The 68049-nt window shown below is 51.8% G+C and overlaps 4 protein-coding genes across 9 annotated transcripts; 3 read left to right on the top strand and 1 right to left on the bottom strand.

Annotated features, from left to right (window-relative positions):
• Nucleotides 1–9315: 9315 nt before the first annotated feature.
• On the top strand, nt 9316–18640 carry Jph4 (junctophilin 4). The gene is made up of 6 exons (NM_001003711.2): nt 9316–9940; nt 10479–11028; nt 11751–12522; nt 15260–15378; nt 15659–16191; nt 17078–18640. The coding sequence occupies exons 2-6, from the start codon at nt 10650–10652 to the stop codon at nt 17159–17161; spliced, it is 1887 nt and encodes a 628-aa protein (NP_001003711.2). The 5' UTR covers nt 9316–9940; nt 10479–10649; the 3' UTR covers nt 17162–18640.
• Nucleotides 18641–18890: 250 nt separating this feature from the next.
• Nucleotides 18891–26648, top strand: Ap1g2 (adaptor related protein complex 1 subunit gamma 2). Of its 2 annotated transcripts, NM_001427245.1 has the most exons (22): nt 18896–18949; nt 19318–19519; nt 19992–20116; nt 20257–20398; nt 20503–20599; nt 20774–20850; nt 20977–21072; nt 21573–21653; nt 21819–21917; nt 22068–22123; nt 22277–22390; nt 22538–22678; nt 22758–22812; nt 22887–23009; nt 23603–23692; nt 23768–23895; nt 24122–24226; nt 24505–24631; nt 24714–24849; nt 25413–25576; nt 26277–26375; nt 26455–26648. In NM_001427245.1, the coding sequence occupies exons 2-22, from the start codon at nt 19319–19321 to the stop codon at nt 26554–26556; spliced, it is 2358 nt and encodes a 785-aa protein (NP_001414174.1). In that variant the 5' UTR covers nt 18896–18949; nt 19318; the 3' UTR covers nt 26557–26648. The 2 variants fall into 2 exon arrangements, with proteins under 2 accessions (XP_087440893.1, NP_001414174.1); XM_087584767.1 differs by lacking the exon at nt 20774–20850 and having other exon boundaries at nt 18891–18949; nt 26455–26645.
• Thtpa (thiamine triphosphatase) lies at nt 26639–30601 on the bottom strand. 3 transcript variants are annotated; one of them, XR_015638007.1, is made up of 2 exons: nt 28505–30601; nt 26639–28238 (listed from the first exon to the last, which is right to left on the bottom strand). XR_015638007.1 is itself a non-coding variant. In XM_087585644.1 (2 exons), the coding sequence occupies exons 1-2, from the start codon at nt 29914–29916 to the stop codon at nt 28208–28210; spliced, it is 618 nt and encodes a 205-aa protein (XP_087441770.1). In that variant the 5' UTR covers nt 29917–30601; the 3' UTR covers nt 26639–28207. The 3 variants fall into 3 exon arrangements, 2 of the variants coding, with proteins under 2 accessions (XP_087441770.1, NP_001007683.1); XM_087585644.1 differs by having other exon boundaries at nt 29330–30601; NM_001007682.1 differs by having other exon boundaries at nt 29370–30278.
• A 2413-nt stretch (nt 30602–33014) lies between these two features.
• Zfhx2 (zinc finger homeobox 2) lies at nt 33015–65062 on the top strand. 3 transcript variants are annotated; one of them, XM_087585643.1, is made up of 10 exons: nt 33015–33407; nt 51343–53414; nt 53560–54080; nt 54538–54778; nt 55954–56028; nt 56361–56449; nt 58520–58720; nt 59222–59348; nt 59495–62956; nt 63193–65059. In XM_087585643.1, the coding sequence occupies exons 2-10, from the start codon at nt 51392–51394 to the stop codon at nt 64158–64160; spliced, it is 7707 nt and encodes a 2568-aa protein (XP_087441769.1). In that variant the 5' UTR covers nt 33015–33407; nt 51343–51391; the 3' UTR covers nt 64161–65059. The 3 variants fall into 3 exon arrangements, with proteins under 3 accessions (XP_087441769.1, XP_087441768.1, NP_001092273.1); NM_001098803.1 differs by having other exon boundaries at nt 33091–33407; nt 56361–56419; nt 63193–65062; XM_087585642.1 differs by lacking the exon at nt 55954–56028 and having other exon boundaries at nt 56361–56419.
• Nucleotides 65063–68049: the final 2987 nt, after the last annotated feature.

The raw sequence follows: 68049 nt of genomic DNA, 5'->3' as shown, positions 1-68049 counted from the left end.
GTCACCCTTAGCTATAGCTTGAATATGAGGCCAACTTGGGCTTCACGAAATCCTAGCTCAAAATTGCTAATAAGGCTAGAGAGCTGGCTCGACAGCTAAGAGCACTGGCTGCTTTGCCAGAGGACCAAGATTTGGTTCCCAGCACCCACATGGCAGCTCACAACTGTCCTGTGACTCCAGTGCCAGGGAATCCAATTCCTTCTTCTGGGCTCCACAGACAGATGGCACACAGACATCCATGCAGGCAAAACACCCAGACACATAAGACAGAAATAAAGGAAAGGTTTTCGTTGTAAAAGTACCAATAATGGTAATTAATAAAGTCACCCAGGAGTCTCCCAGGGAGATACACTCGTTTCACTGTCCTCAACTCTCAAACAATCCTGCCTGTCCACAGGCTGAGGTCACCACTGCCATCAATGTCTGAGAGCCAGAAATAGAAATGAGTCACTTGGCCTTCGAATGTGCTCAATCTGATGCTGAATTTATTAAAGATGAAACAGTACCCTTTCCCAGCGAGGGCCTCACTCAGCCCAGCACTGCTGCGTGTGGAGCCAGGAACACAGCCTTCACACACTTACCATGTTTGCTGCCCACTAGGAAACAGGGCCACACAACCTCCTCGGCCTCGGCCTGAGATTTGTCTGAGGCTCTTTCTCCTGAAGTTTGCCAGCCAGGGGATCGATCCCATGGTGGTTGAAGAGAGGCTCATCCCCAAGCTTAGGATGGAGATTTTAGATACATACCCCAAAGGGATATATACCCAGGGTCGTTCTGAACATAAGCAGAGTAGCTTCTGCTTGGCACAGGCAGGATATTGCCCAGGCAGAAAGAGAGCCTGCAAAACACCAGAGTGTATAGAAGGTCAGTAAAACAGAAGTCTGGCCAATGAATGGAGGGACCGAGCATCTCAGTCATTATGTGGGCTAGACCAGTGGTTCTCAGCCTGTGGGTCTCGACCCCTTTAGGGTCAAACAACCATTTTACAGGGGGAGCCCAAGGCTAAATCTTTATATTATGATTTATAACAGTAGCAAAATGACAGTTATGACATAGCAACAAAAATAATTTTATGGCTGGGGTCACCACAACATGAAGAACTGCATTAAAGGGTTGCAGCATTAGGAAGGTTGGGAACCACTGGGGTAGAGCATGAAGGTGGGACCTAGAGATGCATTGGAGTGGCACACACCCTATTAGATTGTATTAGATCCCGGCAAGGCCAGCAGTCCCGTGACCTTGAAGCCACACTCACGAAGTACCACTGTGGTTTCTTCATAGCTGCTGCTTGGGACCAGGGTAACTCCCAGAATCCAGAGCTGAGGAGAAAATACAACGGTGTCATTAGGAAGACACCTCTGACTGGGAGAGAGAGCGTCTTGCCTATCCAGCTGCTGCAACAAAGAACTCAGACTGGGTGGTTACGAATAACCCACGTCCATGTTGGCAACAAGAAAGCTAAGGGTGCGATTACAACCGGACTAAGCTGGCTGCCACCAAAGGCAAAGTGCTGGGGAATCTCCATAGGAAAACCCACAATAAGGCCGTGTGTGGTGGTTTAACCACAGGCCTTAGTGACAAAGAAACTCCTCTGTTTGTTTTTTTTTTGTTTGTTTGTTTTTTGTTTTGGAGCTGGGGACCGAACCCAGGGCCTTGCGCTTGCTAGGCAAGCACTCTACCACTGAGCTAAATCCCCAACCCCAAGAAACTCCTCTGTGGACATGACTCAGCCTCGGTCACTGTTCTGGAAGCAGCAGCCTGGTAGGAACTTGTCAGAGATCATGAGTCTTTAGCAGCCACAGTGCTGATGTGAAGCACAGATATACCTTCTCCTGGCTGTAGGCATCCATGCCCTACTGGAAACCCTGCTCCCCTATGGAGCTGCCGGCTGTGAGAAGCAAGAGTTGCCAAATTTGAAGCCTTCTTGGATCGCCCCTGAAGTGGAACAGCAGAGGATTCTGGCTTCCCAGTCCTCACTGAAGAGTAAAACTGACCTCAGACTTCTCGTTTGCCACTTGCATCCAGCACCAACACCTATGGCAAGCAATGCATGATGGGAAACTGGGTGGAAGGCTTATGTGCCTCTGCAAAGATTTCCTCTTAAAAGTGGGAGGACAGGGGTTGGGGATTTAGCTCAGTGGTAGAGCGCTTGCCTAGCAAGCACAAGGCCCTGGGTTCAGTCCCCCAGCCCGGGGGGGAAAAAAAAAAAAAAAACAAGAAAAAGTGGGAGGACAGAGATGACCTCGTTACGTGAATATTCTTACTTTTGTCCAAAGACAAATCCAGGCCAAGGGCAACCTTGCACAGGACTTGGTAAACAGTGGGAACAGAGTCTGCGATTGCTGTCTCTGGAAAAAGGAATCACACAGGGCAAAGGGACAATAGGTCTCTATTGTCCCCTGGGACAGAAGGGAAGGTTTACCTAGAAATAAGTTCTCCTGGTTTAGGGTTGGTTGGTCAGTTGGTTGGTCGGTTTGATACAGGGTCTCCTGTAGCTCCCTAGGCTTAAACTCTTGTGTAGTAGAGGCTGGCCTCGGCCTCCTCATGCTCCTGCCTCCACCTCCTAAGTGCTGAGACCACAGCATGTTACCACCGTGTATTGCACTTATTCTTGGCATACGACTTCAGTTCTCGTTTTTTCTTCGAAGATGTCACCCCTCCCTGGGTTTTCTATTTTCATCTGCAAGTCAACAAGATGATAATCAGTCTGAGCACCTGCTTGTTTTCTATTTAACGAGGAACTTCTTCGAGGAGCAGCAGTCGCTGCTGCCAAAGGTGAAATCCTCCCCCCCCTTGGGAAAGCAGATAGGTGAACTGCAAGACCATAGGAAGTGCCAAAAGCCAGAATCTGAAGTCTGAAGCTGATTCCTGTATTTATACCTGCGTAACTGAAGTCTCTAGGTTTCTTAACTTGTATTTTCTTGTTATTACGTGCACATGGTAGGGGGGGTGTGTATGTGGTGGCGGATGAGTGGAGATCACAGCAATTCGATCCTTCAACCTTTATATTGGCTCTGGGAACCCAAGCTGACACGGCAGGCTTACACAGTAAGCACCTTTCCTGACTCAGCCATCATACTAATCCAGTACAACCGTGGTTTTTGACAGCAGTCCTCTTCTGGCTGCCTCCTTCCAGCTGCTAAGCAGACTTGAGTAATGATCAAAACTCACTGAATCTTCCTCTTACCTCCATGTACAAACACAGACCACTACTATGAAAGAAAATTAAACCCTCCTATTACGATTTGGAGAGTTTGGAAATATTCTCTTCATCTCTCATATGTTGAACCCTAGACTTACCCTTCAGGCTCTCTACGTCCCCAGATCCTCTTTCTTCTACAGAGCAAACTTGTATTATGCCAACTAAGGCCACCTCCCGGCCACACTTGCCCAGGGTGAAGGGCTTACATGGAGTTAGAGTGAAGCAAGATTGAAAGCACTCTCCTGGCAGTAAGTCATCTCGCTGGTTTTACCTCTGGCATTTTGCCCAGCACTCAGGACTCAAAGGCACAGACTCCGAGACTATTAGCCTGGGATCAGCCTTCCCCCCTAATCCTCTGCTACCCACTCCAGCCACTTAACTTGCCCTGGTAGCCGTATGGGAAGTATCCAAATCCATCCATGCCCCCATTGAATCCCCTTCCTGTCTACATTGCATCCCGGGGAAAATCCAGGCTCTTTCTTCGCTCCTCTGGATGGTTAGAAAAGTCTGGCCCCCAAGAACACCATGTTCCAACCCCCAATTCTCTTTACAATCAAAATGAAGAGGCTTAGGAAGGAGGAAAGAGATGAGAAAATCCTGGGCTGCCTGAGGGCTGAATCTCATAAAAGCTATTGTTTTGTCCCCAGAGAGGACACTATGCACACACCATTCACAGACGCCGAAAAGGTTCACAGTTCATAGGAACCATCCTTGCTCCCTCAGCTCAAGGCTGTCAAGTTAAAATTTCTGCTGTACAGGTGAGCCCAGTCCCACAGAAACATGTACAGAGACAAAGTAAATTCAGTTCTTTCCGCGGGGTGGCTTCTGACAGCCGATTAAATGGAGCCAGGTTTTAATAAAGATATTTAATACGGATTTTAAGCATAAGGGTTAGAAGAAGGACGCACAGCCCAACAGAGCATGCACGTGGGCTTCTCAGAGTCCAGGCCGTCCATCTCCCTTTCATCAAGCTGATAAATACTGGTGCAACTAAACGGGGAAGGATACCTTTGCAGATGTTTCTGGAATCAGGATCTGGCAAGTAGAGGCTAGTTGTGCCACCAGCCAGCAGTGGCCAAACAGAGGAAATGCAGTGTCTGGCTGCCAGCCATCCTTCCCCTCTCCTAGCACCGGGATCTCTAGCCCCATCCTGACCCCTGGTGGCTGCCCTTTAGATGAGGCAGGAGACTTCCAAGCTCCTCCCTTGAGCTAGGAACCATAGCTACCTGGTTCTAGAACGGCTGGAAAAAAATAGCCCTAACCCCAGCTGGGATTCCTAAGATTGATGTGTTTCCTGTGACCTCTTCAGGAAAGTCTGTTCTGCTGTAGCCATCAGATGCCTTCTCAGTAGAACCCTGGCAATCAAGAAAAAGGGGGGGGGGAGGGGCGTTTCCAAGCATGTAATTGAATACGCATGGACACATAGGTGTTGCGAAGAATGGCCAATAAAAGTCAGGGTGCCCTGTAAGAACAGACCAGCATTCTCTTGCACAAGTGCTGAGAGCACGAGTTCGCACAACCTTTCTAGAAGGGTCCCTGATGAAATAAAGCCAAAATCTTTTTTTTTTCCTTTTTCGGAGCTGGGGACCGAACTCAGGGCCTTTTCCCTTGCTAGGCAAGCGCTCTACCACTGAGCTAAATCCCCAACCCAAAGCCAAAATCTTAAAATGGCCTTTCTAACCCAGAATCCAGTAATTACACAGTTAAGAACTTGTCTGCAAGCCGGAGCTGAATCTCAGCAGTAGCACGCTTGCTGGGCTTGCCCATGCTTTGGGGTTGGGTCTCCAGGCAGGAGGGAAAAACATTCTATGTCAAAGTGGGACCTGATGGTTTATGTGCATGCACTTCCGGAAGCAGAGGCAGGAGGAACACTAGTCAACGAAGGTAGAAAACTTGCCTCGAAACAACAAAACAGTAGACTAGTGTAATGAATTCTAAAACCGGAGATCAGAGAAGAGAAAACAAAATTATGGCAAGAGTAATTCCTTGCTAGAGTAGTTGTTGATCCAGTTGGGTGAGGGGGGTACCTGGAACTTCTCTCATTCATTTTTGTCCATGGCTTGTGTTTGAAATTTTTGTGACAGGGCCTGTGAGAAGATTCAGCAGGTAAAAGTATTTGCGTTGCAAAAGCCTAATGATTTACACATGAGCCCCAAATCTGCTGTGGAAAGATAACATCAACTCCACACAGGTGTCCTCTAACCATCACATGAGCCCGTGACACGTGCCCCTCACACACACGCAATAATAAATGCATTCATTTTTTTAATTTTCATGGAAAATTTTTTAAAGATTTATTTATTTCATGTACACCGTCGCTGTCTTCAGACACACCAGAGGAGGGCAGCAGATCTCATTACAGATGGTTGTGAGCCACCATGTGGTTGCTGGGAATTGAACGCAGGACCTCTGGAAGAGCAGTCAGTGCTCTTAACCGCTGAGCCATCTCTCCAGCCCAGAATTTTTTTTTTTTAAATGTCAGAAAGGGAAAGATTTCTCTACAAACATTAGCTTTCGGTTTTTGTATTTGTTTTGGTGGTGGTGGGTTTTGGAGATTTTGTTGATGTGAGTTTTTTCCTCTGTGTAGTCCTGGCTGTCCTGGAACTTACCATGTAGACCATGCTGTCCTTGAACTCATAGTGATCCACCTACCTCTGCCTCAGAACAATGGGATTGAAGATGTGTGTCACCCCACCCAGCTCATGTTTGTACATTTCTGCTATTAAAAATTAATATGAAGCCAGATATGGTGGCAAAGAACTTTGATCTCAGCACTCAGAAGGCAGAAGCAGGCAGATCCCTATGAGTTTGAGGCCAGCCTGGTCTACATAGTCAGTTCCAGGATAGCCCACACAAAAAGAAACAAGCAAATAGGATAAAAAACGTTGTGCTAGGCTAGCTCAGCAAGAGTGCACACAGACAATAAAAGATTGTAGCCATGCAAGATTCAATAATATGTTAATGATAGGAAAAATGTTTATTATATAAAGCCAAGAAAACAAATATGGTACAAGGTTAAGTACAAGTATAAGTTAACAAATGGTTAAATAAAAATGTTATAGCTTGTATAGCATTAAGGGGGCTGGAGAGACAGCTCAGCAGTTCAGGGGACTGGCTGCTCTTCCACAAGATCAGGGTTCAGTTCTCAGCACCCAGCCATAACTCCAGTTCCTAGGCACTCAGTGCCCTCTTCTGGCCTTCTTGGGTGCTGCATGCACCTGGTGCAGAGACTCGATTCAGCACTCATGCTCATGAGATAAAACTAAATAGAATTGCAAAAGAAAGTACATTAAGGCGTTTATTACACAGGAGACTGCAGGAAATCTTATTTTCTTCTCGATCTTGTGCTTGACTTTCATAAGTCTACAACAGCTGTCTTAACTTTCTCCAAAGGCATTTGTTAAGGCATGGATAATTTTTGTCAACTTGACAGGATTTAGAATCTCCATGGAAACACCCCTCTGGGTGTGTCTATGAGGCTTTTTCCAGAGAGCTGGTGTAACTCAAGAGGAAAGACCCACTGTGAACGTGGGTGGCACCACTGCCACAGGCTTTCGTCTTAGAGTGACTGTAAAGGGGGAGCAACCTGAGCCCTTCTGTTTCCTCTGGCTATCAGTCTCCTGGTGCTCCTGCTGGGGCGCCTTCCCCACTGTGATGGGTCCGACCCTCAGACTGTGAGGCCAAGGAGACCCTTCTTCCAGAAGCTCCTTGTGTTGGGTACTTTATCTCAGCGATGAGAAGCACACATACTAACTTGGGAGTCTGACATATGTGGCGCTCTAAGGGTTGTTACATATTAGCATGTTAAATAACTCCTAGATCCGGATTAGGAAACTGAAATGATACCAAGTTAGTTTTCAAGCCACCATTTGCTGGGCATCTCAACTGCCCTGGGAGAGCACCATACTGAAGGGCATGATCTCTGTACATTATCGTGTGGACCTGTTCATACAGCACTTCAGCCCTCGCTAAGCTGTAATAACCCATTGTAGAGGCAGGCCAGCTACAGCTCGGAAACATCAGGTAATGCGCTCGGTGTTGTCTGTTTAGGAAGGCCACTTCTGGCTCCCGGCCCAGACTGCTCAGTTACAGTTGGTGTGGGGACTGGATGAGCTAATGCGGGGACGGAGTGCCAAGCACAGAACCTGGCTCCAGCTAACACCAGCTCCTCTCCCCACGACACTTTTACATTTGTTAATTGTGACAAAACAAACCAGTTTGCTCAAAAAATAAATAAATAAATAAACTAGCAAGCGGCCGTATTGTGAAAGAGATGACTGTAGCAACCATTAGGGACAGGCCAAAGGGCTAGCTCCCTCAGAGAAATGGGGGGAGGAGCACAACTGGGACTGTCGGTGAAGATGTAGATGTTTAATGAAAAATGGATGAATAAATGAATGAGTGAATGAATGAACCAACTATCATGTGTAAAGTGAACCCCAAGTGGACTCTGGGATTTTCTGTGGTGGTGGCTGATTTTGGTACAGGAGCTTTGCACATCCTGAACACACGATCTACCACTAAGCCACACATCCCCAGTACCCGATGGTACTCTGTTTTGTTCTCAAAAGTGCTTTAAACATGTGGTTTCCTGATCCGTGTGGTGTTTTGGTGGCACTGTCTGTAATCCCAGCACTCAGGGGGATGGAGGAGGAGCCTGGAGAACCAAGACAGGAGACAATGATTTCTGAAGTTGTCCTCTGATCTCTCTCTCTCTCCCTCTCTCTCTCTCTCTCTCTCTCTCTCTCACACACACACACACACACACACACACCATAGTGTGTATATAGTGTGTGTATATAGTAGTGTGTGTGTGTCTGTCTGTGTGTGTGAGTGGGTGTATATGTGTGTGTGTGTGTGTAAATCCCTGTTTATTTCAATCTTCATACTCTTTATTTTATCAAAGTACACAATGTAACCCTGACGTTAGTGGATGCCCCGAAGCACAGACATCTGGGAGGGATTGAAGGGCTCAAAAGATACCAGGCAGCAGTGAGAGTCCAGGGATGGAGCGCATGCTTCATCCAAGACCCAGAATTCAATTCCCAACACCAAAGTCCAGTGTTCCACTTCCAGAGCTGCCAACTCTGCTGTGTGCCCTTGGTGAATGACTGCCCCTTCCTGGCTTTGGTTCTCTTTAAATCAGGTATGGGTCTGAGCTGTGGGCAGCAGGGACTGGGTCCCATGGAGGGGAGGGGGGGACAATTGAGCGTACTGTTGCCTCCTTCCTTTAAATGCTTAGGGGCTGACAAAGGAGGGAATGCAGTATGCCCATACCTGTGTGGCTCACTTGTGCTGTCACTCTGGTGAGTGGACAGGGAAAGAGGGTGGTGGGCTTAAGGGGGCCACAGAAAAGCCTGCTCATGCAAACTTGTGTGTAATTTGCTTCTATGTTGCAAAAGAGAAGACTCCAGAGCCCTAAGATCTTGGTGGCCTCCTCAAACTTGAGCTCCCTTATTGAATATACCAGCATTCCCTTCAGAGGGCCCATGATAGAGAAACACTTGGTGACGGGCAGGATACAGTGCACTAGTTTAGCAGGGCCTCCAGACAGGACCCCATTTCAAGCTACCTCTAAAACTATGAGAGGGTGGGCGCTGCCTGGTAGAGGAGTTTGAGCTGAATGGGCAGAGGTATCCAAGCTCGAATGCTTCCTGGCTTCCAGCCAAGCAGCCCGCAGGTTCATCCCTCTCCCCAGGGTCCCCATAAACACCACTTCCGGACCTCCCGTCTCAATGTGGGCTCTTCCTGCCTGGATTTCTATCCTCATGCCTGCCCTTTCTCTGCAGAGCTTTCTCCCTCTCATCGCAACCCTTATTTCGCTCTCTTCAGCTCCCTATCTGTTTCTATTCCCCTCCTTTCGTCCTCCCTTGGCTTCTCTCCCTAGCCATCTCTCGTGAGCCTTGGAATGGGTCTCCCTCATCACCTCCCATGCCGAGTGTATCTCCCCCTGCCTTAACTCTCACCCCTGCACCTCATTCTTTGTATTCCTCTTGCACTCCCGGTCTCCCCAGCATCTCTCCTCCCCCGCCTGGCTCTGGCCTCCCCCTGCCTCCCCATCTTAAGACTCCTCCCCCTAGCTCCTCTCCCCTCCCCTCCCTCCGCTTCACTCCACTCCCTGCCGGCAAGCCAGGGTTTCTTTCCACCGTGGGGGTCTCTGAGCCTCCCATTCTCCCCTCTGCCTGCCTTCTCCCTCACCTCAAGGGTAGCGAGCCCCCATTTTTTTTCTGCCTGAGCATCCTCTCACCACCCCCACTGCCAGTGACTCTCTCCCCACCCTCTCCTCTCCGCTCCTCTCTGCCCCTTTAAATCTGCCTGGCCCAACCTCCCCCTTGATGCTGGGTTTGGAGCAAACATTGATTTGTGCTCGGATGGAATTGGAATTTTGATTTTTTTCCCCTCTCCCAACCATAAGAAGAAAAAAATAAAACACCCCCTCTTGATAGCCCCCTCCTCTTTCCCATCCAGCTCCCAGCTCCTCTTTGCTGCCTCCGTTCAAGGCAGATTTTTTCCCCCTACACTTATTCCCCTCCACCTTGCCACTACCTCACCCCCCACACTAGCCTGCACCTTCAGCCGAGGAGAGGGGACTCTTCCATAGCTCCCCCACTTCCTTCTCTGGGTTGTAGCAGTCTCTCCGGAAGGGAAGGGGGCTTGGTTTGTCCGGGTGAGGTGTGAGTGGAGGGACCCTGACATGGAAACTGCGCCCGGGAGGCAGCCTGAGCCCCAGCTCACATGGTGAGTAACCTGTCCCCTCCCTTTCGCCAGTCTGCCCATCCCTACCCTCATCCCCCACCCCACCCCCAACATCCCCATTCTACCATCGGCGCACCTGGGGCCGGGTTTTCAGCTACATTTTTACCCCCTGCCTCCCCCGCACCAGGATTTGCTAGCGAAGCCAAAATCAAGGCAGAGGGGTCCAAATCGCCAGGAAAGCAGGTGTCGGAAGACCCTGCCCTGGCCCCTCCCAGGTCCCCCACCTATAACTGCCATCCACACCCCACACTCCGGGGTTCTAGGTTGGAGAAGTAGGACTCGGGATCAGGGCTGGGACCCCAAGTCCCGGGAGGCGCCCTCTACAAGTTGGGAGGGATGGGAAAGCCCCCTTGCCCTCACCGCTTGGGAGCTGCTGAAAGATGCTGCCTAGGGGGGATGGGAGGAGGGTTGGAAGGCGGTGCTGATGCCCTAAAGCTACCGGCAGGGGAGCGGCAGGCAAAGAAGGGGACCTCGCTTTCCACTTGCCTCGCTCTCCACTTGCACCCCTTTTTCTCCGCAGCCACTCAGGATGAGGGTCCGGCCCTGCCTGCCCGCGCTGGGGCCCCTCCGCCCAGCCCCGGTCTAACTGCCCCCGCCCCAAGGCCTCGCCCGGCCCCCAGGCCCCCAGCCGGCTTTCCAGCCCCAGGATGCGCTGAGCTGCCGGGGGGCTGAGGCCACGCCAACTACATGCATGTCCCCCGGGGGCAAGTTCGACTTTGACGACGGGGGCTGCTACGTGGGGGGCTGGGAGGCGGGGCGGGCACATGGCTACGGCGTGTGCACCGGGCCCGGCGCCCAGGGAGAGTACAGCGGCTGCTGGGCTCACGGCTTCGAGTCGCTGGGTGTCTTCACGGGGCCCGGCGGACACAGTTACCAGGGCCACTGGCAGCAGGGCAAGCGCGAAGGGCTGGGCGTGGAGCGCAAGAGCCGCTGGACCTACCGCGGCGAGTGGCTGGGCGGGCTGAAGGGGCGCAGCGGCGTGTGGGAGAGCGTGTCCGGCCTGCGCTACGCCGGGCTCTGGAAGGACGGCTTCCAGGACGGCTACGGCACCGAGACCTACTCCGATGGAGGTGCGGGGCCCGGCCCACTACTGTCTGCCCGTCCGCGTGCGCCTCCCGCCGGCCTGGGGCGCGTGTGCTTCCCCAGCCCTCCGCCTTCCACGCCCTGCTATTCCCATCCTCCATGCTCCTTCCCCAGCCATATGCGTGCGGTGCGCCAGCCTTCTGTTTCCAGTATTCCCGTCCGTCCCTCACACCATCCCCCAGTCCAGGACCCCAGCCTCCATCTTCCTGCCTCTCCCACCATCATCATACTCAAAACAAACTCATTTGACAGTTTTTCTACCTGCTTCTCCTTCGTTCCAACCTGCCTGCCCCTCCCACCTGCCCTTTCCACTTGCCTGACCCCTCGCCTCTTAACCTATAATCGTCAAGTCAGCTTGTAGCCTGCAGTCCTGTTTGCCTGCCACGTGCCTTTTTTACACACTACCACCTGTCAGCTTGTGCATCACAGTCTCTGAGCCACCTGTCCTTCATATACTCCAGCCTGCCCACTTCTCTGCCTTTCCCCAGTCCGCTGACATTGCCAAAATCCACCATATCTTAATGCTACCCTACCTGTCTTCATCCTGCTCTTCCACCCCTCCCAACGAAGCTTGGCCTGTTCCTTCCCGGGATCTCCACACTCACAGCTTCCTCCTGTCACCTGAGCTTCCAAGGGCTTTGGGGCTACGAATTAGTGGGTTTGGGAGCCGCCGTAATGTTCTGACTCTTTCACTCCTGTACATCGACAGGCACTTACCAAGGCCAGTGGCAAGCCGGAAAACGCCATGGCTACGGGGTACGCCAGAGTGTACCCTACCACCAGGCGGCGCTTCTGCGCTCACCCCGCCGCACCTCCCTGGACTCCGGCCACAGCGACCCCCCGACGCCGCCTCCACCCCTACCCCTACCAGGAGATGAAGGAGGCAGCCCTGCCTCCGGCTCCAGAGGCGGCTTCGTACTGGCGGGGCCAGGGGACGCCGATGGGGCGTCTTCCCGTAAGCGCACCCCAGCAGCAGGTGGATTCTTCCGCCGTTCACTGCTGCTCAGCGGGCTCCGGGCTGGTGGGCGCCGCAGCTCCCTGGGCAGCAAGAGGGGATCACTACGAAGCGAGGTGAGCAGCGAAGTGGGCAGTACAGGACCCCCGGGCTCCGAGGCCAGCGGGCCCCCTATCCCAGCGCCACCTGCCCTCATCGAGGGCTCTGCCACTGAGGTGTACGCCGGTGAGTGGCGTGCGGACCGGCGCAGTGGCTACGGAGTGAGCCAGAGATCCAACGGGCTGCGCTATGAAGGCGAGTGGCTGGGCAACCGACGGCACGGATACGGGCGCACCACCCGGCCCGATGGCTCCCGTGAGGAGGGCAAGTACAAGCGCAACCGGCTGGTACACGGGGGACGTGTCCGCAGCCTCCTGCCTCTGGCCCTTAGACGGGGCAAAGTCAAGGAGAAAGTGGACAGGGCTGTCGAAGGTGCCCGTCGAGCTGTGAGTGCTGCCCGCCAGCGCCAGGAAATTGCTGCTGCCAGGTGGGCATCTGGTGCACAGATCTAACGTGGGTTGAGAGGAGAGGTTCCTCTGGGTACTACACTTAAGAGAGAATCAAGACCCAAGCTCTACAGCCTGTTGGGGAAACATGCCCAGGCCTATGTCCAGGCAGTTGTAGCTCTAGGATTTGGGGTGTTTAGAACCGAGGCTACAGGTGGATGAGGGTGTAACTGTGGGTGGCTCAGTGTGTGGGGGTGGGGAGTAGTAATGTGGATATGTGTGTCTATAGAATCCATGGTGTGTGGCTGGTACAGTGAACGCTGCTTTGTACAGACCCCAAAACCTCATGGTTTCCCTGGTCTTCTTGCTCTGCTCATCCAGCCTTCAGGCCTCGGGCTGGGAGGATGGGTGCTGTAGACTTTTCCTCACCAGTTTCCAGCTTGCCTTTATTTCAGCCTTGACTGAAATCTATTTCTAGTTTCTGAGGAGGTCTAGTTTTTACGGCTGAAATCCATTCTCTGCCCACTTTGCCTGCTTTGCCTCAGATCTGAAGGGAGGAGTCTTGCCTCTAAAGAAGCTTTGTCTTTCAGCAAAATAAGATTACAGGTCGATGCATCAGAGCCTTGTTAGCTGAAGCAGTGAAGTCCAGAAAGAATATAACGTAAGCCAGGTGTGGTGGCCCACGCCTTTAATCGCAGCATTCAGGAGGCAGAGGCAAGCAGATCTCTTGAGTTCGAGGTCAGCCTGATCTTCAGGGATAGTTTCAGGAGAGCCAGAGCTACACAAAGAAACCTCATATGGGGGGGGGGGTTCTTTTTAAAGAAGTAAAATGAATTTTAATAATATTTTTATTTAAGCCATATTTCCAAATTGTTATCCTTTCAACCAACAATATAATTTACATTCCTTACGGATTCTTTAAAATGATGTGCATAGTTTTCACCTACAGTTTATCATTTCTGGTTGAGAGAAGCCGCGTTTTCAGTGCTTAATAGTTCTATGAATGAGACAGCACGGGTCTAAAAATACCCAGAATGCATTTGGAATGAGAGTCAAAGACCCTTGCTCTATGGAGCTCACACACATTTGAATTTGTATGTATTGTTTTCTTTAATGAGGTAATGAGGGTTGAGGGTACATCAGGATAGGCCCAGATATGAATCAAAGAACTTGCATAATGGGCAAGTCGTTGTATCCGTGCACATGTGTGAATATGATTATGTATGACTATGTCAAATCCCGAGTGGATAACTGGGCCAGAGAATGTGCATCTGTAGTTGTGTCTGACTGCTATGGATCCTAAAATCTAGGCCGTAAGCCAGGACAGAGGGAGGTCAGAGCATCGTGGAACGTTTTGGGCTAGATAGGGTGCAGGAAAAAACTGATCTCACTAGCTAGAAGATCAGGCAGTGGGAAGAGGCTGGCTGGTCTCCCCAGCAACAGGCCTGACAACCCTGATTGGCTGCTGGCTGCCATGGAAACCACAGAGCCTCGGCAGCAGGTGCATCCGCCAGGTAGCTTGAGTGTGGCCTGATGCCCAAGCACAGACTAAGTCTACTGCTTATTAGACTTAAGAATCCACACCCTTCATGTCTAAAGCCACAGGTTTTTGTGGCCATCAACAGAACTCAGTACAACCCAAGAGTGAAGCTCAGATCTGGTTGTTTCTGCTCCTGTGTGCCTGACTTCAGTCTGGACTATAAAAGCAATCGAATGATACTAAAGCACCAACAGCAGAGGGTGAAATGGGAGGGAGCATCTGAAAGAGAGAACTGAGAAACAGTAATGGAGCGAGGACTGAGCATCCTTTAAAGTGGTCTGAGCTTGAGGAGCAGGCTAGGAAAACAAGCAGGATACAGAAGACTTTACACAGACATGAGATGTACGCACTGAATGTTCGCACTAGGTGTCAGCGCTTACAGTGGTAGGGAAGGGGTTCAAAAGTGGTGGGGGGGAACCTCTCTTATTCCAGCTCTATGCTAGACACGGGCTCATGCCTTTAGTCCCAACACTTGGGAAATAGAGGCAAAAAAGGAGTCTTGGCTACACAAGGAGTTCGAAGCCGATCTGGTCTACGTGAGTTGGAGAAAGAGAGACTTCTAGATCTCAGAGATGCGTTGGAGTTGGGGAGGCAGCGACAGGAACAGAAGAGAAGGATGTGATACCAGAAGAAACCACACAAGAGCGAGATGAAAACTTTTCCTGCCAGGGAATCTAGACTGGTCTAAGTGGAATTAAATAAAGAGGGCTTGCAGTGGGGAGTGGGCAACACAGAGGAAGGGGTGGTTGAAGAAGATGGTGGTGGGGACTGCTGTTAGAGCAGGGTAAGGTACTGGACAGTGCCTTACATCCCTCAGAGAGGCAGGAGGGGTTGGTAGGAATCAGAGGTGCTAAAGCTACAACAGGACTGCCAGGGAGTTGCCAAGAAAGCAAAAGCTCAGTAAACAGGAGCAGGGCAGCCATGGAATGCAGAGATGGGAGGGGAGCTGGCCCTGCGGCTGGAAGAAGTGTTACTACCGGGACATACGGGTAGAACAGTGTGAGAGGAAAGGGGGAGTGTGGTGACAGAGTACAGCCCTGGACTAAGTGAAGAAGCCAGTCCTGGCCCGCTGAAGGATGACAATGGCTGGCTTTGTGCAGAGGGAGGAGAACTGCAGAGATAGCTCAAGCCAGACAGATGTGATGTAGTGGGGACTGGGTAAGGGGCTAGCGCATCAGAGCATGAATAAATTGACGTGGGGGAAGGTCGGCCAAGTCCCTGTTCCCGGGACCCAACAGGGCAGCAGACGCCCTCCTCAAAGCAGTGGCAGCCAGCAGCGTCGCGGAGAAGGCCGTGGAGGCGGCGCGGATGGCCAAGCTGATAGCCCAGGATCTACAACCCATGTTAGAGGCCCCAGGTGAGGTGTGGGCATCCTGTGGGAAGGGAGGGTTCCCTGGGGAGCTGGAGAGGCTCATGGGGTGGGGTTGGGGACACGGAGTGGGTGGAAAAAAACAAGGGGGTAGAGGGTGTCTTGGAGGTGGAACCAAGCGGGTGTGAGGCAGGGTAATGGAAGGTTTGAGGTCTGGTGAAGACAAGCTATGAGCCTGGGGGTAACCAGAACCCTGGACAGTGCTAAGCAGAGAGCTGCAGCCTCTCTGGCTCCTGGCTCCCACTGATTCCTAGCTGTTCCTGCCCAGGCCGCAGACCCCGACAGGATTCTGGAGGTTCTGACACAGAGCCTTTGGATGAGGACAGCCCCGGGGTATACGAGAATGGACTGACCCCCTCAGAGGGATCTCCGGAACTGCCCAGCAGCCCTGCTTCCTCCCACCAACCTTGGCGGGCCCCTCCCTGCCGGAGCCCACTGCCTCCCGGAGGGAACTGGGGCCCCTTCTCCAGTCCTAAAGCTTGGCCTGAGGAGTGGGGGGGTCCTGGTGAGCAGGCAGAGGAACTGGCTGGCTATGAGGCTGAGGATGAGGCTGGGATGCAGGGTCCAGGACCGAGAGATGGTTCCCCACTTCTCGGAGGCTGCAGTGACAGTTCAGGAAGTCTTCGAGAGGAGGAAGGGGAAGATGAAGAGTCCTTGCCCCAGCTGAGGGCCCCAGGAGGCTCAGAATCTGAGCCTGTCACCACTCCAGTTTTGAGGGGCCTGTCTTCAAGGGGTCCTGATGCTGGGTGCCTGACAGAAGAGTTTGAGGAGCCTGCTGCCACCGAGAGGCCTGCCCAGCCGGTGAGCCCCACCCCCTGTGCCTTCTTCTTTTCAAAGCCCTGCCTCCCAAACCTCCAGGCTTCAGTACAATCCCCTGAGGGGCTTGAATTTCCACCCAGCTTCCTCTCTGCCTGGCCAGTCTTGGACCACACCCCACTTTATAGAAAAGATAACTTTACAGCTCAAATGACCCTTGGAGTCCAGCCCTCCCAGAAGACAGCTAGGAAATAGGCCTCGAGCACTTAAGTAACCTGTCCCCAGCTACAAACTAATAATTAATGGTAAAATCAGAGCACTTTTTCCTGTTCTCCTTCCATATCATTTCCAGCCCCAGTTTCCTGCTCCACCCCCACCCCCACCTCCAGACTTTCTCTCTTTGGTGCCCAGAAATAGGAAAAAATTGTTCCTCCCAACCCTCACTCTCCCTCCCTCTCCTGGGGGTTAGGGGGAGGCTGTGCAGACAGAAAATCGAGAGAGGTGGAGAGTTTCTCCAGAACCCTCTGCTCTGATTGGATTCCAGGCCTTCTCCCATCTCCTAGCAACCACATCCTCCCTCACCCCTTCCTCCCTCTGCCTTACTGCAGTACTGGCTGCTGCTGCCAATGTCTGCTGCTAAGGCCAGGCACCTTCTGCCTTGCCCACATGATACGCTGAGGGATGGGGAGAGCGGTGGTGGTGGTGGTGGGTGGAGGCAGTGCCTTCTATCTTCAGAGTGTGAGGGCAGGGCTCTGCAGAGAAGCGAGGCTCTTCACAGTCTGAAATCAGCTCCTCTACTCTTACCTGTGTGTGTGTGTGGGGGGGGGGGGGGGTCTGGGACCTTTCGGCTTTGCCAATAAAGCCAGGGCAGGGAGGTGGGACCTACACTTGCCTTCCCGGACTGACTTCACTTCGCCCTCTGTCTCTCTAGGGAGCTGCCAACCCCCTGGTGGTAGGAGCTGTGGCCTTGCTGGATCTCAGCCTGGCGTTCCTGTTCTCCCAGCTCCTCACCTGAGGCAACATCCTGGCTTCCTCCGGCTTGGTTGCCTGCCTCTGCACCCACTCTGACCTTTGACCTGCCTTCTCTTCTCTCCTCCTCCACCTACCTGTGTTTTCCCCTTTCCTTTCTCCCAGGCCCCTTTCTTTTTGTCTCTTGCTTCTTCCTTCCCTCTATTCTTTGAGATGGTCTCATTTATTCTGGACCTGTCTCTGGTCTTCCTGGTTTTCTTTCCCACCCCAACCCCTCTTTCTCTAGATTGTTTACATATGAAGGGCTGTTCTCTCTCAGAGTTGCTCTCTCCTCTGAGATACACAAATCTAAGTCAGACCATTGCCCCCCATGTCCTCCCCAACCTTTTATTTGAATCAAAACTTCACCAAGGGTAGGGGTTTGGTGTCCTAAGGAATCTCCTGGAATCTGAGTGGAAGGGAGAAAGAGAACACTTATGAAGTGACTGAGTGGCCAGACTAGGCACTGGCTGAGCCACTTGGGGCTCACTGGCCCCCATGGAAAGCTTCAGGGAGAGTACCCTCCACTCTTACCTCCCAGAACCTACCTAAGTTCTTGCCTAATTCAATCCTTCCCTGAGGGAGAAAAGGGGAGCGAACAACAGGAAGCTCCCCATGCTCCCTCTCCTGTCCTCCTCAGCCAGTCCCTCTCCCAACCCCCAAGGATGGCACGCCAAGCCAAGAGCAATGGGCAAAGCAACGAAAACCATCTGGTACACCAAGCCCGCCCCTCTCAGACTCTGCCACTCACCTCTCTACCCTTCTCCGCCCCCTGAAAATTTATTTGGTTGGTCTGGACTCACTTGTGGCCTTTGATTAAATTCCTAAGGGGCCTGAAGAAGACATTTCTGCCCAGGGTCAGAGGCACTGCAGCAAGCAGGGACCCCACTCCAGCTCTGGCGGTTGTGGGGAGCACACGGAAGACGAGGACTGAAGGGCAGCAAATGCTGCCACAAGTCTAGTTCCCAAGCCCTCACATAGACTCCTGTGAGGTGGGAAAATAAAGGGGATCTGAGGAACTCGCTCGCTGTCTCCCACACTTTCAGGCAGGGCAGAGGTGGGTGTCATCCCCAGATGAGAGGTGGGTGAAGAGCCTGTCTGAGATACGCTTGATCCATCGTCACTAGCTTATCCTCTGGGGACAGAAAGCTCTACAAGAGGGAACTGTAGAAGCCCGGGGGACTCTCCTTCCCTGCATGAGGCAGAGGCAAGCGGCCTGCCAATCCCCTCCTCAAGGAACGGCCTTGCCTGGGAATGCCCACCACACAACCTTCTTATTTTTCTAGTCAACCTCTGTTTACTCCCTGGCCTGCCTTCCTCCCGCCTTCCTTCCTTCCTTCCTTCTCGATCTTTACTTCTGATTTCTATTTCATGGAATTTGGGATTGACGTTATACAACAGTGCCGACAACATCAAGTCTTGCAGGAAAAAAAAAATACAAAGAAATTTAACAAAAAAAAGTATATTAATAAAAAAGTTCCAAAAAGGGGGGGACTGTCATCTCCTTTGGGGTGCAATGGCTTCTGACCCAAGTGTCACCTGATGGGGCGGATGAAAAATGAGGCCCCTGGGGGAGCCATAGTCCTGTAACAATTCTAGGTTCCTTTATCAAAGTACCAAAGAGGCCAGAGGTCAGAAATCTCAAGTAGGCTCAGCAAGGAGGCCCTAGAGGGGCGGGTCCCGTGGTAGAGGCGGGGAAGAGGGAAGGGCCCGAGCAGCGCACCAACCCCAGCTCTGTCCCATACCAGGAAGTCCTGGGTAGGGGGTAGAAGAGCAAAGCTGACACCGGAGCCAGGTGAGCTTGGGACTGGGGAGCCTTCTGTGGGAATGGGGGCGAGAAATCTCGCAAAGGCAATAGCGCAGAAAACCAGGAGAAAAACTGGAGAAGAGAATCTGGCCGGGGAAGGAGAGTGAGAAATAGACTGATCTGAAGCGCAGGCTCAGTAGAAACAGGCACAGGGTGGAGCAAGGACGCATGCGTAGTGGGGATGTCCTTGCGAGGCGGGAGAGTGGCTCTCGGGTCCAGGTGGGAGGTAAAAGTGGACACGGTTTTAGGTCGGCGGTGGAACGCAATCCTTTAGAGATCTTGGCTCAGGGCAATTCTGTCCAACCGGCTAGAACGTGTTAAATTAAGCCTTTCCAACTCCCGGGCTCTGTCCCCAGGATGGTGCCTTCGTTGAAACTTCAGGACCTAATCGAAGAGATTCGTGGGGCCAAGACGCAGGCCCAGGAACGGGAGGTGATCCAGAAGGAGTGCGCCCAAATTCGGGCCTCCTTCCGCGATGGGGATCCCCTGCAGAGACATCGCCAGCTAGCCAAACTTCTCTACGTCCATATGTTGGGCTACCCCGCCCACTTTGGACAGGTACTGGCCTGGGATGGCCCCAAATTTTGAGGAAGATGGCCATTGCGCCCCTTTGTATTTGTACCCCCCGCTGTGTTTTTTTTCCGCCAGATTTTTTGTTTCCGAAACAGGTTCTGTATAGTCCCGATTGACCTAGAACTCGAGAAAACCCTGCCTCCGTTTCAGTGTGGGGGTTTTCAGGCATGCCTCACCCTGCCCAGTTAAATCCTTTGGCTTCTGAGCCTTTTATCCATCACCCTACTAGTGATTTCTTGGCCAGCCCCGTTCAGCACCTCCCCATCCTCTTCCAGCTTCTACTCCTACACAGGTCCCTGAAACCACCCTGCTGTCATCTGGATCAACACTTAAGCCTCTGGTTACAGAGAGATGAAATATGATTCCTCACGTTAATCTGGCCTAAAGGAGGTTGTAGCGGGGAAGTTAGTGCCTGTGGTTTCACCCTGCTCCTCCTGGTCTGCCTCATTCCCTATAGATGGAGTGCCTGAAACTGATCGCCTCCCCCAGATTCACAGACAAGAGGGTGGGCTACCTTGGGGCCATGCTCCTATTGGATGAGAGACACGATGCCCATCTGCTCATTACCAACAGCATCAAGAAGTGAGAGGGTCCCGGGGCCCTTGAAATCAGGGCGCTGGGAGAGTGGGAACCGCAAAATCCCAGAGGGGCTGCCTGCTATCGGTACTGCGCCGACGAACTGGTTTGCTCAGATTTGACTGACCATCCTTCCAACCTTACAGTGACCTGAGCCAAGGGATTCAGCCAGTTCAAGGCCTGGCCCTGTGTACTCTGAGTACCATGGGCTCTGCTGAGATGTGCCGGGACCTAGCCACCGAGGTGGAAAAGCTGTTTCAGCAACCCAGCCCCTATGTGCGTAAGAAGGTGAGATGTGGGCGTTTGCCTCTCCAGAACGTGCTCTCAGTCTGCCGTGGAAGAGGCATGGCCTCTAACGTGGTGGCCCTTTCTGAGGCCCTCGACCTCTGCAGGCTATCTTGGCTGCAGTGCACATGATCCGGAAGGACCCCGAGCTCTCCAACATCTTCCTCCCACCCTGTACCAAACTGCTTCGTGAGCGCCATCATGGTAAGGGTCCAGGGATCTCCACTGTCCACTTCTGGTCTGGCTATGAATAGATGACGTGAAAAGCAAATCAGGAAGAGCAGCTCATCGGATAAGGGCGGTGCACACACACAAACACACGCGTAGTAGACTGTCCCATGGCCTGGCCCACCATTCACTGCCCCGCCCTGACCCCAGGCACCCTGCTGGGCACCATCACGCTGATCACGGAGCTCTGTGAAAGAAACCCTGCAGCCCTCAGACACTTTCGCAAGGTGGGCTAGTGAAGGGGCAGGCCGTGGGGCAGGCAGAGGTGGATGGTGGGTGCTCAACTGGGACTGATGGTTGAGAGGAGACAGACAGGCAGAACTCAGACAAGGCTGGATGTGCCCGTCTTCCAGGTAGTGCCCCAGCTGGTACAGATCCTCCGGACTCTGGTGACGACAGGATACTCCACAGAGCACAGTATCTCTGGAGTCAGCGACCCCTTCTTGCAGGTAGGCTGAGCTTTACTTGCCGTATTCCCAGAACAGAGAAGGCTTCTCAGGAAGACCTTGGCCAGTGGTCACTTCCCGTTTGGTCACAGTCCATGTCTTGAATAAGAAGGTAGTGAACTCAGGATTGCCCTAGTTGTCCTAAGACTGGGGAAATGAAAGGTGGCTACCAGAAAGTCCAGTTTGGTAACCATTAAAAGGCCTATTCCAAAGCCCAGTATGGTGGCCGAGGCAGGTGGATTAAATGAGGCCCATGAGTGTGTAGTGGGCCGGGTTCACAGAGTGAGTTCCAGGACAGCCAGGGCTACAGAGAGAGAGAAAAAAACCCTTCGGTTTTAAACTCCCCCAACTCTATGTAACTCTGACCTCCTCCCAGCTCATCTAAGGGAGCTGTAGAGGTGAGAAAGAGTTGGGCCCCTTGCAGTATTTGTTGTCTACACTGTTAGGTCTTTTTGCCTCGGGCCCACGACCCTACCCTGTGAACCACTCTGATCCAATCTCAGGTCCAGATACTCCGCCTACTTCGGATCCTCGGACGGAACCATGAAGAAAGCAGCGAGACCATGAACGACTTGCTGGCCCAGGTGGGAGGCACGCCTTAGGCCTTGTGGTTTCTTAGGGTCCATCAGGCCTGCATACTCCCCAGAGGACCATTCACCACGAAGAGGCCTTTCTGTCCCCGCCCAACCGACGAAGTCCATGCATTCACTGGAACCCTGTACAGATGCACCTCTCCCCCATCTGCACAGGTAGCCACCAACACAGACACCAGCCGAAATGCAGGCAACGCAGTCCTGTTGGAGACAGTACTGACCATCATGGCCATCCACTCTGCAGCTGGCCTCCGGGTACCACTACACAGTCATGTGCTCTTCTGCTGTGGCCCCACCTACTCAGCTAGTCCTGGTCCCTGGCTTTTCCCTAACCCCCATCATGGAGGAGATCCCACTGAACAAGTGGCTTCTTCCCTTACTGTCTCCACCTTCTTCCTCCCACAGGTTCTAGCTGTTAACATTCTCGGTCGTTTCTTGCTCAACAATGACAAGAATATCAGGTAACAGCCAGTATGGGGCTAGATTGTACCACTATCCACCTGGCCCTCTGCATTCCTCCCTTCGGATCCACCTAACCCTTAGGTATCCTGGAGGCAACACGGGTTATCAAGGCTGGTACGCCCATGTGATGTGGCCTCTCTTACCCTGACCAGGTATGTAGCTCTGACATCGTTGCTGCAGCTGGTACAGTCTGACCACAGTGCTGTGCAACGTCACCGGTCCACCGTGGTAGAGTGTCTACAGGAAAAGGACGCCTCCCTTAGCAGGTAAGCAGAAGGAGAAGGGAGAAGGGGACAGGGCAGAGGACACAGCACCCAGTGGCCGAAACTCAAACCAGCTCAAGAGCATCTGGGAATAGGGAAGCCAGAACAGGGTGAGCTCAGCCATCTGCACGGATGCCTTTCTCTCGCCAGGCGGGCCCTGGAGCTGAGCCTGGCCCTGGTGAATAGCTCCAATGTGCGAGCTATGATGCAGGAGCTGCAGGCCTTTCTGGAGTCCTGCCCCCCTGATCTTCGGGCTGACTGTGCCTCAGGCATTCTGTTGGCTGCAGAGAGGTAAGTGACATGTGACTGGGAGTCAGAGGGTGTGGCCTGGGAAGGGACAGTGTCAGCGCTGATGAGCCACATCCCCTAGGTTTGCTCCCAGCAAGCGGTGGCACATAGACACCATTCTGCACGTGCTGACCACGGTAAGAGGCGGGTAGTCAGGGAATTGGGCAGCAGTCAGCAGAGCCCTGACTTGGCTGCATCCACCCCTCTCCAGGCAGGCACCCATGTGAGGGATGATGCAGTGGCCAACTTGACCCAGCTGATTGGGGAGGCCGAGGAGCTGCATACCTACTCCGTGCGCCGCCTCTACAGTGCGTTAGCAGAGGATATCTCCCAGGTATCATTCCTGTCTTCCCAGGTCCGGCTGACCAGCCTTCTCAATTCTAGAAATTGAATGCTTTCCCCCACAAGCATAGAAAATTGAACCAAGGACCAAGCCTACCTTTTATTTAAGCTTCTGTCCTGCCCCTGGTGACTACTGGCTACATCTCCAGATAAATAATTGTAATCCCTCTAAGCTCCATGTCCTCAACGTTCTAGAAATGCCTACCTCCCAGGCTGTCTTCGAGACCAAAAGTTGGCACATAGAGTAGTCACTTCTATTATTACTTTCAGTGCCAAGTGGATTAACGGTGACAGCCTAAGATACCTATAACTCCCTCTGTCAACTTGAGTAGAGTAGGTAGAAACCATCTCTGTTTTCTTCTCAGGCCTCCGTCCTGTGATCACGCTATGTAGTTTTGTTGCTTGCCCACCAGAGGGCAGTAGTAGCCAAAAATGCTAAGATGGAGCCTATTAAACTTAAAAGTCTCCTCCCTACCCTGCCAACCCCACCTTCTTTGCATTGCAGTAAAGGGGATTTGTTGGGTCTAGAGGAGAGGACCCCACCCCGCACCCAACCAGCCCCTCAGTGTCTCATCTCCCATCCAGCAACCACTGGTTCAGGTGGCGGCCTGGTGTATTGGCGAGTATGGAGACCTCCTGCTGGAAGGTAACTGTGAGGAGACGGAGCCTTTTCAGGTGAGACCTGAGGTGTGAGCGAGACCCTGGGGAGGATTCATCAGGACAGACATGACGTGTTGCCCACACCTGAAGGTGGAAGAAGAGGACGTGCTGGCACTACTGGAGAAGGTGCTCCAGTCCCACATGTCCCTGCCAGCCACTCGAGGCTATGCTATCACGGCTCTCATGAAACTCAGCACCCGGCTCCAGGGAGACAACAAGTAAGAAGGGGCTCCTGTCCCATGAGAGATGTCCTTTTGCCATGCCTACTAGTCTTCAAAGTCCCCAGGCACACATCCCTCTCCCAACCTAGTCCTTAGGAATCTGCTTTTGAATCACATATATCAAGTGTCTCCTTGCTCTGTGAGGCCTCTCCCTTCCCTCTCGTCCTGGAGTGGAAGGGCAGGCCGACTGCCATGGCCTCTCACATGCCACGCCGTGGCCCAGTCGTATCCGCCAGGTGGTGTCCATCTACGGGAGCTGTATGGACATAGAGCTTCAACAGCGGGCTGTGGAGTATAACGTACTCTTCCAGAAGTATGACCACATGAGGTATGTCCAGAAACCTGCAGGTAGAACTTCACACTATCCTCTCCCAGTGCTCTCGTCCCACCTTTCTCTTTGTGGGGCTCGCCTCCCATCCATAGTTGATGCCAAGCCGGTGTCCCATCCTCATTGGTTGTCAGAAGTCCAGCAATGGTGCCCTGTCTTAGTCAGAATGGGGCTTGTGACCCCGCATGCCACAGCCCTCTACGTCCTTAGTCTTCTTCCTAAATGCTTCTGTGAAAGCATGGGCTTCACACGGGAACCCCTGCACTCCATCCCTTCAGGGCTGCCATCCTCGAAAAGATGCCTCTTGTGGAGCGCAGTGACCCTCAAGTTAATGAGGAAGGGAAGGAAAAGCAAACTGGGGCCCAGCCCTTGGAAGCAACAGCCCCTGTCCCCACACAACCCCAGGTGAGAAGGTGGGAGGCTCTGAGGAAAGAAGACTTATGTGGGTGTACACACCCTACCATGACCCTCCCGCCCTTTGCCCCAGGCCACCAAACTCTTAGATCTGCTTGATCTCCTGGATGACACTTCTGGGCATGCTCAGCGCCTTCCTCCTCTGGACCCTTCCCCAGGGGAAGCCTTAATTAATCTCCTCGACCTTCCCTGTGCACCTCCAACCCCAGGTAGGCCTCGGCAAAGGGAGACACATTAAGAAGTGGAGTGGAGATGGGTCATTTCTCCTTCTGAGCCAAGGATGGGGACACCCATCTCAGTAGGCAACAGTTTCATTCCATGGCAATCCCACCGTGGTCCTCTTTCATGATCCCTGTTGTATTTCTCACCCCAGTCTGCAGGCCTGTTTCCACTCCAGTCTGGTCCATATCACTTCCCACTACCCCCTCTATTGGCTCCTTCAGCTCCCCAAATTCTTCCACCTCAAACCTTTAACATTTCACATTCTTTACCCAACCCCAAAAGGGCTAGCAGATTCCACTCACTCTTCAGCTAAATGCCATCTGTCCTACCCTCTCCTGCTTAACTTGGTTCACCACAGCCATGATTACCTTACACTTCCATGTTTCTCTTCCCCCAACTAGATGGTCAGCTCCAACCTTAGCTTGTCTAGTTTGTCATTAGATCTGGGGCAGTTGCAGGGTCAAGACTGGCTCACTCCGTTTTTCCTGGGTGAGTGGATGCGTGTTCTATCTTAAGCCCGTGCGCTGAGCTACCTCTCCCCCTTCTCCAGCTCCAATCCCCAGTGTCAGAGTGTTTGAGCGTAAGGGCCTACAGCTGGATCTTTCCTTCATGCGGCCCTCGGAAACCCCTGCTTTGCTCTTAGTCACTGCCACCACCACCAACTCCTCAGAGGAGGCTGTTACCCACTTCGTTTGCCAGGCGGCTGTGCCCAAGGTTTGAAAACTGGGGTTCAGACAGGTGTGATAGCTCGGGTCTATCATTCTAGAACTTAGAAAGCTGAGGCAGGGAGACTCACCGGCCAACCTGAGGGTAACATAGTGACTTGGAAGCCAATTTGAGCTACATTGTTTCGATAAAAGAGGGAGAAAAGGGGTTGGGGATTTAGCTCAGTGGTAGAGCGCTTGCCTAGGAAGCGCAAGGCCCTGGGTTCGGTCCCCAGCTCCGAAAAAAAGAACCAAAAAAAAAAAAAAAAAAAAAAAGAAAGAGACATTGAGTCAGTTACACTCTTTGGGCTGGAGAGATGGCTCAGTGGTTAAGAGCACTGACTGCTCTTCCAGAGGTCCTGAGTTCAAATCCCAGCAACCACATGGTGGCTCACAATCATCTGTAATGGAATCCGATGCCCTCTTCTGGTGTGTCAGAAGACAGCTACAGTGTACTCATATACAAAATAAATAAATAAATCTTTAAAAAAAAAAAGAGGGAGAAAAAATAGCACTCAGAGGTGGCCCAGGCACTGCAGGAGAAAAGGCCAGAAAGGAGTGGAGGAGGGTGGGAGGCAGAGTGTAATGAGAAAGGAGGGATGGAGTTATTGGGGTGTCATCCAAAAATGTGTGGGAACCCCAGGATGTGGAGGACTGCCTGAGCCTAACCAGAGGCCTTACTATGCTCTGCCCAAATCTCCCACGTTCAGAGTTTCCAGCTGCAGTTACAGGCCCCCAGTGGGAACACAATTCCAGCTCAGGGTGGTCCTCCCATCACCCAGGTCTTCAGAATCCTCAATCCTAACAAGGTGAGTTGTTAGATCCTGTGGCTAAGAGGGGCAGGAGAGGTCTGAGCCCTGACCCTGGTCTCTGCTTCCCTGCTTTTAGGCCCCTTTGCGACTAAAGCTTCGCCTCACCTACAACCACTCTGGCCAGCCAGTGCAGGAGATCTTCGAGGTGGACAACTTGCCTGTGGAGACGTGGCAGTAACTTACTGTGGTCAGTGTCTGGCCTGGGTTTCTCCAGGCTCTTGGTGTCTCGTTCAAGAAATAGAAATAAAGGCACACGTAAATTGCGAAGTAGCAAGGAAACTTTATTTAAAAGCACAGTGACCATACAGATTAGAAATGTGCTGCAAACGGGTGATGATCACAGTACTCAAGGGCCCAGGGTCATTGCCCAGTGTCCCTTTGATAAAGTCTCAGGGAAAGGTGTTAGTTGCAAAGTAGCATAATTTTCTATTTTCGCTGACAGACTTGGATTCTATAAGCCTTTCCTGACTGTGCATGACCCTTCCCATGATGCAGCTGATTTTTTTAATCACATGCTAACTCATTCTTCATAGACACAGGATGGTCAATAGGGTTCTCCTTAAAAGTTCACCCAAAGGACACAGTTTACCTTACTGTGCTTGCACCCGAAACCAGTCTAGGCCTAACCAGCCCCCTACTTTGGGGTATGTTCTAAAATGTTTGAATAAGACTGTCCACAAAAGGGGAGTTTTTGATGGCCACCGGGGAAGGAGAGATTTATTCCGTCGTTCGAAGTGGGACATGACTGCTACTCAATATGGCTGGGGTCCTGGGTGCACTGTTAAAAGTGTGTGTCCGCAGTACATGCAGCTGAGGATCCTAGGGCACCAAGTGGCAGTTAGCGGAGAGGCATGTATGGCTTGAAGCAAGTGGAGTTGCGGGCTGCTAAGCTTGCCTGTCTCATCACTGCCTCAGCTCACCTGAAATCTTTCTGCGCCCTCAGCTTGGGACACAGCCCTGAGGGCCACCAGCAGGTGGCACTCGGACCCTTTATTTGTCACCGCAATATGGACAGCCTGCCTCCTGCCCAACAAAAAATGTCTATGAAGCCTGAGGAGGGCAGAAAGGCCTAGCTGAGAGAAACAGTGTCTAAGAGCCGAGGGCGGAGCCTTCTCCACAAGAATGACTTCCCGGAATCCTAGGAACCTGTCTCAACATTGACCGTTTGCTTTCTCCCCTCTCTGGGTTGGAGAGCAAATGTATGTCTGAACTGCCACACAGGGCACTCTACCCTCCAGGCACAGTGACAGGCCCAGAATGTCTAGATCCCTTAAGGAGTTCCCAACCATTTCTCCACCTTCTTACTCTTCCTGCACCCCAAGGCAGGGGAATCCCCACTGTTTCCCCTCATCCCTAACTCAGCTGTAAGGCGGCTTCAGAGCCTCTGGCAGAATCAATGGCATCGACCAGGGGAGGGGGGGTGGCAAGGGATTTCCCTGTGCTTAACTACTGATCACGGCTAAGTGGAAATCCTATAAACACGAGCGGAAATCAATGGAGGCTGCTTAGCGGCCAGGGGAGAGGGGCGGCCCACAGATTGCATCTGACGGATGAGGGAAGCAGTGAGGGAGGGCTCCAGGAAGGATAGCTCAGTGTGGGTGAAAGACCAGGCAGAGCTGGAGAGAAAAGTAGCTCTGCTGAAAGGGAAGGGGCGCAGTGGGTCCGGGTGTGGATGGCAGCTTCAGGGTTACCATCCTTTTGAGGAAGTGAACCCTGCTTCCATGCACTGTTGTCACGGTACTGAGTCCCCTGTGGCCTCACCGGAACTGTCTGCTTCTAGCAGGCGCTGATAGTCCTGAGGCCTGAAGCGCTGTAGGTAGACCAGGAGCTTAGCAGGTGCCTTCTCCTGTGCTGGCACTCCTGCGGGCAAGGGGACAAGGAGGAAAGAGGATTGAGCCCTTGTACACGCTTCCGTTCTGGTCCCTGCCCACCCGGCCAGGGCAAAATTTGCAAAGCACTAAGAATCCAGACGTCATCAAGCAGCTTGTCCAACCCACCCACTCACTCACTGGACTGCAAAGGTGAGACCCTCACGGCAAAGACCCACTTGGGTTGTGCCTCTCCTCCAGCAATGAGAGATGGTGAAGCAGCATCCTGTGCCACGGAGGCAGGGGAGCCAAACTCACTTCATTTGTTACCGCTTTCTCCCAATCAAGATTCAAGCCCATCTAGGCAGGCTGAAGCTCATTAGCTTGGTAATGGAGCACACGCAGCGGAGTACGGAAGATAACCAAGCGCTGTGAGAAACGGAGCTCCGGAACTGGAACTGTGGAACCGCGAGGGGAGCTCACAGAACCTCGTCTCTAACTGCCTGATGCCAGTGTCGCTAATGGACAGCAGCCTGCTGACCCACAGCAGGAAACCACGGGTGGTTTCCAAGGAGGCTCAGCCCTCCAGGGCTGTCAGGCCCTGTGGGGCACACAAAGTGGGCAGATGAGTTATTTCAGAGCTAGATATGGAGACAGAACCACCTGCCAGAGTACACCACTGCCCCGCCCCCCATACCAATGTGGTGCTCTTATCTTTACACCAATCGGAAAGCATGGTCGAGGGGGTGTGGCTACCTACACCTGTAACACCAGCCCTGGGGCGGATCACAAGCTTAAGGCCTATCCTGGGCTACACAGAAGACTACAGAAAGAGCCAAAGGAGTAGTAAAATAACCATGTAGGAAGTTGAAAGAGAAAACGGAAGTTTGTGAAGGATCAAAGCAGAAACCTGATAAATAGAACTAGGAGAATTAAGTGACAACTAGGATGAAGATTGGGAACCGGGAAGAATGAAATCCAAATTAGCTACTAAAGAATAGGGAATGATTTTTATAGAAGCGTACGCAAATTGGATTTTTCAAGAAAATCGCTACAAAAAAACTTCCCTTACAACAATGATTTTCACTCTCCAGTGAGGTTAAGTGAGAAACAAAAACAGCCCAAAGGGCCAGTCTCCCTCACCCAGCATTCTGCTGAGCATACAGAGGCCTATCTCCCTCACCAAGCATGCTACTGACGCTGATGATCTTCTCTAGGGCAGCCGGGACTTCAGCCTTCTCATGCACCACGGCCTCTACCTCACCCACGGCATAACCGAAATCCGTTGAATCCAAGTCCACTGTGAGCAGTGACTCCTCTTCATGGGCTCCAGATAAGGCCAGCTTCCAGGAACTTCGTGTAGTTATAAAACTAGCTACTTCCTGCAGCTTCAGTCGGCCCAGGACAGCAGCCACACCTGCAGTCTCCTGCTCCCCAGACCCCAGCAGTTCAAAGAGCTGGGTCACAATTGCAGATTCCGATGTGACTTCCACATACTCATTGTGAGGTCCTGAGACACCTGTTACTCCAGGACATTTGAACTCCCATCCACTACCTTCTCGTTGTCGCAGCCAGTGGTCAGACAGCATAAGGCTTAACTCAGAGGTATCATAGTACGTGTCTCGGAAGGTGACCCGGTGCTCCAGGGTGGCCCCCAACTTCTGCAGCCTTTCCTCTGTGTCAGGCCCTGGAGTAAACTTTCGCTCCACCTCAATCAAGCCCTGGGCCATGTTAACCTGCAACACACTTTTGTGAAGAATTCACTGCGTGCTCAAGGTGAGGACTAGTCATCAAAGACCCACTAGTCCTGGATGAATTTAAGATGCATATACACTGTCTCAGAGCCCTGCTCCAGTGACACAAGGCTCTACTTCAAGGTCTCACCGGGCTGCAACAATGGTGACAAGTCTCCAGTTAAATCCTACTACTGATAACCCGAAAGGCTCCCTAGAAAACAGGCCGTGATGCTGATGACCTATCTTCTCTTTACACCTTGCTACCCAAGGCCAGAATTCACTGCCCAGGAGGGCCTGCCATTCTTCGCCTAAGCACCATACAGCGGAACCTCCGGACACTCTTCAAGACCCCAGGGTCTCCTTCTCCCGGGACCCGGAAGTGGGGGAAGGGTGCCCACGCTACACCCGCGAGGAATGCCGGGAGCGGTCTCCCGCTCCGGACCTTAGTCCTGGCTTTTTACGCGCGAGTCCGGTCCCAGCACCAGCGGCCATATTAGACCGGTGTGGCGGTGCCGATGGCAAGCTAGGCCTGAGAGGTCTATTAGGTTACGTACGACCCAACCCGGTGGGCAAGAGGAGCAAGACCATCCTCTTGCCTGCTGTTCATCCTGGATCTTTTCTGGAGCCCCGGCATCGGCCAAGATCTCGAGCCTTAGCGTGAGCCTGGCACTCTGGGCCTGATGCATGATGGGAGATGTAGTTCCAAAGGGCCAACTCACCTTTCGTGGCCACCCGTCACTATGGTGATGAGAAACATGTAATTAGTGTCAGCCAGCCGGAATCTACCTAAAGCTCTACTGGAAGGCTTTGGGGGGTGTGGCGAACGGGAAGGGTAGTTCCTAACCCCTCCCAGTGTAGACGGTGGGTGGTCCTGATGAAACACAAACTATGGCTCCCAGGTGGTGGTGGCCTGTAATTCAATTTAGCCACTTGGAATATTTTTATAGTTTTTTTTTTTGTTGTTGTTGTTGCATGTTGTTGTTTTGGGTCTGTTGTTGTTTTGACCTAAGGATTTCATGTAACCCAATTTAGCCTGGAACTGCCGATTCCCCTTCGAGTGATTGCTGGGTTACATGTGTGAGCCAACGTGCCCTTACCTCTTTACTGGGACTTTAGAGGGGATCTAATACAAACTGGTTCAAAGGTTTAGAATAAAGATGAGTAGGAAATATTGTATCCGTGGAGGAAGTTGTTTTGAATGTGAATTAAGAGATGTGATGGGAGCGCTGGAGTGATGGATTCTCAGCACTTAAGTACACTTGCTGTTCTCACAGAGCTCTGGGATTGCCTTCCCAGCATTCTCTAGTTACAGGGGTTCTTACTCCCTCTTCTGGCACCCTTCTGTACTACAGACAAAACACTGGTACATATTCTTTTTAATGAGAGAGTGTATGAATGAATGAATGAATGAATGAATGAATGAATGAATATGATGGGATTACTGGAGGCCTAGATGAGAATAACTGCCTAAGTAAAGAACCAGAAACTAGCTACAGCACCTAGCCAGTATCTAAGCTGACAATGACTTGAAGTGTAATTGAGTGGCAGGTTGAAAAGCCACGAGTGAGTGCCAGACTCAGTCCAACAGTCCTGGAGGCAGCTCTGTCAGGAGTACAAACAGTAGTCAGGCAGAGTGGTGTGCACCTGGCTTCCCACCATCGGGCAAGCTGGGGCAAGAAATCACAGCTTGAGGAGAGCCTGTACAGACTGATTTCCAGCCACTCCTGGGCCAAGAGTGAGACAGGCAGGGAGCATTACGAGAACTTGGCATTTACAGACATGGCATTTTGAACGTGGGATGGCATTCAACAAATGCCTGCTTCTGGTCTATGGGCTGGATCTTACAGAACACAGAAAATACCAGTGCTTCCTGAGTCAACAAAACTGAAAAGTAAAGCCAAAGATCTGAGTGGGGAGGAAACAAGTCCCTGGCCCCAGCTCTTCTCATTAGCCCGATCTTCATCTGTTCTCTTTAGTAGACCCTGGCTGGCTCTTGGGCATGCTACTCCACCTGCCTCAGTTATATGAGGACTAAAGAGTCAGTTACAAAGTTTACTGTTACATTGAGAAACTCAAAATAATGGTTTTGTAACCAACCTCAATTTCGGTAGTTCTTGTTATTGTTATCCGGTGAGAAAAATATGTCACAGCAGCAAGCTTGGGCTCTTGCGTCAGACCACTGAGATTTGCATGATCTTACTAGCATTTATTGGTCATACAATCTTGAGCTGGGAAACCGTGTTTTCTTCCAGTATAAAATGAAGTCCTGTATACTCCACTTTAGAGTCTATTTTTTTTTTCTTTCTGAGACTGGGTTTCTCTGTGTAGCCCTGGTTGCCCTAGAACTCTCTGTAGCCCAGGTTGACTTCAAATTCAGAGATCCACCTGCCTTTGCCTCCCAAGTACCGGATGAAAGGTATGCACCAGTACACCCAGTTCTGCTTTAGAATCTTAAAATCTTAGAATATAAAACATTGATGAGCTGACAAGCTGATGAAAAGAAGGAACCAAACCTCCCAGCTCCCTACCCAACTTGGAGGGATGTAACTGAGTTAAGAACACAGCAGCACTGAGAGACTTCAGAGTAATTGCTATGAAACAGAATGTTCTAGTAATCAAAAGGGGGTGGGAACGATAAGGCTAGAAGAAGGGAGTGAAATAATGATGGACCTCCCAAAAGCTCTACTTGGGAAGTAGAGGTAGAAGCCTAGTCTACAGAACATGTTCTAGGACAGCCAAAACTACCCACTGAAACCCTGTCTCGAAAACCAAAAAAATAAAAATAAAACACACTTCTGTAAACAGGATAAAGACGAGGGAACAAGAGTTTTAAAGGACCTGCCCTTTTGGCAGGCTTAGGGTAGACCTACTTTGGGAGTCAAGGAATAAGGCTGAGGACATGATCGGTCTGCCCCGCCCTAAGATCCTGGCCCCCACCCAGGTCTCTGTGTCCTGGGACACCCGGCAGACTCCGCTAGCTGTCTATAGAGGGCGGAGACCTACAGACTACAGTTCCCAGCATGCACTGCGGCGGGCGGGTCGCTGCACCTGCTCAGTGGGGCTGCCCCGGGCGCCTGGGTATTGATTATTCCATTGTGTGGGACGCCTCGGCTCCAGCCAGTGAATGAGGCGGAGGAGTGAGGGCTTGAAGGAGGAGGGCGAGGAGGAGGAGGAGGAGGAGACAGGGAGCAAGCCAGTGCCCAGGGTGAATCAATGGAAACCCACTCACGAAGCCGGGAAAACACTTCAGCCGCAGCCAAATAGCATTGATTATTTTCTTTCACTTCCCTCACCGCCGTGAATTTATTTATTTTTCCATCTCCGTCCCCGACGCCCCGGAGCGAGCGCTGAAGGGAGGGAGGAGGAGGGGCAAAAAAGGAATCAACACATCGGAGAAGTCCCTTCCAAGAGCCGCCCCCTCCCCTCCCCGCCTCGCGCTGCTTGGCGGCCGCGGTTCGACTCCCGTCCCTGCTTCCAGCTGAGGTGTAAGTGCATCGATTTCCGATGCTGCTGGGTTGTTTTTTTTTTTGGTTTTTTTTTTTTTTTTTGGTTTTTTTTTTTTCCTTTTTTCCCCCCCTCTTCTTTGCCTCTCACTCTCCTTCCCTTCCATGCTCTTCCGAATCTCGAGATCCAGGAGAGAGGAGGCGCGGGGAGACTGCTACTGGAGGGGACGGAGAGGGACGGGAAGAGGCTGGGGGAGGGGACTCGGACGGACAGACTGCCGAGGAAAAGGGGACAGGAGTATTGGGGAGAAAGGGCGCGCGAGTGGGGATGGGGAAGAGAGGCAGAGGTGGAGAAACGGAGAAGGGAGAGATAGGGCCAGCCGGACAGAGGGCAGCGAGAGCCTAGACGTACCGCGCCGAGCTCTACCGGGAGCGGGGTTCCTGGAGGGAAAGGGAGGCCGGGGTGAGTGAGAGGGCTCTGAGCTGTCAGCCTGGAGGGGCCTGCAGCCCGCATAGGATCTCAGCTGGCTGCGAGATGGGGGAGAAACCCGGGCGGAAGGGCTGATGGATGGATGGGCTAGCGCGCCGGGGTGCCGTGTGGGAGGGGGAGTGGATACCTTTAATGTTCATTTTTGCCTGAAGTAGGTGAGGGGAGCCCCATTGGCGGCGAAGCATGCCTGCCCTGCTTCACCTGCCACCCCGACTCTCCATCCGCTCTCGTATGCCCCTCATCATTTTTTGAGCTCTGGACCACGCTTCTCACTGTGCCTGCGCCCCCACTGATCTATGGTTGTGCCATTTTTCACTTGGCTCCCCACCCCATCTATATCCAGTTCTGTGACAGTGACACTTCTCATCCGAGTGATCCTATCCGCGCACCCGGTCCCTGTGTGTCACGCCTAGACTGCCTGACGGTTTGGCCATCCACTGCTCTCCTTCAGGGTCTGTCTGTACAACTGTGGCCTTTTCAGCTACTTTGGAGTTTGCTTATCAGCCATGATTGTGGTAGTCTGCGGTCAGGGAGATGGAGCTGATGTGTCTACCCCTGAAGACCTCAGTACCCTTTCAACATGGGCACAACAGCCTGGTGTTCAGCTTCAGCTGGGAAGCCTTGGAACTTCTGACATTGTTGATACCTCGTTTGCCATGTGCCTTAGGGGCTTCAGTGTGTCCTCTGCTTTTCCAGGAGCTTTCCCCACAAACCTCATCCCTGCTGACTTAATTTGCCTCCCTTCCCCCACTCTACCATTGTATATACATTTATTATCTCAGCAGTTTATTTCACCCTGCTTCCATAGCCTTTTATCTGATGAGCCCCCTTGTATCGTCTCCATCTTTGTTCCTTTTTCTCCTTGGTCAACCAAAGTTGTTGGGTGTTCTGTTTGTTTGTTTATCCCTTCTCCTGTCACTCAGCATTTTAACCTTAGAAGATGTCACAAGCAAAGGGCTGGGTGAGAGGTAGAGGTTATGTTTTCTGAAGGCATATAAACAGGCCAAGAAATCAATGTAACGGTCTTCCTGGAGCATGCAACTCTGTCACCCATCAGTGCCATAGCTAACTGTCAACTTTGATTCTGTAAGGGGAATGTTCTCTGGGACTCTGAGCTCCACCCCACCTGGTCACCCCGTGGCTTTTTCTTCACTTTTTAGCTCATTTTCCTCGTGGGATCCTGGTATTCTTCTCTTTGGGTTCAGCAACATTCTTTATGAGACAGGTTTTATTATTCTCAGAAAACCCTATCTTGTGCAAGGGCTGCGTTCATTCAGTCTAAAGAATGGCAAGGGTGGATGATGGATTGGAGAGTTTATCGTGGGCTTAAACCCATCATTGTTTTTCCAGACTGCAGGAGCTCAGGAGGATAAAAAAGATGAGGCAAGTGATGGCAGGAGAAACCAGGTTCAGTAAACACCCGAGTTAAATGTATGGGCAAAGGAAACGATGAAAATCCACGCAGAACCAAGAGTGGGGAAGGGGAGGGACCAAGAAGCGATTAATGAAAAATTGAGCAAATGAAATAATTAAATAAATATGAGTTAATAGCTGTACAGGAGGAGAGAGAAAGATGAGAGAGTGTTCCTGAGGAGGGGGGTCAACAAAAGCAATATGAAATTAATACAGTGGGGGAAGGGACGAACTGAGGAGTAAGATGAGGTGGGGAGAGGGTATGGTACAAAGAAGGTATGGACGGCGAAGGAAGACAGGATGTGCGGGAGCAGATCAGAGCCGCAGAGCGCCCTGGAAAGGGAGAAGAGGAAAGAGTGGGGCATCAAAGGAGACAGACGCCTCTAGTCTGAGGGGGCACAGCATGACCGAGGCAGAGAGCAAGCACTGCGGGGGGTGAGCAATTTGGACAAAATGGCCTGGCAGACAACCACTGGGCCCTCAAAGAGAGATGCTTATGAGGAGAGAAATTGCAGAGATGGAGAGAGAGGGACGAGACTCTCATCAGTGTTCATTCCATCAGCCTCTTCCTATTTTACTGCCAAGCCAGGAGAATAGAGAAAAGAGATGAAAAAGTATAATTCGCATTTACTGCAACTGACAGGAACTTGAATCTTCCCAGCCCCCTGAGAGAACCAAACACTTCAAGCCTCTGATGTCATAAATTGCTTGGTTGCCTTGGCAACCTGACAGGGTCCCTCCTCCATGATGTCAGAGGCAGCTGGCGTTACCATATTGAGACCCATCCAGGAACAGCCTGCCCTCTGCATCCCGTGTGGGACAGGGGTCTGATGGAGTCAGATCCGTAGGACTCCTGTCTCTGGTAGTGACTTTGCTTCTCTGGAGCTATTCTTAGCACCGGACAGTTGTCACAAACTACTCTGTGAGTGCCTTAGGCTTGTTAAATCCTGACAAAAGCAAGAGGAACTGACCTCAAGAGAGAGTAGGCACTGAAGTTAGGATGGTGGGACAGAAAGGCATGAAAAAAAGAATGTCAACATGGAACAGAAAAGGAGAAGGGTTTTGTGAGCCAGGAGGAGAGCTGCTGGAAGCCGCACAAGAGCTTGGTTTTGGTGTTAGGAGTGGCCAAGTGTAAACGGATGCCTGAACAGAACATGGAGAGTTTTGAAATGCCGGAGGGCACGGTAATCCTTGGCTGAAATGAAGGCGGGGAAAGGGTCTCTTTATTTTAAGAGACCAAAGGCGTATGTGGGAGACGTAGGTCTGGTCAGTTATCTTCTGAGCCGGGGATTCAGTTTCTTTTGCAGGGAGAGTGAGCTGGGGGTTGAGACAGAATCTCTCTCTGTAGCCCAAGCTGGCCTGGAACTTGAGGAAATCCTCCTGCTTCAATCTCTTGCGGTCTGAGTCACCATATCTGCTTCTAGTTTCTAATTGTTTTGTAACACCTCAGTGTCTGTCACACAGAACGGGCATTATACATAACCTGTTGAGCAGATGCTCAGAGTCTGAGAGTTATCCTGTCTGCATACAGTCACGTTAGGAAATCAGAAACAGGGCAGAGAGATAGTGCTGGGGGCTGAAGGTAGTAAGGTGGACCTGGAATAACAGGATCATGTGAGTGAACCATCCTAGGAGCCTAGGATACAGAGGAGGGTAAGGAGGCAGATTCCAGAAAAGGTCCAGGGTTTCCAGAGAGCAGGCAAACCTTATTCCCTATCATGAAGCTAAAGCGGAATCAGCCATACTTGTACACAGCTGTGCAGATGTGTGCACACACGCATCCACAATGACCACAAAAGTCCATAAATGAACATGAGACAACACCTGCCTCAAAGTGATCACAGTGACGTGAGCCTTGGCTGAGCGTGTCACAGGACAAGGAGTTAGCTGCTGCCCAAACCGTGGTGTAAACAACCCTGTAAGAAATGACCTTCACGGGGCTGGGGATTTAGCTCAGTGGTAGAGCGCTTACCTAGGAAGCGCAAGGCCCTGGGTTCGGTCCCCAGCTCCGAAAAAAAGAACCAAAAAAAAAAAAAAAAAAAAGAAAGAAATGACCTTCACATCTGACTGCCCACTGTCAGGGGCAGGGGGAGCGATCATGAAATAACAGCGCTCACTATGAGTCTCCAAGCAAATCTGCAGAAATAAACCTCAGAGGAGAAAGGGTGCCAACCAGGGCTTATGGCGTGGCCTGATCTTGCAATAGAGAGCCAAAAGACTCTAATCAGAGTTAAGAAAGCTAGCAGAGAAGACAAGGGAGAGAGACACAAGGAGCTCTGGTAGGCCTGGCTTATAATTAAGTTCTCGCAGCAGAAGGGGGTGAGGGGAGAGAACATCAGTAGCTATGTGTACTGTCAGCACCCGCTACTGACTTGGGCAGCTCATATTTTGCGGCAGGTGACAAGCTGTCGACACAGCGGTCCTTTACCTCACTGTTAGAAACTCATTTCATTGATTTTTCCATCTTTCTTCTCAGGCTTCTCACAGTAAGCTTCAGGCATCCCACCACCCGCTTTCCCGGGGCCCCTTTGCTCCCTGGGAAAGCTTAGTGAACTAATTGCCCTGCCTATTCCTGTCCCACCCACCCCTGGCTGGGGGAGGCAGGGGTAAAAGATTTGGAGACACTGTCCAGATGGCAGTCCTACTCCTGTGTAAAGTTTTAATGGTGGTTAGGGAATAGTGGTATAGTGGCTTTTTTTTTTTTTTTTTTTTTTTTTTTTTGGAGACAAGACTACTATATAGAGGCTAGCCTGGAACTTGCTAAAAAAGACCAGGCTAGCCTTTACCAACAGTGACTCTCTTCTGCCTCTGCCCCCTGAATGCTGAGAAGAGAGATTCTTTTTAGTTTTTCTTCATTTTTTTTTCAGGGGGTAGGGAGAGGGGAGGGTCTCATGTAGCCCAGGCCTCAAACTCACTACATTTCAAAGGCTGGTCTTGAACTCCTGATCCTTTCTTGCCTCTCCCTCCCAAATCTGAGATCGCAGACAGGTAGCATTATGTCTGGTTTCTTTTCTGTTTCCTACCAAGGCAGCTCAGCACTCGACCTTCCCCCGCCTACCTCCAAAAGTCCAAGAGAACTGGAGATTCCTCCTGTGTCTGGGCAAGAGTACAGAATTATTTCAGAGCTAAGGTCCAGGCCTTGGCTCTGCAATAGAGCCATCCACCAGACTTACATGTGCTATACAATTAGGAGACCGTAATTGCCCAGGGTGTGTGAAACCTGTGTAGGACAGGGTATACGCATATAGGGTTTGTAGCACGCTGAGGTGCCAAGCCAATGGGGCACGATGGGTGTGGGCCATAAATGTCTACTGTAAGTGTAGACATTTCCCCTATGCAGCCTCCACACTTGGCTAACTACCCTTACCCTCTCCCTTTGGGATTCGGTTTAAGCAAAAGGTCAAGAGTCAGTTGCCAGTCATTTGACTTCTTTTTTTTTTTTTTTTTTTTTTTTGGTTCTTTTTTTTCGGAGCTGGGGACCGAACCCAGGGCCTTACGCTTCCTAGGTAAGCGCTCTACCACTGAGCTAAATCCCCAGCCCTGTCATTTGACTTCTTAATGAAGGAAGGCAGACAATTGGACTGTTTCCTTGTAGGGAAAAAAAATAGAGTAAATTCATTTCCATACTCAAAATTTTCCTTCCTTGCTTTGCTGGCTATCCAGGCCAAAGGCCCTCTGTACCTCACTTCCATATCCTCTCTCTACCCGCAGGCCTCTTCCCTCCATCCTATGTTTAGAAAACTGGCCTTTGCAGGCCATGGGAGCCCTTCTTCCACCCCTGGCTTCTTCAAATTCCGTTGTTTCTGAAACCCCAGAGTTGCATCCTGGTGCTTTAGGGACATAAGGCCCTGGAGAGTGGAGAGAAAAGGGCAGACAAGAGTGAGAAACAGGTACTGGGCGGCACCTGTGGGCCTGCCATCTCAGCACTTGCAGGGTGGAAGCAGGACTCACAGTTCAAGGTCATCTTCAGCCACTTAGGGAGTTCAAGGCCAGCCTAAGCCCCTTCCTTTAAAAAGATCTGGACAGATTGGGCCAGAAGAGTCTGATAGAGACGGAGGAGGTAGCTTTGAGATGAGAGAGATCGATTTCACAATTTGCATGAAAAGTGAGGGAAGGTTGTATGGACAGAGAAAAAGACCTCAGAGACCCCTCTAGTCCAGAGAAGACAGCCCAAGATCAGGGAGAGGGGGTGGCCCTTCGTGAAAACATCAAGGCCTTAACTCAGCGCCAGGTCAGTCCTGAGTTCAAGCCTTGCTGGTTATGACCCTTATGGGAGAACTGAAGTGGCAAATTAACCAATATAATGAAGTCACTGCATTTTGTTTGCCTTTGCTGGTTTCCCCGGGAGATCCGTCCTCTGGCCAGACAGGGCAGTGTGGGGGAGGGGAAGGACAGCAGAGGTGAAGGGCAGGGGAAGGGCGCCGAAGAAGACAGGGAGAAGGAAATGCAGAAGGCCGACACCATGTAGAGGGTGATGAATGTAAGGCAGCCCAGAGAGGGAGGCAAGGGGAAAGGTGAGCATAGAGAAGAACAGCGGGGACCAGAGAGAGGAGCCCAGAGGAAGGCATGGAAAAAAAGAGGGCGCCCTAGAGGTGAGCTGTAATGGCGAGCAGTGGGGAAGAACGTGGCCAAAGCGGCGGGCGGCGAGAGCTACAGCTGGTGGGGCCGGTGGGCGGGGCCTCATCTCCATCGCTAATGGCTGTGAAATGAGGTTAGCTCCATTAGAAGCAGCAAGAGTGTAACGAGATCACACTCATTAGGGATGGGCCATCCTAGTAATTACCACCACCCCAAACACTCTGAGCCAGCCGCCAGCCGGCCACCAAGCATTTGCAGGCACACTGCAGTGTGCCACATGACTGCAGAATGGGAAGCTAGGGCCAACCTAGGTGTAACCTCAGGACTCTAGAGCATGCCCGCCTGACGTGAGCAAATTCACTAGACCCCAAAGAGCAATGCACTCAAATATCCCCACTTCAGGAAATAAGGCGTGCGAACAGAAAGTGGTCTTTATTTTATTGCTTGGTCATATCCAGAGTGTTAGGCTAGAAAGGGGGAAGAGACAAAACTCCATGACCTACTACTTCCTGTTCTTTGCAACACATGAGAAGACCTGAGCAGAATCTGACACTGGGCCTGTGTGACTACAGAAGCTGAGGCTCTGGCTTTCCTTTGGCACCGAGGTATTGGTACTCCTAGGCTTCCCAGCCCCAAGTCTGTTACCTCTTTCGTTTCATTGTATAAGTAACAACAGACTGCTTTGACAGAGTCCATATGCTAATATAGATACACGTGTAGACTGTTAGCTTGTTTAAAAAATTATCTTTTATTATGTGTGTTTGGAGGTTGGAGGTCAGAGGTCAACTTTGAGGAGTTAGTTGCCCCCTTCCATCTCTCTCTAGGTTCTTAGGATCAAACTCAAGACTGTCCAACTTGTAGCACAGGCATCTTTACCCGCTGAGCCATCTCTCCAGCTCTGAACACTAAGAGACAGACACACACATTACCATTCAAATAACTCTACCCACCTTCAGGCTCAAAGAGGAGCGCAGCAGCACACACACATGGGCAGCAGAACCCTTAAAAGGCCTCTTCAGACTGTGTGCTAGCCAAGAGCAGCACCCTGTGGGGACACCCAAGTTCTAAGCTCATCTTACATTACTACTACTGCTTATCATCATCATCACCACCACCACTACCACCACCATCATCATCATCATCACCATCATCATTGTCTTTGAAACAGGGCCTCACTATGTAACTCTGGCTGGCTTCAAACTCACAGTGATACACCTGCCTCTGCCTCCCTAGTGCTAGGATTAATATATATTATATACATAATTTATATGTATGTGGGTATTTATTACATCTGTGTATATGAGCACACAAGGGAGTGGATGTGCACATACATACAGTCACACACAGAAATTGTCTCCTCTCTCTTTAGCACATGGGGCCCCAGGATCAAGTTCAAACAGCAGGCTCTGTTCGCAGCAAGTGTCGCTACTCACTGAGCCATCTTGCTAGCCATTGATTCAGCTTTCTAAGAAAAAAAAAAATCACTGAACTCCTCTCTTGTTGTCCCATGGTGTGTACCATGGGATGAAGAGCTGTCTGTGTTGCTGTCAGAGCAGTGGAGGGTCAGTGATGTAACATTTGCAAGAGGCTCCACATAGGTCCAGCCACACTGCAGACATTTAAAGATGTTGGCTGTTGTGACCAGTAATCCATCTCAGTGGTGGTGGGCTCGGCTAGCATATACCAGGCCTTGTGTTAAAGATGTCAACTCTTGTGATTGTTACAGATACAGGCTGAGTATCTCCTGTCCCCAGTGAAAGAAAGAGAGAGGCAGACAAAGCACACAGGAGAGATCTCAGAGACCAAGAGTCTAAACACGAAAACCATGTTTCATATTTATCCTTTAAACATGTTACTGGGGAGTCAATTCCCTATCTATGGGTTCCTGGTGTCGTTGATAGAAGAATTCTAAAACAAAACCCGGTGTATTGGCACACACCTTTTAATCCCAGCCCTCAGGAGGCAGAGGAAGACTGGATCTCCATGAGTTTAAGGTCAGCCCAGTCTACATTTGGGGTTCCAGGTCAACCAAAGCTACAAAGTGAGATTCTGTCTTTGGCAAAAATAAATAAATTAATTAATGGCCTTAATAAGAAGCTGGAAGGCTGTTTCATTAAAATATGAGAAAATGACAGGATAGGCAAATTGAAAACCCAGGTAGCCTTAAGAGAAAGACGGGAAAGAGAGAAAACTCTGCATTTTGAGTTAGGTAGATCAGCCATGGGTCTGCAAGAAGTGGCAGATGTTAGAGGACTTCAGAGAAACCAGCGGGAGAGCCCGGAGAACTAGAGCCTGCTTAGATCCTGCCCTGTGTCCAAGAAAAGATGGGAAGGCAAAAAGAAAAAGATAGACTTTTAAGCCAGAACTCAGAAACACAGTCCAGATTAGCTGTGAACCTCCTCGAGCAACTGCACTACAGGAAATGACATTTCTCCCAGCTTTCCTAGTGGGTTCTGGCCTAGTGAGCCCCCCCGCGTCCCCCCCCAGTGCTAGGTTGGGTTAACTGTAAGGGGAGAGGGCAGTTGTATGCGGTGCCCTAATATTTAAGGCAGACTAGAAGATTTCATCTGCACCCAGAGCCAGAGGGAGAACTCAGATCCCATTCCTCTAAAAACAGGAAGCTTCCCGTCTGTGTGGCCTTTAACAAAGCGATACCTCCACCCTTTCATGAGGTAATGGGAGATGGAGTCCATCTTCAAAAGCCTCCAAGCCTGCTCACCCGCTGATGCCTATCTAGTTACCTAACATTAGCCAGGGGAGTTTTGTTTTAAGTTTTGGAAGTTTGTTTCGTTTTTCAAGCCAGGTCTCACTTAGGGAACCTTCCCTAAACCAGGCTATCCTTGAACTCATAGAGACCCATCTGCCTCTGTGTACACTTGTGGGATGCTTGTGTTGGATTCCCTCCTTGGAGCTAGCTACCGGGGACTGTAGCAACCGTGTGGGTGCTGGGACCCTCTGGAAGGACAGCAATGGTTCTTAACCATTTTGCCATCTCCACAGCCCCCGACGAAAAAGGGAAGTTTCCTACAGTATTTGAGTGTACCTGTATTATATCTATGACACGTACACATAGTAACGGAGTATAGCATACTAGGATCAGATTGCTGCTCAAGATGAATTTTAAAACATTTTGGACCTTTTTAAAAAAGATTTATTTAGGGCTGGAGAGATGCCTCAGTGGTTAAGAGCACTGATTGTTCTTCCAGAGGTCCTGAGTTCAAATCCCATAACCCACATGGTGGCTCACAACCATCCGTAATGAGATCTGATGCCCTCTTCTGGTGTGTCTGAAGACAGCTACAGTGTACTTATAATAAATAAACAAACAAATAAATCTTTTAAAAAAAGATTTATTTATTATATATGAGTACACTGTAGCTGTCTTCACACACACCAGAAGAGGGCATCAGATCCCCATTACAGATGGTTGTGGGCCACCATGTGGGTACTTGGAATTGAACTCAGGACCTCTGGAAAAGCAGTCAGTGCTCTTAACCACCGAGCCATCTCTCCAGCCCCATTTTGGACTTTCTTTTTGGTTTTTGTATTTCTTTGTTTGAGACAAGTCCTATCACTCTGTAGCCCAGGCTAACTTAAACTCACTATCTAACTGTGGCTGTCCTCTGGCAATCCTGTTCTTCCTGAATGTTGGGCTTGTAAGCATGGGTCACCAAGCCCAGGAGGGTTTAATTTGCTTATGTCTTTCAGTGCTAAATCCTTAACCCAAGGCCTCATGAATGTGAGGCAAACATTCCACTACAGTGCACACCCAGTCCGTACTTTGGATTTTTAGACTAGAGATATTCAAACTGTAGCAGTTGCTGTAATGGGAATTGTTTACTCATCTGTTTGTTTATTTGGGATTGAACCAGGGCTTCACGGTGCTAAGCAGACGTCTTACTACTGAGCTGTAGCCTCCTATAGCTGTCTTTTTTACATTTGTTTTAATTTGTGTGTGTGTGTGTGTGTGTGTGTGTGTGTGTGTGTGTGTGTGTGTGTGTGTGTAAGCCAGGCCTCTATGCAACTCTGCATAGCCAAGGTTGGCTTTGATCTCCTGGTCCTTTTGTCTCCCAACTCCCAAGTGCTGGGATTACACGCTATGCCACCAAGCTTGGCCCTTGTTATTATGAGACAGGGTCCCAAAGTCTGTAACCCAGACATTCTCAAGCTTCTAATCCTCCTGCCTCAGTCTCCCCGTAGCTGTGATTATAGGTAAGGCGGCTACAATAGTATTAAAATGACATCATTATATCAGAGAAACTCACATCAAATTGGAGAACCAGAAACACTTAGCAGACCTTACTGTGGTATTCTTCCAAACTCTCTTCTAGAGAGAGCCTAGGCCTGGATCAAATAAGTTGGTGAGTCCAGATTTAAGGGCACCAGCCTCTAACCCCTTCACTTCCAAGTGTTCCCACAAAAGAAAGATTCTGAGCTGGCTTCCTGTAGCCATCCAAGCCTGAGGCATGTGAAACACACGCCCCTCTGAGTCTCCCAGGGATTCAAGAGATGGCTCAGCAGGTAGCAGTGTTGCTATTCTTCCAGAGTTCGGTTCCCAGTTCCTGCATTGGGCAGCTCACAACTGCCTAGATCTGCAGCTCCTGGGGGCAGTCTGATGTCCCCTCTTCTGGCTCCCCTGAGCAACCTTGCACAGACATACACATATACGTGATAAATAGTCTTTAAAGATGGTTAAATGCCATGTGCACCAGAGCAGTCTTACGCTATCACCCTAGGACATCTAATGTCTTAGTCATGGAGTGCCCAGGATGCTCTTAGCAGTGAGCATGCCTAGGGACCCATGCCCATGGTAATGTGCGTGGCTTCAGCCCACAACTTCCCTTTCACCTGTCTCTTGCCTTTTACTCCTCACAACCTACCGGTTCCCCCCAAGTCCACCTTAAATGTCTTGCAAGATATAAGATAGCCTCCTGGTAGCCTTCCTCTCTCTAGGGACAGCCCACCACCCGGTCTGGATGACTGCAGTATTTACATATGCAAATCAGGAGACAGCGCCCGGCTCCACCTCACTCCTAGGCCTCTTCTGTCTCCGCCTTAACTGTCTCTTTGTCTGTGGCATTTCTTCTGCTTGCTTATTTCACTGTCCTCTGTGCTCACTTTTCCCTCTCTTGTGGAACAAAATTAATCTTACACAAAGTAAGCACTTTCTAAATATTCATGAAGATGGAGAGGTCAGCAGGAAAGGTAGAATCAGAACGGCCTCTGAGGTACCGCATTGCAATTTTCCTTTTAAACTCAAGGTAAGACTTAAAGAGAGAGAGAGAGACAAATTACTATTTTAAATGTAAGGGGATCTAGGCCTAATGGCACAGGCCTGTCATCTTCGATACTCGGGAGGCTAAAGTAGGAGGGGCACAAACTTTGGCTGGCTTAGGTGCCAGAGTTCAAGGCCATCCTAAGCAGCTTAGTCAGATCGCGCCTCTACACAGAAGAAGGGTAGCAAGTTGTATGGTCCAGTGCATGAAGGCACCCGGAACCAAGCCTGTTGACCCATGTTGGGTGCCCGTGTGCTGCGCAGAGACACAGAGTACATAAAAAATATTTTTAGAAGATTGATATTCTCTTTAAAAAATATAATAAAATCAAAGGAGTGTTTGGATATGGTAGCACATACCTTTTAATTCCAGTACTGGGGCTGCAGAGGCAGGAGGATCACTGTGAGTTCAAGGACAACCTGGTCTTCAGAGAGACTTTTAGACTTACCACGGCTACGTGATGAGACCATGTCTGGGTGAAAAAAGGGGGCAGGGAGAGATGGCTCAGCTTATGGCTCTCTTATAGAGGACCCAGTTCCCAGCACCCATGTCTGATGGTTCGCAACTGCCTGTAACTCCAGATCCAAAGGGGATCAGATACCTTTGACCTTCATCAGTATCTGCACACACACACACATACACACACACACACACACACACACCACACCACCTACATAATAAAAATAAATCTTTAAAATGAAAGGTCTGCCCATGTAGCTCAGTGGGAGAGCAACTGTCTCATGAGGCCTTAGGTTCAGTCCCTACAACCACAAAAGTAAAGGAATCCATTAAAAAGTAAGTGCAGGGAGAGGCCATAATAGTTTGGGCCTCAGTTTTAGCTGCTTCACCTAGCCTGAGTGTGACTTAGGGAAGCATCCTCTTTTGCTCTGAGATTATGAGTATCTCCAGACCCAGCAGCCAAGAGCTAGATGTGGATCTCTGAGGTAAAGCCCTCACCTAGCATATGCAAGGCCCAAAGTTTAATCTCAGCACCATAAAAACAAACAAAGGCCACGTAAGACTTGAGCTCTGCGAACCTCCTAGGGGCCACCCATGCCTATCATCCCACTTGGGAAGCTGAGGCAGGCACTGCCAGCCTCGGCTTCAGAGCAAGATGCTATCTCAGAGAGAAAGACAGGGAGCAAGAGGGAGGCCAAGCAAACGAGTGAACTGTGGGAGGACTGGGTGTGAATCCTGCCCACCTATTCTGCCCCCATTGAGAGTCGGAGCAGGAGGGATACCAGCCTCCTATCGGACACTGTTCTGCCCCAAGAGAAGATGGCCAAGACAGAGGGTACAGCACAGCCCTCGCTGATACCCAGGCCATGTACTCTGTATGTTGCCTTTGTGGCCCTCATACCATGACTCCCAGGTTTCATGACGTGAGGAAACTTGGTGAGGTTGACGGCCTGTGAGTGCTGGAGCCAGCACGGGCTTGGTCTGCGTGGATCTTAGCTCCTGCTAAGACCAAGCCCGTGCTCTCACTCCGTGGGACTTATAAGGCCCGTGCTCTCACTCCGTGGGTCTTATAAGGCCCGTGCTCTCACTCTTGAAGATGTAAAGCCCAGGGCTGGGAGTGTCTTGGTACCAGCACTGTTGCCACAAAACTTTTCCTCCTTCACTGGGCTAAGGAAATGGAGAGGAGCAGGTTTTGTTTAAGCTTTTCAGAGAACTGGAACTTGGTGATGTTCTCTCTGTGACCAGCAGGGAGCAGTGGTGTTTCTTTTCCTCCTAATCCAACCCAGGTGGGGCTTGGAGGGAAACCCCCTGGGCCACGGTGGCCTCAAATTCTGTGGAGCCTCTAACTCCATTTCCATGCTCTGTCTCCCCCGACCCTCCCACCCCCGGCTCTAGTACTTCTCTAGTCGTCTGCCAGTTTCCCATCCTGCGGGGCCTCAAAGCCTGCCTTAAAGATATTCTGCTTGTACGCCAAACCTCAATCCAAGCCTTTCTGTTTCTGTCTCCTGATATATATTACACATACATGTGTGTGTGTGCATGTGTGTATACATATGTGTATATGCATATATATGCCTTCCTCTTCAGGTCAGTAATTATGACCACTTTGTACTTGGAGGACAGCAATTCCTGCTGTGCTTTGAAAGCTCTCCCGTGCTTCCCTTTCTGAGTAACAGACAGATAGGAGAACCAGGCGGAAGGGGAAAGGAGACAGTTCCTGGAATGAAAAGCATGTTTCTCCACAGCCTTGCCTTATCTCTCCCTCTCCACCTCACCCTGTGGAGGAGCTGGAAAGGGACAGGGGAATAGAAGAGCCACAGGGAGCTCCCAAGACTGAGGGCCGCCTTAGAGCTGTCGATCCATCTTTCAGGGCGACTACACCCTCAGAACTCTCCACCCTCCCTAGGCTCCTTCCATCCCCCGTGGTGGCAGCAGCCTTGTAATTTAAAGCACTCCCTGTCGCCTCTAATGCGATCCTCTCGTTTTATTGACTCTCTCTGCCGTCTGTGGCGCCCCTTCACATCAATCTCCGCTCTAATCACACGGCTGCCACTGCCTGCTCGGCAGCCCCTCTGCTAGGCGAAGGCTCAGCCCTTTCCTTTACTGTCCCCCACCTCCAGAACACCAGCCGCCTTCCCTCCCTTCCTTCTGAGCTGTAGTGGCAGGGTCTGTGGCAGTTGCCTTCTGCTTACCCTCCTGTGAGACCAGGCCCACCTGAGAGCCGCTCTTAAGAAATGCTGGGAACCACAGGAAGAAATGGCCATGGGACTGGATGACTGAGAATCTTGACTAGGGGTAGCAGGTAGAAGGGCCTGACTTTTAGAGGCTTCAACAGTCAACAGTCCAAAGCTAGAGGGCAAAACAAAACAAAAAGGGACCTGGAGATTTAGAGAGGGGACAGAAGTGGGGGAGTGGAAGTGTGGGGAGCACCCTGACCACAAAAGTCCCCTCAATAGTGAGTGGTGGGAGAAACACTGGAGAAAGGGACCTCGGACTTAGGTAGGGGGGGATGAGGAGGCAGAGATAAATTTGCAATTGAAATTTTTTCCTGAAGAGGAGGGGTAGGCTGGGAGGAAGGGAAGAGATTTGCAATTTTAAACAGCCACCAGCTGACCTACCGGGCAGTGTTGCGGGTCTTGCCCACAAGCTGGCCAAAAGCTGAGCCCCTTTGGTTTCCACTTAGCAATCAGTGGTCCTTTTCTAGTTGGGAAAATTAAGCTTCAGAGAGACGGGGGATCTGGGGGTTACTCCAGGGTCTGGTCCTGTCAGGCAGCCTCTGAGCCGTGATGTAGCGCTGTGAGTGGAGAGCCACGAGGGAGCTGAATACTTGTAAGCGGGGCTCTTCTCACTCTCCAAGGCAGGTGAGTTAAAGGGCCCACCATGTCAACCCTCAGCTCTTCCTATCAAGTGGAGCCCAGCCTGTGGAAATGACTGAACCCTCACAAACCAACAAACTTAGCATCCTCTGTCCCACCAAGGATCCTCCGAAGGAGTGCCTTTCTCCAACAATGTCAGGGCTTCTACTAACTAAGTAACTGGGAGTCTCAGTGCCCAGGAGGCACTCCACCCACAGCCTCCTCCTGTTTCTGCACTTTAATTTCTCTCTTCAACCCTTTTACCAGGTACTTCTTTGCATCTCATTAGCATACTAATCCCACCCCTCAAGAATTCCTTGAAGGTTCTGACTCAGGCCTAGGTGGGTTCCCAGGGGCAGGAAGTGGGAATAGTCTGAAAGGCAACGAGGCACATGGACCAAGGACCCATATCAAATCTGGGAATCTGGAGATGAGGGTTAAAGGTGGTGCAAGGAGAAAGAGGCCCTCCCCTCGCCCTTTCTCTGAAGCAGTGTGGCCCGAACATTAGACAGTTGATCATTAGAGATCTGTTGTGAGAGAGGAGGTAGATGGATACTTGGGGAACTGATAGGTTTTTTTGGGTTTTGTTTGTTTGTTTGTTTGGTTGGTTTTTTTTTTTTTTTTTTTGGTTCTTTTTTTCGGAGCTGGGGACCGAACCCAGGGCCTTGCGCTTCCTAGGTAAGGGCTCTACCACTGAGCTAAATCCCCAGCCCCAGAACTGATAGTTTTGTGGAAGGCTTGACAGTTCCTCCCACACACAAACCTCCCTCCCCATCCCCCGCCCCAACCCCTCCCCCCCTACCTCCCACCCCCTCTATCTCTCCAGGGTCTCACATATCCTAGGCTAGACTTGAACTTGCTATGTAGGCAGGACTTCTGATCCTCCTGCCTCTGCTGCCAGAGGACTGGAATTATAAGCGTGAACCTATCCCCCACCCCCAGTTGATGCAGAGTTGGGAACTGAGCCGAGGACTCTGTGAGGACTCTGTGCACGCTAGGCGCTAATCGTTCTGTGTGCTAAGCTGTTCCCCCATTTTGGAGCCCAGTTACTATCGGTAGCTCATTTAACCCTTGAGAATGCTGGGTGATGTGGTGAGGCTCTGATATGTCTTTAGCTGGTGACAAGGCCATGCTATGAATACTTTAACAGCTGCTAGTACCATTATTGCTAGGACTTAACTACTAATATTTGTACCTTCGATGTGAAGAGTAGAGAGGGCTGCAAAGGAGCTACTGCCTCCCAACTAGCCAAGGAGAATTCCTCGACCTTGGCATGTCCCAAACAGTCTGGATCTGGAAAACACTGGAGGAAGATTTGTGCCAAGAAAAGCAGAAGGACTGACTTGGGGCTGGACCTAGGGATCTTTTCCCAGGATTCATTCATTTGGAAGATGCTTATTAGCAGTAGAGGCAGGTATTAGGATGTGGCACGCCCCTGTCATGCCAGCACTTGGACAGTAGAGGCAAGAGGATTCAAGGTTATTCTCAACTAGTTGGACTGAAGGCTAGCCTGGGCTATGTGAACTGGACTGTCTGTGTAATCGTAAAGAGATGGAAAGCAGACAGGCACTCACGGAACTAACCCTCTAGAAGGGACAAAGAGTCAGGAAAAGTCTTTCACTAGACGGTGAAAAGTCTAGGTGGGCAGTCTGTCTGGAGGATGGTGTGAATGTCAAGGATTCCCTGGCCGACCAAGGACAAGGACCAAGGAATGGAATCAGCTTGTTTGAGAGACAGGAAGAACCAAAAAAAAGAGGGAACGGGTATGGTAGGGAGAACGACAGAGACGGGAAGGCTGGATAGCTGGCCGATGGGTTAAAACAAGACAGCTTGAAGACAAAAGGTAGACTTTGTGGCAGGTAGGCCTTTACAGACCAGGAACAGGAGTCTCCATTTTATTGTGTGTGATGAGAAACCACTGATGGGTTTTTAAGTAGAATGTAATATGGTTTCCATTCTTTAAAGACAATTATGAGGGCTGACAAGATGGCGCAGTACTAAAGGCCTTGCTGCCGAGCCTGACAACCTAAGCTTCATCCCCGGACCCACATAGTAAAAGGAGAGGACTGACCCCCCCACGGGTTGTTTTCTGGTCTCCACATGTGTGCCATGGCATGCACACACACATACACACACACACACACACATACACACACACGTAATTGCTTTACGACAACCATGAGGGAGAGGTAAGGACAGAGCTAGGTGGCTCAGAGCCTTAGGTCCAGTCCCTAGAATTTCATGAACTGGGTTGGGTGTGGCGTTGCACACCTGTAATCCCAACAGATGTGGAAGTAAAGGAGTCAGGAGTTCAAGGTTAGGCCGGGTTACCTGAGAGCCTGTCTTAAAAAAGAAAAACTCTAACCCAAAATTGAAGCACTGTGAAAAGTAAAGCAGTTGGTGAGGACACTCATGCAGACGAGACTGCGCATGCGCTGACTGCTGCCGACAATGGGGCGGCAGATAGAGGGTCTCCTTCCAAGGATTTGGCATTTTTCCTAGTTAAAAATGAAGTGGTCGTTCTGCCTGTTAGATGGAGAAGGCAGAGACAGAGATGAGAATTCCATCTGGCACATTAGCTCAAAAGGATGTGGGCAGCTTGGGCCAGGGTGCTTCCGTGAGGTGTACGGTCTGATGCGTCCTGCAGCTTGCTGTGGAACGCTGCGGAGCACAGATATGGGCAGAAGGGTGGGTGGCCCCAGACTTGAGATCTCGAGATGGAGGAGAGCTGGTTCAGGAAGCAGTAGTGAGTTCTGATTTTAGACACACTAAGTAAAGCTTCAAGTCGACACGAGGGCACCTGAAGCTGGTGCTCAGAGAGCATAGTAGGGCTAAAGAGCCCAGACATTCAGCCTTGCTGGGGACTCTGAGATCTTATGGCACTGCTCTCCCATGCTTCCCTGCAGGGTACTGGCTGTCACGCTGAAATGAACCCTCAGCAGTCCTCCGTCTACCATGGCTACCCTTAGCTCAGTCTCTTCCTCTGGTACCATTCCTTCCCCTGGGCACCATGTTCCATCACCATCTCCAGAGACCTCCTCCTCCAGCACCTCTGATCCTGTCACCAAAGATCCCCCTGATGCCCCCTCCACCGCTGAAAGCATAAGGTCCTCAGAACCAGGGGGAGAGCATCTGGAGTCAGGCAGAGACCTTGCTCCACCAAAGGAGATTGGAGAGCCCCGACACGAGCCTGGCTGTGGTCCCATCCCACCAAAGGACCTTGGGGTGTCGAAGGAGGAGAAAGGAATCCTTCCTTTGGACCTAAGCAACCACTTACTATTTTCAGCTGGAGGTCAGGCCTACCTTCTGGCCAACCTGTCCCTGTCAGGTGGCAGTGAACTCTTGTTACCAAAGGGCTTCCCCTGGGATGAGGCAAGCGTCAAGGAAGAGCCCAGCCTGCCCCTCCTTGCCCACTTCCCCTCCTCACACCTTACCACCCTTCACATCCAACATGGCTTTGACCCAGTCCAAGGCTTTAGCTCTTCTGACCAAATTTTGTCCCATGATACCTCAGCGCCATCTCTGGCTGCCTGTGAGGGAAGGGATGGATCCTTCTGGAGCTACCAGCTGGTTCCAAACCCAACCGAAGATCCCAAAGATGGCCCCATGGGGAGCCGACGGGGAGACCACAGGGCAATGTTCTGGATCTGCCTTCTATGCCGCCTGGGTTTCGGCAGGCTCCAGGCCTTTATAGGTCACACACTTTCTCATGGAGTGAAGCTGACCCCTGCCCACCACCAAGGCCTGCTGGGCAGCCCAGCTGTACTTCAGGAGGGTCATGATGGCGGCATGGCCTTCCTAAGCTTTCTGGAACCAAAACTTCTTACTCACCCTTCTCCTGAGGTACCTGACACCAGCACAGTGACTGTGAAGACAAATGGAGCCCAGGCTGAGGACGGCCCCCCAGAGGCAGACGTCCAGGCCCTTGTTCTCCCCGGTGAAGAGGTTATGGCCCTCAGCCCACCATCCCCACCCACAGCCCTAGCCACCTGGGACCCCAGCCCAACCCAAGCCAAAGAATCGCCAGTATCAAGAGGCGAGGCAGGGCCAGACTGGTTCCCTGAGGGGCAGGAAGAGGACGGAGGGCTCTGCCTCCCGCTCAACCAAAGCTCACCCACCTCTAAGGAGGTGGCCGTGCTCCCAGCTCCAGCAGGCTCTCCTGAAGACACCAGTGACCCACCTCAGTCCTGTCGCCTGACTGATGACTACACTCCAGCCCCTGCAGCCTTCCAGGGCCTCAGCCTGTCCAGCCACATGTCCCTGCTACACTCACGCAATTCCTGCAAGACTCTCAAGTGTCCCAAGTGCAACTGGCACTACAAGTACCAGCAGACCCTGGATGTGCACATGCGGGAGAAACACCCCGAGAGCAACAGCCACTGCAGCTACTGTAGCGCCGGGGGCGCCCACCCCCGCCTCGCTCGTGGAGAGAGCTACAACTGTGGCTACAAGCCCTACCGCTGCGATGTCTGCAACTACTCAACTACCACCAAAGGCAACCTTAGCATCCACATGCAGTCGGACAAGCACCTGGCCAACCTGCAGGGCTTCCAGGCAGGGCCTGGTGGGCAGGCAAGTCCCCCAGAGGCATCCCTCCCACCCCCCTCCATAGGGGAGAAAGAGCCCAAGACCAAATCATCCTGGCAATGCAAAGTGTGCAGCTACGAAACCAACATCTCCCGAAACCTGCGCATCCACATGACCTCTGAGAAGCACATGCAGAACGTCCTGATGTTGCACCAGGGGCTGCCACTCGGCCTGCCCCCGGGGCTGGTGGGACCAGGTCCTCCTCCCCCACCAGGGGCTGCCCCCACCAACCCTCCTGAACTCTTCCAGTACTTTGGGCCCCAGGCCCTAGGACAGCCTCAGACATCCATGCCTGGGCCCGGGCTGAGGCCAGACAAGCCCCTTGAAGCTCAGCTACTTCTCAATGGTTTCCACCACCTTGGAGCGCCTGCCCGAAAGTTCCCCACAGCCGGTAAGTCCTCAGCAGTCTCCAGCTGTTCCCTACTCAAGTCAAATTGTAGTCCCTGCCTTCATCCAAAGGCCAACACCCCACTTAGGTCAACATAGCTTATTCTAATTAAGTACCTCACTCATTTCTTCCTAATCTGCCCCCCCAGCCCCCGGCAGCCTCTCCCCTGAGACCCATCTGCCACCAAGTCAACTCCTGGGCTCCTCGTCGGATGGCCTGTCCACTTCACCATCCCCAGATGACAGCCCACCCCTGAAGGTGTTCCGCTGCCTGGTGTGCCAGGCCTTCAGCACAGACAGCCTGGAACTGCTGCTGTACCATTGCAGCATTGGCCGGACCCTCCCGGAAGCTGAATGGAAGGAGGTAGCTGGTGACACCCACCGGTGCAAGCTCTGCTGCTATGGCACCCAGCTCAAGGCCAACTTCCAGCTCCACCTCAAGACTGACAAACATACTCAGAAATACCAGCTAGCAGCCCACCTCCGGGAGGGGGGCGGAGCCATGGGCAGCCCCTCACCACTGTCCCTGGGGGATGGGACTTCATACGGCGGCTCTGTCTCCCCGCTTCACCTGCGCTGCAACATCTGTGACTTTGAGTCCAACAGCAAGGAGAAGATGCAGCTGCACGCCCGGGGTTCAGCCCACGAAGAAAACAGCCAGATCTATAAGGTGAAGTTCAGGCAAGAGGGGGCGGGCGGGAGAGGGAGGAGGAGCAGGGTAGGGTGGAAGGTACAGCATAGAAAATTAGAGGAACGCGTGGTGAGGGCCAGCGTGTGTACCAGAGTAACAGCCTTGGGCAGACCTGGAGAAAGACCAAAGGACAGTGGGCTCCGAGGAGGAGAAACAGTTTATTCAGCTGTTCTGGCATGAATGCTATAGGGATGAGTCCATAGCAGTCCAGCCCATCATAGTATCCAGGACAGGAGCGGATTCCAGTCACACACTGGGGATCCCAGGATTGATGGGAGAAAAAGGAAATTGAGAGAATAAGCCATGGTATATGGGAGGCCATAGAAGAGTCGAGGGAAGTCACCCAGGAATGAAAGAGTTCAGGCGAGGAGGGACAGTCCCCAGAGATCTGACCGTGTACCTTCTGCACCTGAGCTGGCCTCTTCCATGGTTCTAGTTTCTGCTGGAAATGGAAGGAGCAGAGGCAGGACCAGAGCCGGGGCTTTACCACTGCCTGCTGTGTGCCTGGGACACGCCCTCCCGCCTAGCTGTGCTGCAACATCTACGCATGCCCGCCCACCGCGATGCCCAGGCCCAGAGGCGTCTGCAGCTGCTACAGAGCGGCCCAGCAGCCGAAGAAGGACTCTCAGCTCTCCAGAGTATTCTGAGCTTCAGCCGTGGGCGGCTTCAGACTCCTGGTGAGGAAGAGGGAACGGGAGAGTAAGGGTGGACGGGAGGCAGCAGATGCAAGGGGATAACCGCAAAGTAACCTAGGAGGTAGAAACGGGCGCCCGAACCGAGGCAGAGACAGCAAGTAGGAAGGCGCGGAAGAGTGAGGAGGCAGGATGGGGGCTTCAGGGACAGGAAGGTTTCCCAAGGAGGAGGCAGGGAGGAGGCAAGCGGGAGAGAATAACAGAGATTTTGCTGAGTAAAGGGCAGGAGGAAATGAGTGAACTAGTGTCCCAGCTCTATTGGCTGTACAAGGTAACAGGCAGAAAACAGAACCCATGCTAGGTCAGACTTGTCGGAAGGCGATGGGAGCTGTGGGCGCGATCCAAAGGCAACAGGGATGAGAAGAGGCCCCGACGAGTTTCCCAGCCTCTTCCTGTCTCCTAGGAGGTCTTCAGCCTCAAGGCTGGGCTTAGAGACCCCCCTTAGGCAGCAGAGGCTATACCAGCAGAGGCCGGGAACAGCCGGGCATGCGCCATTGATCCTGAGGGTGCAGGAGAAGAGCCTGGAAGGGGCTGTCAGAGGTGGGCACGGGCATCTGGGCTTTGGAGAGGCCAGCGGTGGGCGAGGGCGAGGGCAAGGGCAGGGCAGCAGGAACCAGGAACAGCAAGCATTGACTGGTGCTAATTGAATTGCCAATACGCTGGCTGGAGTTAAGTGCTGGAGGGGCCCAGATCAATAGCTAACGATCCTGGCGCAAGGCTGAATGGAGTTAAGGAACTTTTAACACTTTAATTAGGCTGCCACCGAAAATAAATTCCTACACATCTGTCAATTCTTACTTGAGTGGTAATCTCCTTGCCCATCGCCTGTTCACCACAGCTGCCGCTTCGTTCGACAGTGCCTCTCCCACTACACTTGTGGGGCCTCCCTTTCCCAGGGTCAGTCAGGCCAGGAGGCCAAGCTCAGACCAGTCCTGTCGTGGGGCATGTTCCTAGGGATGGGGTGCTAGGCTTCTCCCACTTTGCACTTTTACCCTGTGTGCGTCCGCTGGTGGCTTTCCATCCTTTCCCGCCTCCGGACTCACACATCCATTCCTCCACCACTGGCTGCTTGTCCTGTTTCCTCTGCCCTCTTCCCTCCTTCCTTCTCCCATGTTTTGCCATGTCACGCTGACTCTCCTCTCTCTCTCCATCCCACACAGGGAAGGCTCCTGACACCCCCTTAGCTCAGCCACCCACCTCTGAGAAAGATGCCCAGAACAGGACAGAACAACGGGGTGAGCTGCTCCCCGATGCCCTCCCCCACTCACTGTGCATACTGGCATGTGGGTGGGGCCTTTCAGAAACCCAGGCACCCCAAAAGGCCTCCTGCCCAGAAGGAGCAAAACTGACCAAGGGGTGGGGGGAAGGGAGAACAAGTGACATCCGCCCCAGCATCCCTGCCTGCTTTAAAAACCCAGCCCTGGCTAACCCAGCAGTGACCCCTGCCAGACCTCACCTGGCTGCTGAGTTTCTCCTGCTTCCTACCCTGAGAGCTCTCTGCTAGCAGAGTGGCCATGCAGGAAAGGGGGACTAAGAAGTCCTCAACCTCCTCTCCTCTCATCCTCAGCTTCCGAAGTGACAGAGGACAGAACTGGCCCTCCCAGAGACAGTGCCAACCAGATCACGGTCAGAACTGGGGTGACTGGGATGATGAAGGTGGGGGACTGGCTTTACTGAAATCTCTTACTCTAAAGGGGTAGTTCTCAACCTGTGGGTCACGACCCCTCTGGGGGCTGAACAACCCTTTCACAGGGGTCGCCTAAGACCACCAGAAAACACAGGTATTTATGTCACAACATATCACAGTAGCACAGTTACAGTTAGGAAGTAGCAACGAAAATAATGTTATGGTTGGGGACGGGGGAGTCACCACGACATGAGCAGCTGCAGTAAAGGGTCACAGCATGGGGAAGGTTGAGAACCCCTGCTCTAGAGGCTTTTGTCATGCTTGTGGCTGATTTAGTTCAGAATATCACACGAGAAATGCTGGACAAGGCCAGCTCTATGTGCTCAGCAGGGATGGGAGAGAGCTGCCTGAACACAGGAGTGACAGGAAGGGACGGCAGGGACTTGAGGAAAAGTCAAGGGAGAAATCGTATTAACAGTAGGAAAGACTGGTGGTCGGTGCCAGGAGAGGAGGGAGGGAAGAGTGGAGGAATGAGAAAAGCAGAGCAAAGTCAAAGAGTGGTTTCCTGGGCCGCTAGGAGGCTGCTCCTTCCTCAAAGGAGCCATAAGTCTGGAGGGCACTATCCTGGCACCCCCTTCTTTAGAGTAGAGGCACCAAGCAAGTAACTGACTGACAAGTAAGCCCCAGGACTTGAACTTGAGGACACCCAGGAACAGCTTAGCCTTATGGCCTCTAAAAGCGTTGCTCCTGAGGAGATGCCTGTCATCCCGGGCTTCCCAGACTTCAGTGCAGCATGCAGAGATGCCTCTGTCCTGAGTTTCTCTTCCTCCCAACTCCTGTTCCCCACAGCCTTTCTGTTACAGGTGTGTGTTCTGAGGTAATATGAATGCTTGGATCCCCTGCTCCAATATGCAGGCCTGGGAAAGCGCAGGGCCACAGGAGACAAAGCAGGCTTGAGAGAGAAGCTTGGTCTGAGGCAGCAGAGAAAATGCCCACTAGTCAGTTCATGTGGTAGCAGGCCTCTTTTGCCTCCTGCCTATCTGGAAGTCTAGGCCAGACTGTGCTGAGGGACAGACCAGAGTTTACCAGGGTCACTTGAGTGGCATTTGCTTATATTAAGAAGTAAATAATAATAATTAAGAAGTAAATAATATATACAGATATATAATTTGAATTTTTGGAAACTTTAGCTGTGCTGTCAACTTTGGAAAAAAGTATCCCCGTTTACTGTGTTGAGTTGGCACTGTACAGAAATTAACAGCCATATTGGTCTAGAAATGTTGAGCTTAAATTTTTTCCATTTGTACAGGGGTAACACACTGTATTAAATATGTAAGGTCTTATCTACGTGGGTTTGATTACAAAAACTAATAAAGTATTCTCTAAATAAAAAAAAAGAAGTAAATAATAATAATTAAGAAGTAAATAAGAAGCAGGATGGCGCTTACCTTAATCCCAGCACTCAGGAGGCAGACGCAGCAGATCTCTTAAGTTCAAGGCCAGCCTGGTCTACAGAACAAATTCCAGGACAAGAAATGGTGAGGGGAAGAGAATGGTGAGCATCTGAGCCTGGAAGGCATGAGTGAGCCTCAGGGGCAGACAAGTAGGACCTTCTGTAGGAGATGCTGAGGCATCTGAAGAAGCGACACAGGCAGGATAAGGAACCTCAGCCCAGAAAATGCACAGAAGAAAAGAGGTATTTCACAGAAAAGGCAGGCAGTGGGTAAGAAAGCTAGACTTGGGCAAGGCTGATGTAAGGCCAGCAAGAAAGCTGGAAAATTGACTAGAGTATCAGACACAAGGAAAGACACCAAAAGAGAGGCAAAAACCAGAGTGAAGGGACAGGGCAGGGAGATGGGGGTGGGACACCGACAAAGAAGGAAGTCAAAGTAACAACCTAGGCTAGACCTTTGTCCTAGGCCAAGGGGATTGCCAGCCTTGAGGGCTAGTTGGGGGCTGAGTGGGTTAAGGTGCCTTCCTGTCTGACTTCCGTCTCCTAAATTGGATATGGGGACAGTGTTGCATTGAATCCTACTAACAGAGATAGTAGGTCCCCCACCTCTCTCCTGACTCCTCCTCCACCCATATGTATTCCCCAGGTATTCTGCTGTCCTTACTGCAGCTTCCTGAGCCCAGAGTGTGACCAGGTGAGAGTTCATACACTCTCCCAGCATGCCGTGCAGCCCAAGTACAGGTGCCCGCTCTGCCAGGAGCAGCTGGTGGGCCGGCCTGCCCTGCACTTCCACCTCAGCCACCTTCACAACGTGGTGCCCGAATGTGTTGAGAAACTGCTGCTTGTGGTGAGTGTGGGCTGAGGAAAAAAATGGCCTTAAAGTCCTGTGAGAGCAACGCAGAAGGGGAGGGAGAGAAAGCAATATCCAGGCCAGTGTGTGGGGGTAGGTGTGTGAAGGAAATAACATTCTAGAGAGTTGAAGTTGACTTTAAAATTGGTGGGGTGACTCTCAGCACCGAGGTTGCCTAATCCCTTTACTCCTGGATGAGACAACTATACAGACCCCTCACTTCCATTAACCCTGAAGAGTCCTTAATAGCAGAACCAGGTAGCCTTCAGGTAAGATATTCAGCCTGAGGAAGGAAGGTCGGGGCAGCGGGCAGCTAGTTACCCAGTCCCTCATCCAAAGAAAAGCATCAGTTCACTGGGAGGTTTGTCTAGCCTGGAGGCTGGGTCCGGACGAAGCGAGCTTGGCACAGATGTGGGTGCACAGTAAACGGGTCAGGGCTAGCTAGCAACAGGAGGCAGCAGGTACAATGAAGACACTAGGATGTTTTCTACATTATAGGCCACAACTGTAGAGATGACCTTTGCAACCAAAATGCTGCCTGGACCCACATTAAACCCTGTGGAGGATGGCCTAGAACGCCCAGCTCCTGGACCAGAGCCCACTCCCAACAGAGACCAGGTAGCAGGTAAGGAAGGGCACAGCTTACCTCCCAAAGTGGCAGAAAGGAGGATAAAGAGGTCTGAAGTTAGCTGATGCTAAGTCAATGGCTCTGGATATGGAATGGTTGGAGCTCAGCTTGAACACAGTTCTCTGTTCCTCTGTCTCCTATAGACAGCTCTAACCTGGCCCCAGAAGCCAGTCCAGATCCTCCTCCTCCTCCTGAGCCTCCCCTGGCACCAGTCGAGGGCCCCATGGAGCCCTCAGAAAGCCCTCAGCAGCCCCCTTCTCCAGCCTCATCTCCAGTCCCTCGGCCAGATGCCCAAGTTGAAGAATTGACTCCTCTACCTACCATGTCTGAAGAGGAAGAGGGAGTCATGGGGGAGCCCCGCTCTGCAGAGCCAAGCCCAGCTGACTCTCGCCATCTAACCTATCGGAAGACCACCAACTTTGCCCTGGACAAGTTTCTTGACCCTGCTCGGCCCTATAAGTGTACTGTGTGTAAGGAGTCCTTCACCCAGAAGAACATCCTCCTGGTTCATTATAACTCCGTCTCTCACCTTCATAAGATGAAGAAGGCCGCCATTGACCCATCATGCCCTGCCCGAGGAGAGGCCGGCATCCCGCCACCCACCACCACTGCGTCAGACAAGCCCTTTAAGTGCACAGTCTGCCGAGTGTCCTACAACCAGAGCTCCACTTTGGAGATTCACATGCGATCCGTTCTGCATCAGACTCGCTCAAGGGGGGCCAAGACTGATGCCAGGACCGAAGGACCAGAGCGAAGCCAAGAAGAGCTCAAGGAAGGCGAGACGGAGGGCGAGGTGGGCACTGAGAAGAAAGGCCCTGACCCCAGTGGCTTCATGTCTGGACTGCCTTTCCTGTCCCCACCACCCCCTCCCTTGGACCTGCACCGATTCCCCGCCCCTCTCTTCACCCCACCAGTCCTGCCCCCCTTCCCTCTGGTTCCAGAATCACTACTCAAGCTCCAGCAACAACAGCTGCTTCTTCCCTTCTACCTCCATGACCTCAAGGTGGGGCCCAAGCTGGCACTGGCTAGCCCTACGCCCATGCTGTCCCTGCCAGCCGCCAACCCACCTCCTCTCCCTGCACCCCCCAAGGCTGAGCTGGCTGAGCAGGAATGGGAACGGCCCCTCATAGCTGAGGAGGGGACTGAAGCGGGACCCTCCTCACCACCCCACTCGTCACCCAATGAAGCCGCTCGCACAGCAGCCAAAGCCCTTTTAGAAAATTTTGGCTTTGAGTTAGTAATTCAGTACAATGAAGGGAAGCAGGCAGTGCCCCCTCCCCCGACTCCTCCTCCCCCAGAGTCTCTGGGGGGCGGAGACAAGCTGGCGTGCGGGGCCTGTGGGAAACTCTTCTCCAATATGCTTATCCTTAAGACTCATGAGGAACATGTTCACCGGCGCTTTCTGCCCTTCGAGGCTCTGAGCCGTTATGCTGCTCAGTTTCGAAAGAGCTATGATAGCCTGTACCCACCCCCAGTAGAGCCCCCCAAACCTCCAGATGGGTCCCTAGAGTCACCTCCCCAGCTAGGCCCACCTTTCGTGGTTCCTGAGCCTGAAGTAGGGGGGATCCACACTTCTGAGGAGCGAGGCCTGGCAGGAGGACCCTGGCCCTCAGAGGAAGAGGAAGGCTCTAGAGGGAGTGTAGTCCCTGTAGGCCGCCGGTTCTCTAGAACCAAGTTTACAGAGTTCCAGACCCAGGCCCTGCAGTCTTTCTTTGAGACTAGTGCCTACCCCAAGGACGGAGAGGTGGAGCGGCTTGCAAGTCTCCTGGGCCTGGCTAGCCGTGTGGTCGTGGTGTGGTTCCAGAATGCCCGCCAGAAAGCCCGAAAAAATGCTTGCGAGGGTGGGCCCATGACAGCTGGAGGAGCCACGGGAGGAGCCTCTGGCTGCAGGCGCTGCCACGCCACCTTCGCCTGTGTTTTTGAGTTAGTGCGGCACCTCAAGAAGTGCTTTGATGACCAGCCTCCCGCGGAGGAGGAGGAGGCAGAGAGAGGGGAAGAGGAGGAAGAGGTAGAGGAAGAGGAGGTGGAGGAACGGAACCCGGAACCTGCAGGAAGACATGGTGACCGATCACCAGAACGTGCAAATGCGGAAGACGTAGGCCAAGCAGAGCCAACAAGGCCAGAAAGCAAAGAGACTGAAGGGAAGGCGCCTCCCTCACCCCCAGCACACACCTGTGACCAGTGTTCCATTTCCTTCCCCAGCCAGGACCTCCTGACCACGCACCACCGACTGCATTTCCTACCATCGGTGCAGCCCAGTGCCCCGTCACAGCTCCTAGATCTGCCTTTGCTGGTGTTTGGGGAGCGAAACCCTGTAGTATCGGGCCCCTCATCAGTGACAGGGACACCCCTCAAGCGGAAGCACGATGACGGCAGTCTGTCTCCCACGGGCAGTGAAGCAGGGGGCGGAGGAGAGGGTGAACCCCCCAAAGACAAACGCCTACGCACTACCATCCTGCCGGAGCAGCTGGAGATCCTGTACCGCTGGTACATGCAGGACTCCAACCCCACACGGAAGATGCTCGACTGCATCTCTGAGGAAGTGGGGCTCAAAAAACGAGTCGTGCAGGTCTGGTTCCAGAATACCAGAGCCCGGGAGAGGAAAGGTCAGTTTCGAAGCACCCCTGGGGGAGTGGCTGGTCCAGCAGCCAAGCCCACTGCCACGCCCTCCCCAGCACCCTTCCCCAAATTCAATCTCCTATTGAGCAAGATCGAAGATGAGACTGGGAAGGAAGCCCCAAAGAGAGAAGCACCTGCCTTTCCCTACCCCACAGTCACCCCTGCTGCCGCTCCTGGGCCTCTGCCATTCCTAGCGCCTGGGAAAGAGGTCACTGCACCAACACCAGAGCCCCCTCCACCCCTCCCTCCGTCTGCACTCAGTGAGGATGAGGGTCCAGAAGAACCATCCAAAGCATCTCCAGAAAGCGAGGCTTGCAGTCCATCAGCAGGAGACCTAAGTGATTCATCTGCTTCCAGCCTGGCTGAACCAGAGTCCCCTGGGGCTGGGGGGAATGGTGGAGGACCAGGCAGTGGGCCTGGAGTTCCCGATGGCATGGGACAGCGGCGGTATAGGACCCAGATGAGCAGCCTGCAGCTAAAGATCATGAAAGCTTGCTATGAAGCCTACCGCACCCCTACTATGCAGGAGTGTGAGGTGCTCGGGGAGGAAATCGGACTACCCAAGAGAGTCATCCAGGTCTGGTTCCAAAATGCCCGTGCCAAGGAAAAAAAAGCCAAACTGCAGGGGACAGCACCAGCAGGGAGTGGGGGTGGCAGTGAGGGCCCCTCTGCAGCCCAGCGAACCGACTGCCCCTACTGCGATGTCAAGTATGACTTCTATGTCTCCTGCCGAGGCCACCTCTTCTCTCGGCAGCACCTTGCCAAGCTTAAGGAGGCCGTCCGAGCCCAGCTGAAGAGCGAAAGCAAATGCTATGACTTAGCTCCTGCACCCGAGACCCCACTGGCCCCCAAAGGGCCACCCGCCACCACGCCTGCCTCCGTGCCCTTGGGGGCTTCCCCGACCTTGCCTCGCCTGGCTCCAGTCCTCTTGCCTGGCCCAACTCTAGCCCAGCCACCACTTGGAAGCATAGCTTCTTTCAATTCAGGTGAGTTAGGGGTGGCTGGGAGGAGTTGGACTGGCGAGAGCATCTCCTCTAATTGTAAGCCCTTCTTTTCCTTCACGGCTCTCGCCAAGCCTTGCAGCAGGCTCTAGGAAAAAGGAGATTTGAGAGTATGGCCACTGGGCGGGGGCACGGTGAGTGTGTGGTAGGTGTAGTCTGGAGCAGAAAGGTCTGTGAGGCGGGAGACCATTAACCCTTCATTACTGCTTTCGTTTTCCTAGGCCCTGCAGCCTCCTCAGGCCTTCTTGGCCTTGCCACTTCCGTCCTGCCTGCTACCACAGTGGTCCAGACTGCTGGTCCAGGCCGCCCCTTACCTCAGAGACCTGTGTCTAACCAAACCAACAGTTCTACTGACCCTTCCCCTGGCCCAGCTACTGAGCCCTCAGGAGACAAAGTCTCTGGTGAGCGAAAGCCAGTTGCAACGCTTACCAACTCTTCCACTGACGCCCTCAAGAACCTGAAAGCATTGAAGGCCACTGTCCCAGCTCTGTTGGGGGGCCAATTCCTGCCCTTCCCATTGCCCCCTGCAGGCGGGGCAGCACCACCAGCCGTCTTTGGCCCTCAGTTACAGGGGTCATACTTCCAACAGCTTTATGGCATGAAGAAGGGGCTATTTCCCATGAACCCGGTGATACCTCAGACCCTCATTGGGCTGCTACCCAATGCCCTCCTCCAGCAACCACCCCAAGCCCCTGAGCCTACAGCTACAGCCCCTCCAAAGCCTCCTGAGCTGCCGGCTCCGGGGGAAGGGGAGAGTAGTGAGGCTGACGAGCTGCTGACAGGCAGCGCTGGCATCTCCACCGTGGATGTGACTCACCGCTACTTGTGCCGCCAGTGCAAGATGGCATTTGACGGCGAGGCTCCAGCTACTGCCCACCAGAGATCCTTCTGCTTCTTTGGGCGGGGTTCTGGGGGCTCCATGCCCGCCCCATTGCGGGTGCCTATCTGCACCTACCACTGCCTGGCCTGTGAGGTGCTGCTGAGTGGGCGTGAAGCCCTAGCCTCCCATCTGCGCTCCTCAGCCCACAGGCGCAAGGCAGCCCCGCCCCCAGGAGGCCCTCCCATCACCGTTACCAACAGCGCCACTGCTGTCCCGGCTGCTGTGGCTTTTGCCAAAGAGGAAGCAAGATTACCTCACACGGACCCCAACCCCCAAACTACTACTACCTCTACACTTCTAGCTTTATAAACAGATAAACCAAGATGGGGACAAGAGAGGGCCTCAGGGTTCCCTCACCCCAACCTTCAGCTCTGCCCACCTCATGGGAGTCTGTCAATTCCCACCCTCAGTGGGCTTCACACACCCCACCTCCAGCAGAGTCCTGCCTCCCCGTCCCACAAACACTCTGACCCTCATTCTCAGCCCCTTGCAGATGCACCCCAACTGTCTGTTTTTTCCCCCATTGAATTCCCAGTCCTCTTCCCTTGTAAACACATACCTTTTCCATACTATTATAGTGACTGAGAAAAACGCCAAAAGAAAGAAAAGAAAAAGGCAAAAAAAGGGGGGTGGAAAATCAACTTTGCCACCCCCCTTCTTCCTGTCCCTTGTCCAGAGCACAGACCGCTCACAAACTCCAAAAACCCAGTTGGTTCCTAAGGTTGGAGCCTGGGATGGGCAAGGAGCCCATAAAACTAACCAAACTGGAGGCTGTCAGGGGGAGAAGCACCCCTGGTCACCCTCCCCGCGCCCCTCCCTTCTTTCCTTCTCCTCACCTGGTAGGACCCTTGCAGCCTGGACTCCCGGGGAAGCCGCTGCCAGGAAGCCCTCTACCACCCCTCACCCCTACCCTGGAAACTGCAGTAACTTTTTCTCAAAGGCTTTAAACACGGAGGTCCTCTCAGCAGCCGTGGGCCTGCCCCCTTGCCCTAGCCCTGCCAAGGGCGGTCCAGCTTCCGGGGATCAGCATTGCCCACCAATGGCAAATCCAAAGTTCTTAAAAAAAAAAAATCCACACCAAATAAACAAGAGCAAGAGAGAGTGTGCGCAGACACGTGAGATGGAGAGACCAGAAGGATGAAGTAAAGAAAAACATAAACTTTGAATATACGTAGAGAGAGAGAAAAAAAAAGAAAACTCTCATCAAACAAGTGTTCTTTTTGTTTTGTTTTTGTTTTGTTTTACTGCTTGTGGCCCTTCTTCCCCATTTGAGAGTTTCTTGCAATCTGAGTTCTGATGCCCCTAAGCCCTTATTGGGTGCCGGTGAGCTGCAGGACCGGAGGCAACACAGCCTTCCCCTTGCTGTACCAGGTCTCAGTACTAGTAAGGTAGAGGTAACCCCTGTCCCCTAAGGTAAACAAGTAACAGGACAGGTGATAATCCTCTCATTCTTAGCTGTCAAAAAGCCTAGTGTCCTGAGAGCCTTGGGAAGAAGGGCACACTTCTCCCCACACTTCTGGTTTCTGAAATCCCTTATGCCTGCCCCATTTTCTTCTCCTTGATACCCACCACCACCACCACCCCGGGTGGGGGATCCTGTCACATTTCTGATTGTCTTGAATCTCCTTTGCCTTTGTGGGGTCCCCCTGTTCCCCACCTACTTTTCCTCCTAGACTTCTACCCTTGCCCTTATCCCCTCCAGCTCAACCCAGCCTCTCCATTAATCAGCATCTCCCGGAAGTGTTGCCCAAGGCAGGGCATAAGGGTCTAGTGAGGCGGTAGGAAGAAATACCTGAAGCACAGCATACTCTCCAGGGGACAAAACAGGAGAACAGTGTCCTGGGGGGGAGCCCCCCCATCTCAGTTCTAGTGGGTAATTTTGGCAATCCCCAAATCTAGCCCGAGTGGCACAGGATAGGTTTAATGGATGCTTTATTTTAGCAAAGAAAAGCCCCCCAAATTTCCTACACCTTCCACACATTTCATGTCTCCCCTTAAACCCAAGGAGTCGCTCCAGGCTTCCTAAGTTAGTTACACATCAGCCTGCCCTAGAGCCCAGCTTTTGCAGAGTACCCCAGCCACATGTCAACACTAGAGCAATGGTTATGTGCAGAAAGGGAGACAGGGGGAGGGTCAGCTTTAATCCTCAGTTCCCACATACTCTGAATCTTAAACTCCTGTGACATTCACTGAAAATTAAGAAACTCCTAACTCCAGCCAATTGAGGGTAGGATGAAACCAGTCCTGTTGATACCAAAAAATGCCAGTTACAGATGATGACAAATGGAAGAAAAGCTAGCCCGAGGTGGTCTGGTCCCTGTCTCTCAGCGCCTCTCTCACAGCCACACATACCTACATCCTTTTGTCTCACTCGTTGAAATTCTATGTATAAAAGTATTTTCTTAGCAGCATGTGTATAAGGAAAAGGGTTGGGTTTTTGTTTGGTTTGTTTTTTTGGATTTTTTTCAGTGCTTTCTGGGAATGTAACATGTATAAAAGATAAAAAAAAAAAGAAAGAAAAAGAAAAGGAACTTTAAAAGAAAATCTTGGTAAACATCTGCCTTGGGATAATTAGAGGTGTTGTGTTATGTATTTTAGCCTGATTAAGTTGCATTTAGTTTCAAAGAGACAGAAACTGGAGCTGCTTGTCAGCTGTCGATCCAAAGTCTCTCAGGCCACACAGCAGTACCAATCCCTCAGACAGCCGTGTGCACTAGGGGACCTGGTGTCTGAAGGATGCTAGAGGTGACCAGCGAGTCACGAGAGAGCAAGCACAGTGACATCTACGGGCTGTCTGTCTTTTAAACAAGCTCGAACTAAGGTCTCATAAGACAGATCCATCATGGCTTCAGGTTTCTAACACACACATTCCTGAGGAAGCTCCCAAAACAGGTCCCTTCTTACTCCACATTTGTGAACGGTATTCCCTTTAAACCTCGTGAGAGGACTGAGAAGTACCCAGTCCTCAACCAGGAAGAAAGGGAGAAAAATCTGAAGGCTTCATAGCTAGGTAAGATAGATGCTGCAGGATCATTGAACAAACTGGTTCTTACCCCAAAACCCTACCCTTTGGCTGAACTTAAACACTTAGAACGGAGAAAGCCAATGATTCTAGGCATAATAGCCCTGGATGCTCCATTCCTTCTGTTCCTTAATGTCAAGATAGATAAAGTTTTCATCACCCTCCTATTTCAAGACATTTGCTCATCTACTCATTGGTCCCTATTTTTAAAAATAATCACATAAGGCTGGATGTGGTGAAGGATACCTTTAGTCCCAGCACTCAGGAAGTAGGAAGCAGAGGCAGACAGGTCTCTATGAGCTCAAGGCCAGCCTGGCCTACACTTCTGGGCCAGCCAGGTCTGTATAGTGAGACCATCTTTAATAATGATAATAATTAATAATAATTTGCATATGAACAGAAGCAGAGTTCTGTGTATAACACCCCACCAAAAAAACAAGCTCATCCTCAAAAGAAGCAGACCCTACCCAAGGGTCTATCTGCAGGTAGATGAAGTACATACAACACACACACACACACACACACACACACACACACACACACACACACACACACACGTACAAGAATGTGGCCTGACATAACAGCCTCACACCCTTGAGAAGCAATATCTTCTAGGAACCGAGGTTGTAGGTTAGCAGAAGGGAAGGGCACTTGCCTGCAAAGACCTCATGCCTGCTGATTTTCTTCATGTGAATGGAGACAGAAAAAGCTGAACTACACCAAGTCCCGAGAAAATGTGACCACGGTCAGTTAGTGTTGAACGTTATTAACTTGCAGAAGAAAGGCCATAAATGATTGTCGTCTAAACAAGAGAAGTCAAGGGAACTATATCACCCTGAAACTGAGCAGAGCATGCTGGGACTCTACAGGAAGGCCTGGTATTGGGAAGGTGGGGCACACATCTCAGACACCAATCAGAAACTTAGAGCTAGGACTGGAGAGATGGCTCAGTGGTTAAGAGCACTGTCTGCTCTTCCAGAGGTCCTGAGTTCAATTCCCAGCAACCACATGGTGGCTCACAACCATCTGTAATGGGATGCTCTCTTCTGAAGAGAACTACAGTGTAATAACATATAAATAAAATAAATAAATCTTAAAAAAAAAAGAAACTTAGAGCTATAAATAAGGTTACCAGTTCTAGGAGACTGAATTAGGAAGAGAAGCCAGGGAACTACA

The sequence above is a fragment of the Rattus norvegicus genome, chromosome 15, assembly GCF_021556685.1.
Source record: "Rattus norvegicus strain SHRSP/BbbUtx chromosome 15, alternate assembly SHRSP_T2T, whole genome shotgun sequence".
Taxonomy (NCBI): Eukaryota; Metazoa; Chordata; class Mammalia; order Rodentia; family Muridae; genus Rattus; species Rattus norvegicus.
Note: the sequence above shows the minus strand (reverse complement) of the source record. Positions and strands in the feature narration are given on the sequence as shown.

Bases quoted from the DNA above. Each gene is read 5' to 3' on its own strand.
- Thtpa (NM_001007682.1), bottom strand. From the start codon at position 29,916: ATGGCCCAGGGCTTGATTGAGGTGGAGCGAAAGTTTACTCCAGGGCCT. The intron at 28,239-29,369 runs GTGAGGGAGATA...CCTTGCCCGCAG, and splicing joins CAGCGTCAGTAGCATGCTTG to GAGTGCCAGCACAGGAGAAG.
- Ap1g2 (NM_001427245.1), top strand. From the start codon at position 19,319: ATGGTGCCTTCGTTGAAACTTCAGGACCTAATCGAAGAGATTCGTGGG. The intron at 19,520-19,991 runs GTACTGGCCTGG...CATTCCCTATAG, and splicing joins ACCCCGCCCACTTTGGACAG to ATGGAGTGCCTGAAACTGAT. The intron at 21,918-22,067 runs GTACCACTACAC...TTCCTCCCACAG, and splicing joins ACTCTGCAGCTGGCCTCCGG to GTTCTAGCTGTTAACATTCT.
- Zfhx2 (XM_087585643.1), top strand. From the start codon at position 51,392: ATGGCTACCCTTAGCTCAGTCTCTTCCTCTGGTACCATTCCTTCCCCT. The intron at 56,029-56,360 runs GTGAGCTGCTCC...TCTCATCCTCAG, and splicing joins GAACAGGACAGAACAACGGG to CTTCCGAAGTGACAGAGGAC. The intron at 62,957-63,192 runs GTGAGTTAGGGG...TCGTTTTCCTAG, and splicing joins CATAGCTTCTTTCAATTCAG to GCCCTGCAGCCTCCTCAGGC.
- Jph4 (NM_001003711.2), top strand. From the start codon at position 10,650: ATGTCCCCCGGGGGCAAGTTCGACTTTGACGACGGGGGCTGCTACGTG. The intron at 11,029-11,750 runs GTGCGGGGCCCG...GTACATCGACAG, and splicing joins CGAGACCTACTCCGATGGAG to GCACTTACCAAGGCCAGTGG. The intron at 16,192-17,077 runs GTGAGCCCCACC...CTGTCTCTCTAG, and splicing joins CCGAGAGGCCTGCCCAGCCG to GGAGCTGCCAACCCCCTGGT.